At 39.4% G+C, this 72,089-nt stretch overlaps 1 long non-coding RNA gene across 1 annotated transcript; it reads left to right on the top strand.

Annotated features, from left to right (window-relative positions):
* Positions 1-26,588: 26,588 nt before the first annotated feature.
* On the top strand, positions 26,589-42,008 carry LOC134297341 (uncharacterized). The gene is made up of 2 exons (XR_010004048.1): positions 26,589-27,636; positions 39,511-42,008. It is a non-coding gene; the product is annotated as an uncharacterized LOC134297341 (long non-coding RNA).
* Positions 42,009-72,089: the final 30,081 nt, after the last annotated feature.

Below are 72,089 nucleotides of genomic sequence, written 5' to 3'. Positions count from 1 at the left end.
AGTCAAAAGTAAGCTATAACCCCTTTCATCATTTTTTGCACAATTCAAAAAATCTTCAAAAACCATTCAGGTTTTGAAACCCATTCGTAATTTAGGACTTATTCTACAGGAAAAAAATGCATAAGGATGACTTCCACAGAAAACAATAATTTCTGTACAGGAAATAATATTTTCTGTACTGAAAACAATATGTGTGTGTGTAGAAGTATTTTTTGCTGCAGAGCAAATTCTGATTGTTGAATGAAAAATACTGTTTCCTGTGCAAAACAACAATGTCCAAATTCGGTGCAGAAGAAGTCCCAAAATGTGATGATTCTCATCTGATACATTTTCCTCAACCACCCCAAAAAAGTATTTTTCAACTAATTTTCTTTTTTTAAAAAAAAGAACAATATTCTTTCTATTCCAAGTCAAAACTCACCTGACAGCACATGCAATAACAATAAAAATTCTATGATAGTAGGCCTTGGTGTACTTAAGAACTTCCTTAAGCAAAATTGCAAAAAGATGAAGAAGAATCAAAGAAATCCCCAATGGAACTATAACAGTAATATATTACTTTGTGGGCTTTGGAACTATTGCTACCAAGCAATCCCTCTGCAATAAAGCTTTATGGTGTGAAGCTAGAAAATGTTGACCAGTTCCATTACCTAGGCAGCCTCCTCTTCGCAAAAGCTGACATTGACTCCAAAATACAACACCATCTGAGCTCTGTGAGGGTAGCATTGAGTGTTTGAGGATTAGGACATTTGTGGATACCAAGATGTTTGTTTATAAAGTTATTGTCCTTCCAACTCCATTGTATGCCTGCAAAACATAGAATGTCTACAAGCACCACTTTCAACTTCTGAAAAGATTCCATCAGTGTTGACTCCAAAAAATCTTGCAAATCTCTTGAGAAGACAGCCAGCCAAATGTCAGCATTCTGGAAGAAGCAAAGGCCATCAGCATTGAAACAATGATCTACTGCCATCAACTTTGCTGGACCAGCCACATTGTCCAAATGCCTGATCATCATCCCCCAAAGCAGTTTACTCTCAGTTCAAGAATGGAAAATGGAAGGTTGGTAGACAGCAAAAGAGATTTAAAGATGGGCTTAAAGCAAACCTTTAAAAATGTGGTATAGATACTGAGAACTGGGAAGCCCTGGCCCCTGAGTGATCTAACTGGAGATAATCTGTTACCAACAGTGCTATGGACTTTGAGGAGGCACGAATGGAAAGCAAAAGGTAGAAACGTGCCAAGAGGAAGGCACATCAAGCAAATCCTTGTCGGAATGGTCTTACATCTGGAAATCAATGTCCTTACTAAGAAAGATTATGGGATCCAAAATAGATCTCCACAGCCCCCAATGGTGCACAGGGTTAAACTGCTGAGTTGCTGAACTTGCTGAAAGAAAGATCAGCAGTTCAAATCTGGGAAGTGGGGTAAGCTCCTGCTGTTAGCCCCAGCTTCTGTTAACCTAGCAGTTCAAAACCATGCAAATGTGAGTAGATCAATAGGTACTGCTCTGGTGGGAAGATAATGGCACTCCATGCAGTCATGCCAGCCACATGACCTTGGCGATGTCTATGAACAACACCGGCTCTTCAGTTTAGAAATGGAGATGAGCACTAACTCCCAGAGTTGGACACGAGTAGACTTAATGTCAGGGGAAAACTTTTACCTTTATCTTACAGTCACTTATGGACCCGTCACCAAGACTCTGCTTCTGAAAGATGATCATACTCGGCCACAAGGGATCGCCTATGATGATGATAACTAATTTCCTTTTTAAAAAGTAACTTCCCAGCCTTTAATGACACATCCAGTCACCTGTGACGTATTTTCTAGCAGCTTCTCTTGAGATGTGTAGTTTTTCAATTCATTGGTTTTAGCTCCTATATTAGCCAGGTGTTTAGTGGTTCAAAAATATCTGGGGAAGAAAAACTGGAGTGGGAAGTAACCTGGCAACAGTAAGAGAACCAACAGAATGCCCTTATTTTTCTCCGCTCTTGTTTATAGTGGTTTTTCTGTCCTATGAGCAGACAAAAGCTCATTTTGTTCTGATAAGCTTTATTTGAATAGACAGTTTTCTTTAAATAGCTTTTAATACAATGCTGTGCTGTTTTCAACTGCATGCTTTTAAAACAGGTTTTTATATTTTTAATTGCATGTGTTAAACTGTTTTTAATGTTCCTGATAGTTTAATTCCATTTGAATATCCCATTGTATGTTTTGTCTTCAATGCTTAAAAATATGTAATGATTCTTTGTGTCCTTTAAACATCTGGTTTAATTTATAAGCTGCTTTAGGTTTTGCCCAAAAAGCAGGATGTAAATAGTGGCCAAAATCCCTTTAGGGACTTATGTCTTCTTAAATGGATTTACGGTATATCTGCAGAAATTAGAATTTGACTGCCCCATAATATCTGTATCCAGGAAAGGGTTGCTGTTACATTACTATATTGGGGAGCCAGCAAAGTAATCAATGCATAATCAAACTGGTGTGCATCAGGTCTAATGTGTATTGATCCCATTGTGCATCAAATCCGTTGTGCACTGATCCTACAGAATTAGCTTTCACTCCTTTCCCCCTATGGTGTGTGTATTTGTGTCAATGAAAGGGGGGAAACAGTTGTATGAGGAAAACACTTTCAGTATCAAAGTTTTCTTCAGAAACCACATTTTTGCAACTGTGCAAGCTGCTCATAGCATCCATCCTGTGTACAGCATGGAGGGAAATGGACACTTTTAAAAGTGATGTTTTTTCTCCACAATAAAAACCCAGAACAATAGAAACTAGATTATTTTCATCTTGAAAAAAAGAAAAGAAAAGAACAAGGTTAATATACCAGCCTGCTGTGGAATAATGCTGAGCAAAATGAAGGGAGTCTAAGAAAGGGAAATGTACCCCATGCTAAAGAGGCCAGTGCAACCATGGTATCATTTGGTGTGATTAAATCAAAATCTACATGGCCATGCTGTGAAAATTTTCCAGTGTTTTCACGCCCAGCAGGGAGAGAGAATGCTTCATGACAGGATCATAAAAGGGAGTAAATGGGATATTGGCAAGTGCTTGACATGTCATTTTAAAAACTTTCAAATGCATTCTGATTCCTTAGTTTTATAGTAGTTCACAAATCAGGCTTTGATGTGATTTACGTGTTCTCAGAGAGCCATGGCAGTTTCTGCTCAGTAGTGCTCAAATACCACTGCAGTACAATTGGTACAGAATGACTGTTTGGGTCAATCAAATTCACATCATTCATTTCAACATGCATCTACAGTGTTCTTGGTTTAGATCCAAAATCTATCTTCTGTCTATGAAAGGAAGCTGTTCGTGAGAAATGCTTTTGTAAATTGGAAGGATTCTTCCCACAACACTGTTCACCCCATTCAATGAGGTGTTTTGATTATCTGTTAAGTATTTTTAGGGGGCTATAGGAAAAGTGGGCAAAAACATTTATCACTTCCAGTCAAGTTTCCTATGTTGTGTTTTTGTTCAGGGAGACCAACTTTCATCTGAAGGACCATTCAAGTACAGTTAGATGGTATCTTCTTACATCAGTAACGGGGAAAGAGCAGCCTATGGGCAACATGCAGCTCCCTGAGGCCAGTTGGTGGCCCTCGATTCCCCAAAAGCCCTGTATCTCCTCTCCAAATTAAAAGTGAGATTATCTCTAATGCTTGCAATATTCAAATCTACACTCATGTATTTAAGTGGTGGCTGTGCTGTATCACCCATCTTTTATATACCAACACTGGCCTCAATCCAACATTCCTTCAGTATAGTGTTAATATCTGCTTGCAGACTTATGCCACACTGAGCCAATATCCCACAACAGCAACTTATTGTAAAATCTTTGAAGTCACCCTGCATGGCCATTCTCTCCTACGCAGCAAGCATGCAAAATTGGAGACGCATCTGTCTATAGCAGGACAGGCAATGATTGGACCCTCAAATAATTTCAGTTCTGGTCATTATGTTGCTTCTGGCTATGAGGTTGTAGCCAGATTCTTCTCTGATTCTGTTTGCTTGCCATGAAGCATGAGATGGAGAAATGGGGTGACTTTGGCTCTTTTGCAGTGGCTGCAGATGGGAAAGAGTTTATCTACTGTGGAGAGAGGGAGGGAATTCTAAACCCCACAACACTCAAAAAAAGGATATGAACATGCATTAGGGAGAGAAACATGTGAATATGTCCCTAACGGAATTCTGACGATTGTGCAACAAATGTATCTGCCAATATGCCTGTTTATTGTCCCCTTGTGCAACGGGAGTGAAATAGTTGAAGGGGGAAAACAATGAATTAAGTGGTACCTTGAGGGCACTGATGGATTACTGCACACTATCGAAGAATGGAGTTGAATTGCTGGGAACCTCTTAGGTAATCTCAGTTACCTGTTGAATGGTGAGTCAACACATAAGTAATCCCAATTGATTCAACACCTTCCTCTAGTTGGAATTAACAATAGAATTTAAGCCCATACTTCACTTTGTATGTGGAACTGTGTTAATGCTTGGTCTAAACCATGAATGCATTCATTAGCTGCCACTGGCAAAAAAATTACCCTTTCAAACAAATAGTCATGAAATCTGATCTTGTGGAAAGAAGAGAGATTGCATCTATCTGGTTTCCCTTGCTTGTATTTTCCAAGTTCAGTCTTAATGAACTGTCTCTTGGACTCCATATTATATCACTTACAAATTCACCTCCATTTTTCTCCACCTTTTCTGTTCTGTATAAGAACTGACCAACACAACAGATAATGTTCTTGCGGCATGCATTACTTTGAAATGATAGCATTTCACCACCCTCTCAGAGGCATATTCAGATCAAGGTCAGTGGCAACACTTTGGAGGTTCACAGTTCATTGGGGAAATCAGCAGCCTGCCTTCCTACAGCTGGAGCGCCTGTTAAATCATGCTGGCATCTGTGCAATTTGACAGTACCAGAAAATTATTGTTCTCAACAATGTCCCCTGGTCCATGTGGTCACCTTCCAGGGAACAGATTTGAAAGAGCAAGCCAGCAATATGGCAGAGCATGACAGCCAGACCTGTGTTACAGGCCAAATTTGGTGTAATGAAAGCATTTTTGCAGAGAAAAATTGTCACAGAATTTATGGCTGATAAATTTCTCAGTTCATCTCATTGCATTTTAGACCCATAGGTGCAGGATAAAATTATAAACCCATGTATATTTTTATCAATGATGATGAAGATGATGATGATGATGATCACATTACTTCTTCCCTGCCTCTCCTTGTGGCCTGAGGCGGGCTACAACACTGCTGAAAATACATAATCATCTAAAACATTCTATAAAACACACATAATAAAACACATTTCTACAAATAAATATTAAAATACACAGAACAAAGATTACATGCAAGACATAAGTTTACAATTTGTGTTTAAAACTGGCTCATTGTCACTGAATTCTCAAGCCCTATATCTCATAATAATCATTCTCACAATTGCCTTAGAAACCATAGAACTGTCAAGTTCTGTTGGTTCTTAGAACCCTAGAGGAAAGAGAAATGGGAGACAAGGTGGAAACAAAGGTTTAGGCACAGTCCGATAAAATGTCAGGGAATCACAGTATTGCTTAAAAAGTAAAAGGGAAACATGTCGAATAGGATCTTACATTTACAGTAAAGATCATTTCCAGAATACATCATATAACATTATATACCCATTACCCAGCTATATGGCAGAGGTGCTAAAAAGCCTCTTTACTGTAATGTGAAAAAGTGTAGTGGGACATAGGGATGAGTGCCTGATATTTTGGTGTCCCATGAACATCAGGACTGATGTGATATGCATCAAGACTAATAGGATGTGTAATGGGATCAATGCACATTGGTTCCATTATGCATTGGTTACCAATGAGCATTGGAAACCCCTGTGCACACTGGGCACTTTGCTGGCTTTTCTGTGCAGTAAGTAACTTCAGTCCTCTACTGGATACGGACATTGCACAACTGCACAGACCTAATTCCTGCAGACATAAGTCCATTTATAAAGACCCAAGACTCCAATAGAATTACAGCCAGCATCTTTAATAATGATCCTCAAATGCCAGTGGCTGCAACTTCTGATCTGTCCCATGTTTAATCCTTGTCACCTACAGTAGAAACATACATTTGTACATGGGAATAATTTTCAGCGCTGACCTTTAAATGGAAAAATAATTGTAAATGCTGAGGCATAATACATCCCTTTTTCTGGTGAATGCCAACCAAGGATAGATATTCCAATTAACTGCCATATTAGAGTACAATTGAGTTTTTTAAGATTCCTTTGCTGTATATTCCATTCCCTAGCTGGCAATATTTATCAGGAGGCCATTCACACTAGAGAATAATAGTATTGTTATTCCACTTCAGCTGCCATATCAACCTCCTTTTGGAATCCTAGGATTTATATTTCGGTGAAGCGCTAGAACACTATGGCTGAGAATTCTAAATATTCCTCCCCAAACTACAGATCCTAGGATTTTTAGAATGAAAACATGGCAATTAAAGTGGAATAATAGTGCTATAATTCTGTAATAGGAAATGGCCCTAGATTTGAAGCACCTAGCATAGCAATCACACGTAGTCTCCTTTTTCATATTCCCATTTTCTCTGAACCCTGAATGATGCTGTTCACCCTCTATGCTACAGAGTATTGATGTACGAGCCTTAAAGTGAAACAACTGTGTGTTTGTAGTGAACCATTAAAGACTGTTGCTACTCCTCTTTGTGGTACTTCACACACAGAGTGCCTTTCGGTCATCAAAGCAGGTGGTTATCCATCTCCCATTTCAGTCCTTTAGCCTTATCCTTGAGGTGCATTTCTTTAGACTGCTTGGATCACAGCAGTTGTTCTATGAACAAAAAAAGAGTCTGCTACTTCTTTCATATGAACTGGTGACATAGATGGGTTTTCTTTCCTTCCTCCTTCAACATTTCTACATTGCTGCAGGGTTGTTTTTAACTAAACAAAATACAATATTTGTTCTGCAGCGGGTTTCTATATCTCTAATAACCCTTACATTTCTCAAAACATAGAATCATAGAGTTGGAAGAGACCTCGTGGGCCATCCAGTCCTTGCCAGAAAGCAGGAAAATTGCACTCATTGCATAGCAAATGTTGGTAACATAAGGTTTAATAGACTAAACCTTAGACAATAGACAATCCCCCTCAATGGATTGTCATCTTGTTGTGGTGAGGGGGCTTGTGGGTTCCAGAGAACCTGCAAGTGTAACCACCGGAGTCATGTACCCCCCGGAGAGGCCACGGGGAGGATCCAGACCAAGCACAATCTGAAGACTCAAAGAACTCAATGGCAGAGCAGGTGGAAGATAACACAGTACATGTTACAATGGCTGTGAAGGCAAAAGAAGGCTGCAACAGATGAGAAGCCACCATCATCGTGTTAACCATGCCACTGCTTGGGAACCTCATTATGTGAAGACTGTGTGTTTATCCACCATTCACTGACCTCCACGCATTCACAGGCATCTTCTAAGAAAAACAGAACAAAACCAAAAGTCCCATGGTGATCCGCGAGTGGTGACAGGGGCAGGACTGTGAACTCTGAAAGCCCTTAGTCACAGACTGGCGCATGGGCAGTGGGTATGGATTCAATCATTTTACCTCAAGGTCTGAGGCAATTGAGTAGCCTGGCAGCTTTTTTTTTTCGTGTCAGGAGCAACTTCTGGAGTGAGAGAATTGGCCGTCTGTAAAGACGTTGCCCAGGGGACGCCCAAATGTTTTGACGTTTTACCATCCTTGTGGGAGGCTCATGTCCCCGCATGGAGCTGGAGCTGATAGAGGGAGCTCATCCGCACTCTCCCTGGGTGGGATTCGAACCTGGCAGCCTTCAGGTCAGCAACCCAACCTTCAAGTCACAAGGCTTTTATCCCCTAGGCCACCGGAGGCTCCGTCTGGCAGCTGTATCAATGACTGAGCAGCCCTTTTTAGGATCCACATACCAGAGATGGCTACAATGTGCTCCTCACACAAGCCATGACTGATGCTGATGACAGACCACAGGTTAATCCAATCCACAATGACCATCAAGATCACCCCAAACACAGGCTCCAAGGAAGAAAGATAAGGCATAAAATGAACACCCAAGCTCTTCAGGAGCCCTCCAAATGAGCCCTTCTCCAGACAACACTCATCCTAGTTATAGCTGATGATACTGCACTTCAAAACCTAACTTTGCCGATTGCAAGGTCCCAAGAAAAGAGTTCCCAAGGTGTTGGAGACTGAGACACTAGGAAATGATATTTGCAGCACTGTCTTGATCTGCAGCAAAATCTAGCTGGAGACACTCCCAGGCTTCAGCTTGATCCAAGGTGCCCCATAGCTAAGAGAACATCATAAATGATTTGGTTGGATGCTGTTTGAGCACAAATTTAGATTTTGAGGGGCTGTGTATGATTTTCACAATGTTGAAAATAAATTCACAGCAAGTATAAGATCACGTTTACAATCTTGTAACCTTTGGACAGCATGCCAGCCATACTTTTTCCACACCAAAAGGTCTTTGGGAACAGAACATGTGTTTCCTAGTTTTAAAAAAAACAGTATTTATGTGCAGAATACACCAGATAGAGTCTAGTTGATTGGTCCCAACTACAATAGACTCCAAAAGCAAGTGTTGTATGGTGAATCAACATAAAGGTTAATCAGAGTGATTTACTGGTTTGATCCTTGTTAGAACTAACTAGGCAAGACAGTATAGCATAGAAGTATTGTCTACCATTCACTATCAGAATTAAATATGCATATGCTAGATGTTCATATCTATAACAGCTTCATACACATGATTCCATGATTGTCATGATTGTGGCACTATTGTCACAATTGTGACTGCCCTCCCAAACCTATTTTACTGTACAGCAACTGGCCTGAAAGGAGGTTCATCACTCTTCTACATGTGAGGTGGTGACAAGCAAAACTGGGACACCATCCCAACACAAATCACTGGTGCAAGAGGGCTCGAAATGTTATCCAGCCATGACTCAATTGTCAACAAAATGCACCTACTTTTCTCAGAGAAGCTGCTGTCCAATAAAATAGGTAGAAGAGGAATTGGGCCATCAGGCACTATGAAGAATATCCATCGCAATGTAGAATAGTAACCTTTGTTTCTTTCCATGATAGAGAAAGGAATCCGTGCAATTTGTCTAAAATTACAAGTTTAAGTAGATTTTCTACATATATTGATTGCTGCACATTGATTGGATTCATTTCATGGAGGATGAGAATACGCATGAACATTACTCTCATTGCTAGCTAGGAGTAACCATGAAAAGAACATTCTGAGAATAGGCATAGAGGTCCTATTGAAGAGTTTCAATTGCCTGTCAGAGAGGGGAAAAGAAGATATATTCAGTACTCCTGCTGTTCTTTGCTGACCTCAGTAGGCTTCTACTGAAGAGTGTCATCAAAACCTATAATACAACATGCTTCATAAATTCATAAATGTATCCAGCTCTCTGGATGTCATTTTCCAGTGCTTTTCTCATCTATCATGTTGATTCCACTTGCTGCTTTTTCCTATCTGTCATAGTTCTTTTAGCTTGGCCTTATTTTGCATTTTATACATTTCTGTTTGGATTTTTCGTCCATCATTGGTTTTGATTGATCATCCCGGAATGTAATCAAACTTGCTCTTCCACAGAGATGTGACTTCAGGATGAGACAGATATAATATTCTATGGCTTCCTCCTTCCAAAGCTCTATCTTCAGGAAATTGAGTGGGATCAGAAAAGAGGCACATAAGTAGAAAAGCATAAAAATGTGGGAGTGGGAAATGAAAACTAGGATAACCAATGATCAAGAACTCAATTCAGGAAATCTTGAGCTAAACTCCCATTCCTTTTTTTCAGATACAAATGGAAGAAATATAAATTCATCTGCCATGGTATTATATTGATAACAGAGAGAGAAAGAAATCAATAAGCAGTTTCCTTTTTCCAAAAAAAGGCCAGGCAAAAAACTGAAACTGTGACCACAATGTGTTTTTGTTTAGACTTTACGGTACGATCACACATTCCAGATCAACTTTATATTACTCATGAAGGATACGTTACAGCCTGAATGTCAATGAAGTCAAATGAAAAGGGGGAAAGTCGTAATACTGCAGGCTCAAAGGCTAATTTTCATTTCAAAGACTTCTCCCTAGAAGCCTGTTCACCTAATCCACCAAAGTATGCTAGAAAATAAATATGTCAATAAATAATAGAAAGTCAAAAAAAGGTTTTGAGATAAAATCATGCAATGGCAAGCTAGTGTATTTGGATTTTCAGTGAGCTTTACCAGATTAGCATGCAACGTTTTACAGACTCTTGTATCAAATATATTCCCATGCTTTACATCTGCCATGAAATATTGAACAAAGACATAATAAGATATCAAATATAAATCCATGTGGACATATTTATGCCTACGTTATAATTCATTACAGAATATGGGGATATTGGCCAAGATTCTAAACAATGGTTGTGTACTTTTATTCTACACTCATGTAGCAACATAGTGGTTGCATTGTATCATCCTTCTGTTTAATATCAGCATTGTGTAAACAGCTATGAAATCATAAGTGTTTTTGCTTATTGACCTATTGTGCAATGTGGAATGAATGTTCCTGCAACCTCAATGTGTCAAGTGGGACGAATAATTATGCACCATCCAGGAATGCACAACTGAAGAGTAAAATGGGTAAGGTAACAGCAGCAACTTGTTTATTGGACTCTATCTCAGTTACTTACAAGACGTGAACAGCTGCAGTGGGAGAGGGGACAATTTGTGCCTCTTCATTTATCACACTGCACTGATTTTTGCTTGAAATCACAATGGGAATTCATCATGGCAACTTCCAGATTTTTCAGCAGGTTGGGATGTGAGGTTAAACTCAATCCACAATTTCTGGGTCTTCTAAGAATGGCAACTGTCCACCATAAAGCAGCAAGGGATATCCAATCTTTTAATATTTTGATATGGGGGCCGGGTGGGGGGGGGGAGGAGAAGATGGCATTTTGGGAGAAGCTGTGGAAAGTGTATCCTGGTGGACACATGAGCAATTGTCAGTATAACAGGAGGACACAGGACCCCTGCCACAGTCTTCCTTGCTCTCACGAAAGGGTGGGATCAACAGTCATTGGGGGACTTTCGTGGAGTTCTGAAGGATTGTGAATACAAAGCAACTTCAAATGTGTAACTAGATTATACATTTGTAACTGCTATACAAAATTTCAAATTATTTTTGACATTTCAGGATTTTCAGTGAAAAATTCAATTCTGCAAAATATGTGTGGTACAAAAATGAACATTTTCAAACAAAAACATATTTTTTGGCAAGGGGAGTTGGGTTTTCTGAAAAACAAAAAAATTCAAGGATTTGCACATTTTTTTCAAAAAAAAGTCTTGGAGTTCAAAAGGATCTGCAGCAATTGACAACATTACAGCCATATTTTAGTTAGTGAGCCGGCATGTTGCCCTAAAAAAGGTATGCAGCAATTTTGCCACATTTTTGCCTCTGTGGACAATATGAAAGCCAGTTACTTCAGCATTGGACTTGGACTCTAGAGGCCAAGGTTATAATTCCCACTCAATCATGAAAACCGGGTGACCTTGGTTAAGGCACAATCTCTCACCTCAGAGGAAGCCGAATGCAAATCTTTTCTGGAATAAATCCCATGATAGGTTTTCCATAGTGTCACCATAAATTGGAAACAACTTGAAGACACACAACAAACACACCTATTAGCAATGCCTCTGATTAACAAGCTCCTTTACACAAAGTCTTTTTGTGCACCTTCCTTCTCCACTGTTTTTCTATAATTGTTTTTTTAACATCCCCAGCATTGGAAGGGTGTTGAAGGAGGACTGGAGAAACACACACTTTCAGTGCATGGTTGCATCATGTACATGCAAATTTCATTTCAGGAAACAAAGTTCTCAAAGCATAAAACTTTATTTAAGATAACGGAGTTGTTAATCATACAACAGACATTCTTAGTCCAAAGAAATTCACAATACATTACAGGTAAAGCAGTTTAAATTTCCACAGGTTTTCATCCCATTTGTAAATACACAATGCCATTCCCTCTTGCAATGATCCCCCCACCATTGTATTGGTTCTTATTAAACCAACATATATCAAACACTCCTTAATCCAAATCTCTCATGAGAATAGCCTTGAGTTTTGCCAATTACTACTCTCTATTACAGACACACAGTAAATCTGCCAGGTTCAAGTAAACACTTCTTAACTAATGAGAGTTTTCTCCAGCATGCTTCCTCAATACAAGCAAATATCAGCATAATCAAAACATGACAACACCCACCATCTAGTAAACATATGCATTGCAAGTACATACAACAGATGAAGAATAAACAAGGCAAATCTCAAATAAACACGATAGGGCCCAGGCTCCTAACAGGTTGCAATCTTGATTCAGTAGTAAACATGCAATAAAGATTGAGCTAGTAAATAAGGGGCTTGTGCAGTAGCTGACTATACTGAAGCTGTGTGTGCCTGCCTCAATGAAGTGTGGCAATATTTATTTATTTTGGTAATATGTCTTGTGAACAGAAAAAAAAGTCCAAGTATTCCTGTAAAACATAGCCATTGAAATATGCTGGAAGAGATACGTATTTGAGTTTCAAGTCATGAAAAACATTCCAAGTAAACACCAGCACCTTGTGATTCTACTGAGCTAGCTCAGTGACAAACCTGGGTGTTGATATTCTGCCCGAGATAAAGCTTCCAGGTCATCTTCGAGGTTAGCCCAAAACATAAGGCATTACTGTAATCCAGTGAGGAAGTTACTAGAGTCTGAGCTATCATGAACATATTATCTGTGCCCAGGAAAGGTCAGAACAAGCAAAAAGCCACAACTGGCAAAACAAAATAATCCTCTAAGCCATTACAGCCATGTCATCCTTAAGCAGCAATGTTGGGTCAAGAACTACTCTGAGGTTGCACATCCACTATTTCAAGGGTAGCTGAACCCAGTTTATGACAAACTGCACACTCTGATTCTGGAAACAAGAACCATCAACCCAAAATATTTATTTCATGTCAACATTGATAAAGACACAGGGTCTATTCCCATCCCAATTTGCACTTCCAAGAATTTGCAGCACTTTATCAGTCACCTCGTGTTTACAATATTTATATGGTGCACCTTACCCAGTCTACTTTTACAACCTCTCCATTTTAATCCATGTTTTAATTAGTTCTTGTCATTTGTTTTTAATTGCGAGTGTTTAAATTTTTATAATTGTGCATGTCTTTTGTCTATTGTTGTGTTTTATATTGCTATTGTTTTTATTCGGGCTTGGCCCCATGTAAGCCGTCCTGAGTCCCCTTTGGGGAGATAGAGGCGGCGTATAAAAATAAAGTTATTATTATTATTATTATTATTATTATTATTATTATTATTATTATTAACATTCAGTCCCTATATGGCTTATAATTGATATTGTACTGTATTTCAGCGTCTTCAGAGTTTCATCTGAAACAGATGACAAAGAGCAATGGAGAGGGAGAAACAGGAGGAGGTCAAATTATCCATTTGGAGAATAGCACCAGTCTCAAACTCAGCTATCCACAACTGGATGATAGCCCAAGCAATCACATGGCTACCAGACTAGTTTTCTCCATGATTTCTTTATTTATTAAAATATTTACTGTACTGTATACCCTTTTACAGTTGCATGCAAATAAAACTAATGTTAAGACTTATGTATTAATTGATTTATCAACTATAATGAAGTAAATTATAAATGTGTTATATAAATTACATAAATTTATGAAGTAATTTGTTTGTATAAATTATTTTTAGCTAGATTACATCAGATTATCCTTATTGTTGCTTCATTACTACACACTCCTCTTTTTTCTGACCTTCTGTTGAAATGTATCAATAAATAAAAGTTAGAATCCTAGTCTTGTTTTTATTAATTGACCAGAGATTTTTGTCAGCATTTCTGCTGTTTATAAAATAAATTATCTATCTATCTATCTATCTGTCTATCTATCTATCTATCTATCTATACACACACACACACACACACACATATATATATACATGCATATCACTAAATATCATTTATGTGATTTATCCGGATATTTTATCAGAATGTATCATGAATTATGTATAGTTTCAAATCTTCCGAATCTTAATTTATTTGATATTTGTGTTTATGAATGGCTTTCCTGAAGAGAACAATTCATTGAATGTACAGACCAAAGGTGTTTTTACAAAATTTAAAAAGATCATTAAGACTTTTAAAAGAATAATACATAGACTATCAGTACACACATCTTACTTTTCTTGTGTATTATGTTTGATAGGCACATCACTTGGTATACAACAATAAGTCTATTCTGCCTATCCCTCAAAATACTTGAGATGAGTTGAAATAGCACCCAAGATTTAATGATTTAACTCAGTTTGATTCAGTGGCTATGAATTTCCTTTGTTAATATTGGATTCTCCTTAGTTGTGCGTTCAGAATGCTAGAGTCAGCAGGACATGGATTTTTCCCCATTAGTCCCACAAGCCACTATCACAATGCCATTTCAGTAAATCACATTGCTGTGCCTTTGCCTCACCATGTTCATTCATCTTGTCTGCTTAAATTGGAAGGCCTTTTGAGATAGAGGCTATAACTTAACTTACATTCTGTAGAAATCTGTAGAAGTCTCATCTTCAGCCCTACTTCCCAGGGACTGGAGTAATACAACATAATTATGAACTTCATAAGTCAAATGAGGTAAACTGGTGGAGATAGCTAGAAAAAAGCTCTAGCTTTCCATAATAAAATCTCCACTTTGAGCTGTCCAATTTGGAGAGAGAGAGAGGACACAAGGCCATGATACCTCAACTAGAAGTTGCTTCAAACATTACACAATAGTTAGCATAAGATTAGGTGTACCATTGGCCAGGTAGCTTTGGTCACTTCCAGCATCCAGCACAATGCCATGTGTCTAATCCCCATTTATTTTATGCATGCGACACCTATTATGACCATTTCACCCAATCTGGAATCTTCTGGAGATATTTAACTGCAAGTCTTGTCACCCATTCCCTGCCTTACTGGTTAAAAATGACAAGGTGTTGTAATTCAATATCAGGGTGACATCAGGCTGGGTAAGGTTTTGTTTTCGAAAACAGAGTTCAAAATTCTTTTTGAAAGTGGTGCCAATTCATTTCAACCCATGGTTTTCAGTGGGGTACAGCTACACGCTGCCAGACAAGTGAAAACCTTTCAATTTCCTTGCAGCTTTCCAAATCCTCCATGCACACTTATTTCACATTTTATTTCAGATTAGTTTCCAAGGCTTTGCTTTTTCCTTCCTTCCACGTTTAATATACTTGTATTTTAATAACAACTGAGACATTTCACCAAATGTGGACATTTATTTACATATCTAACTTTAAAGCAAATTCTCTTAGAAATATACAAAAGCATAAATGTCCTTTGCACATATGGATATTTTTTTCAGGTGCGGTGGGGTGTTGGTCATTACTTTGGTAATCCCCAAAGCCCTTGAAGCCATCCTATATGACCATCCTTTGCTTTGTGGTGAGCAGGTAGGATCAGAGAAACCACTGGCTACCTTCCCATGCACAAGAAGGATGTTGACAAGCAAACTTTAATGTGTATGGAGGAGGGCAACCAAAATGGCAAAGAACTGGGAAATCATGATCTATGAGGTATTGGCTTAGGATATCTCTAAATAACCATTTGAACCGGGTCAGGGTGTGGATTAAAGAGACTAGGTTCCCTGTGAAGCACCTACTCAGGTACCCCAGGAACCAGCTGGAGGCTAGAATGATGGATTTGCTGATTGTGGATCAATTCAATCCAAGGATTTTTTTTCCCCCCTGTCTTGTCCAGTGGGATGCACTGATAACAAGGAGCCTGTGTGTTCAACGTAAGTGCTACAGCATGTCAGGGCAGAGCAACAAAATGGGAAATGTGAGCATTCCCATAGGAACACTGTGGTTTTATCTTGGTGGAGGTATTTGTTTACCTTCCAGTGAACTGTGTTTCTGGTTTCTTCCCCAAATGCTTCAGCGCTAGCCCTTTCCACACAAGTGTTCTGCATTTTATGTGTTTTAAAATGCATTTTAATTGCAATTATTAAAATTATTATAGTTTTAAATTGATCAAAGTGTGTGATTGTTAGTCACTTTGAGTCCCCTTGTGGAGAAGGGCAGGGAATAAATGAAGTATATTGTTGTTGTTGTTGTTGTCTTAAGTTCATGCTCTGTATCAGCTATACAGTGAAGAGCTGCAGAAGATTTTATGGCTTATTCTTGAATTTCAGGAATCTTTTAAATACACAGTTTTTTGGTTCGATGCATACTGAAGCGCACATTGGAGGTGTACATTTTGTGAACACCCTAACCTCAAAACACCTTTCACCTTGATTTTATTGCCTATGTGGAAGTGTCCTTAGGGAGCTGGGGAACCATGCCCTATGAGAAATGGATTGGCAAAAAGAGAAGGTTAAGAGGTGACATGCAGACCATGTTCAAATATTTGAAAAGATACCATATTGAGGAGCGAGCCAGCTTCTTCTCTCCTCCTTCAGTGATTAGAACATGGATAAAAAGATTTTAAACTACAGGAAAAGAGATTCCACCTAACCATTAGGAAAAACCTCCTGATGGTAAGAGCCGTATGATGGTAGAATACACTGTCTTGGTATCTAGTGGCATCTCCTCTTGTGAAATTCTTACATAGAGGCTTGATGGCCATATGTCAGGCAGGAGTTCTTTGACTGTGTATTCCTACATATCAGGGAGTTGTACTGGATGACCCTTTTAGACTATACTATGATTCTATGATGATATAAGGACTAAGATATGAGTTCTTGTGTAATCATTGTGTTTCTGACTATGAGGAGGTAATCAAAGGTTTCTCCAATCCTGCCTGTTTATGCAAAGCATGGAACGGCTGTTGAGAGCAGCTTCAGGTTCTTTACATTATGACGGGGGGAGGTACATGAATCAACAATATTCACATTATGCAGATGAGGTATTGAATTGATGTCAACATATGCATTTCCACCACGGTATATTTCTTTTCAATTGGATGTATTTTCAGCAGTTCCCATTTTAAAGTATACCTACACAATGGCCACACAATTTATTTATCTGAAATCCAAATGTAGAAAAGAAAAAAAAGTAATAGATTTTCTGATCTGAACACTTGAAGCAGTCCAGTTTGGACATCTCTGCATATCATCTGGCTTATGCTACACACCACACAAAAAAGAAAAAAGAAATATTCCGCATTTATCAATTTTCTTGTATCCTGGAAGTATTTAAACTGCCCCACATCATAATGTTTCATGTTGTATCATTTGAAAGGCTGTCATCATATTGTCCACAAAGAATCCTGTTATTTCAAAAGTCACAGCCTCCTCCTTGATGCAGTACTCTGTTACCAAGAAATTTGCAAAACCAATGATCTTTGCAACTAGAAAATGCAAATGCAATGAAATCTTAATGGAAAGGGTAAAGGTATAGGAAACATGTAGTTTGGAGTGAGATAAAATAGAGGAGACACTGAATCATCAATAAAACATTTGAGAAGAAAGGGGGAATCAATACTATAATTATCATTTATTACCATGTATTATTTACACCATAATATAATGTGGTGTGTTCCATTTGAGCTTGTTTGTGGTGCCATTGATTTCAAAAAGTAAATCCTGAAGTTCTAGATGTATATCAGAGTTTTCTCATGGTTTCCCTTTGGCTTTATTTTCTTTTCATCCAGGCTTCTTTTCAGGCCAGAAACTTGGTGTCATACATGTGTGTAAGGTAATCTGCCTCAAGCCATGAAGAGAGGTGGATAAGAAATAAAATTATTATTATTATTATTATTATTATTATTATTATTATTATTATTACTATATTAGTTCTATTTATTTGAAGTTCTACTCATATGAAGTTCTACTTTTTGATCATAGTACAATGGAGGCATTCAATTCATAGTGGCATGAGCAGTTCTATAAAGGTAAACATTTCCATGTAATTGTTCATTCTTGGATGGTGCATAACTTGTTGTGTCAGTGCCTTCAATGTCCTACTTTCTTTACTGTGATTATAGAAGCAGCCACAGTGCATTTCCTACTGGAGAGTGCAACAATAAGCAGCCATGTTCATAGAATTATAGAAATATAGAAACATAGAATTGGAAGCCATCTAGTCTAACCCCTACCATGCAATCCTGAAAGTTGCCCATTCAACCTCTGTTTAAAGAGATCATCATCATCATCATCATCATCATCATCATCATCATCATTTAATTACTTATTAATCGCCCTCCATCCACGATGCTCTAGGCGATTTACAAGATAAAATTGTAAAGGATAAAAATACATACATACAAATATTGATAAAATTAACATAGATTAAAAGCTCTAGTAAAGAGCCAGGTCTTGAGTGCTAGGGTAAAAGGCCCTAACTCACGCATGGCTGCAAAGATAGAGAGTTCATCACCCTCAGTGATAGTTCATTCTATTGCCAAAAAGTTATTAAAAATCAAGAAGCTCTTCCTAATGTTTAGGTGAATTCTCTTTTCTTGTAATTTGAATTCATTGGTTTGTGCTTTAATCCAGGCAGCAGCAGAAAAGAAGCTTAACCCCTTTTCCACGTAACATCTCTTCAGATATTTCAAAATAATTATTATATGACCTCTCAGTTCTCTCTTCTCCAAGATAAACATATTCAACATCCCAAGTCATAACTCACTGATTGCACAAAGTCCGTATTTAGCAAAAGAATTGTATAGTTCAATCATGGTGTGATCTATAATTGAGTATAGATTTACACTCAGTACTGATATATCTAGGCTTTGCATCTAGGTACAGGGGATATAATCCAGATTATCCGCTTTGAACTGGATTATGAATCTCCAGTGCCATATAATCCAGTTCAAAACAGATAGAATGGATTTTATATAGTAGTGTAGATGGGACCATAAACACTTCTCTTCCATGAGTGCAACATTCAGAAGAAGGATCCCTGTTGCAATTCATCCTTATAATGGAGATCAATCTTAGTGTCACGACCCAGGCTGCAGAGCACCAATAACCATACACAGAGGCCAGAATCTATCTAATATCTTTATTAAGGAAATATGTAAAGTCAATAAAAATAAGTGTAGAATATAGTTCAGAAGAAGACCTTTCAGGAAAGGTCAATTATAGTCCAGGAAAACAATGTCCAATATAAAATATTAAGGTCCAAAGTTGTAATCCAATAACCGAAACACTCACTTTGCCAAGCAAAGTGAGGGGAGATGACAAGGTTCTTAGTCCAAAGAACTTGATGTAAGGCTAGAAAGTAAACTTGATTCTTGAAACACAAGGCTTGATACAAGGCAACAAGGAACGAGGAACAGGGACAAAATCCGTGGTAAATACTTGGCAAGGTCCTGGAAAGCAAGGCTGAGTCCTAGGAAGCAAGGCAAGGTCCGTGGAGCAAAACAAGGCTGGAAACGGGAACGAAGGCTTGGAAACAGGGACGAAGGCTTGGAAGCGGGAGTAGCGTTGTCCACACACAACCTACTCCAGTTGCTGACGAATTGACTCCGCAAAATTCCTTCAGGGCAAAGAACCTAAATAGGGTCTCGTTTTCCCACCAAAGAACACTTCTCTGGGGAACCAGAACCGAAAGTCAATCTCTGTGTCCAGATGCATGACTCCCTAAAATTTCTCATGAAAGCAGTCTTAATCAGCTGAATGCCTGGCTGCGATTCTCAGGCTTCTGCGATTAGCCTGTTGAACTCCTTTTTGTTGTTGATAATAATTACGGCGAGAAAATGGGGGAGATTTTGACTCAGGGCTTGTTTGGCAGATTTCTGGAAGACAAACCTCTTGCAGGTGCAAGGGCTCCAAATCAGGCTGGGAAAGTTCCAATTCTGGCTGAAACAGTGGAAAACCCAAGTTTTCCTCTTCATCTGTCACAACAGCGCTAGGAATGGGACTACATGGCCCATGAGTCATCACACTTAGGAAGGGTATGATGGACATGTCAGTCTGTTGACAGTCCTGAACCCTACATCAAAAATCAGTTCAACACTTGAGAAAGCAAATTTGATCAAAATATGTGCATTCTTTAAAAAGAAAAAAGAAAAGAGATGAATGGAATTCAAAATGTCTCTTTGGGAGTTACTAGAAATAGTTTTCATCAAGCATTCGAAATCATCTGCATTTGGGCCCCAACTTTGATCAAGAAGCAAATATACAATCAGCTTTTTTTGGTAAAAAAAAAATCTAATAAGCTAATATATTGAGCTAGTTTAGGAGAAATGAAAGAATAAGGAGGTGGGAAGAGAAGTGGTAGACCAGTGGTTCTCAACCTGTGAGTCCCAGAGCCGGTCCAACAATGAGGCGAATTAAGCGGTCGCTTCGGGCGCAAAACATGCAGTGGCGCAGTCGAGACTGCTTTTTCTGTTGATTTGTTGTAAAACATGATGTTTTGGTGCTTAATTTGTAAAATCATAAACTAATGTGATGTTTAATAGGCTTTTCCTTAATCCCTCCTTATTATCCAACATTTTCGCTTATCCAACGCTTTTATTTTTCAGTTATTGGTTTGGGGGGGGGCACCAAAATTCTGTTCGCCTACACTTGAAAAATACCTAGGGCCAGCTCTGGTGGGTCCCCAGATGTTTTGGCCCTCAACTCCTAGAAATCCTAAGTAAGAAGTGGTAAACTGGCTGGTATTTCTGGGAGTTGTAGGTCAAAACACTTGTGCACCCACAGGTTGAGAACCACTGTGGTAGACAGTGTATCAGTTCACATCTCAGAGAGTTTAAGTGAAGTGAGCAACAAATGTGGAGTTTTGGGCTTTACTTTAATCTTACTGCTGCTAAGTTCAAAAAAAATCTAATTCTTTAAGAAATTACTGTTGTTACATTGCCAACCTTTTTGAGCAAAAGGGCAGGATTTCATCTATTAAAAATAGGAGTACTTGAGGAAAACATTTTGGGGTTTCTTTTAGTTATGGTGATTCATCAGAAATCTACATGATTCTCATTTCTGTTGTGATATTTGCGACCAAACACACTCACTTATCTGCTGATTGAGCCCTGTCATTTTTATTTTGGATAAACTTTAGCACACACTATTGTGCCTTCAGAGGATTCATTTCTTTCTTTGCATTTTTAATGGTGAAAACTTTATTCTCCATAATTTCCTGACCTGATGAAGAAGAACAAGGAAGGGGGAAATCAAATAAGATGAACAGATCATTTGGGATTCTTTTAAAACAAAAGCATAAATAAAATCCTCACAATATCAGGTAGAATTTTTTTCAGTAAAACCAGCTAATTAGTCTCCCTTGGTAGATGGCAATGAATATTTAATTCCCAGCTTCAACTGACAACAGTGCTGAAAGAAACACTTTCACCTTTACCTCTAGTTTCATGTTGTTCCCTGTCATGCGGCACATTGTTTTGCTGACAACAAACAGTCATCCTTCTGACATTGGTTCACTTTCAATTAAATTGGATTCAATGGCAGGCCAGGAATCACTTGGGAAAAAACATTTGGACTTAATGTCTCTTAAGTATAGGCCAACCTTTAACCTGAGTTTGCTGTAATCAAATCAAAGAGGCTGTTTCTCTGAGCGTGGGTTTCTTGAAAAACGTTGGCTGAGATCTTTATTTATTGTGTCAGAAGTGAATTAAGAATACAGTTATAGTGTATAAAAAACCACAAACAAAGTTTATAAGTCGGTATTATGCTAAATTTCCTTTGACCAGAAGCTGACCACTTCAAGTGCCTCTAGTGTCACTGTAAGAAGATCCCCCATTGTGCATGTGGCAGGGTTCAGGCTGCATTGTAATAAGTGGCTTGTGGTTTGCTCTTCTCCATACTCGCATGTCATGGACTCCACTTTGAAGCCCCATTTATGAAAATTGGCTCTGCATCTCTTGATGCCAGAGCACAGTCTGTTCAGCGCCTTCCAAGTCGCCCAGTCTTCTGTGTGCCCAGGAGGAAGCTTTTCATCCTGTATCAGCCACTGGTTAAGATTCCATATTTTAACCTGCCACTTTTAGACTCTCGCTTGCTGAGGTGTTCTGTAGATCTTAGGAAGCTGTTTCTTGATTTAAGTTGTTGGCATGCTGGCTGAGATCCAAACACAGGATGGGCCAGAGATGTCAATGTCTTAGTATTTTCCTGATATGTCAAGATAAAATGAAAATATACCCTTGGCTGTGTTTAACTCATTTACTTGGATTTGGGGGTGGGGGGGTTGAACTTCCTAAATGTGCACATTGTTTTAAGACAAGGTAGAATACCGTGATTGCTGGCCAATGGATAGGATTGCCAGATCTCTCCTAATGTAAGGGACATCCCTTATTTGAAGGCCAGAAAGCTCACCCTTTATGTCAACTGAACAAGATTCCAAAAATAAAAATCTGAGATGAGAGAGCAATGAAAGGTACAAAAGTTCTCTAAAATCTAACCCAGTCATTTAAGTTAGTGTAACTATCAATCATAGCGGCCAATTTTTAAGTGACTAAAGTAGATTCAAAACTGTCGTGGTGTAATAAACCAAATATGAAATTTCAGAAAGTGCATCGTGAAATTATATTTGGATAATGTGGACAATATGTTGATTTTATGGCAATATATGTCATAACTCACCCTCTGGAATCTGAGAAATTTGATCTAGAGTTGGATTGCGAAGAATTTTTCATTGCAGATGACGCACCCTCCAAATCTGAGCAGCTGGTGGCTGAGGAAGCTCTCTGCTCAGCTGGGCTTATGGGACACTAAAGAGAGACACTAAAATCCTGTGACAATACAAGGAAAAGCTTTATAGGAACCATCTGTTAAACAGGGGGATCTTTGTTCAAAACCACTCAACCTCTTTAAATGGGCATCTTCTTAGTACTCCTGTACTTCCTAGCATTTTTGGACCATGGCTATATTTAATTATTCTTTCTCTTATCCTTTTTTTACTTTGAGTATCTGAACTACTGGCTATGTATAAAGACTTCTGCACTGGTTGTTTCTGTGTCTCCCTTTATCTTCTGGGATTGCCTGCGCATCACCTGGACTAGATTGACTTCCCTTTGGGAACTTTCCTTGGGAGAATCTGTCTCTTTGAGCTCTTGCTGCCTGTAGACATAGGACATTATGTATTGCTAAGTTAAGTAAAATCAATGCTTTTATCTGATAAGGTTGAAAACAATATTCTAAATAGTAACTTAAAATTAAGAATAATGGAGTTGGAAGAATCATAGAGTTAGAAGAGACCTCATGGGCCATCCAGTCCAACCCTCTGCCAAGAAGCAGGAAAATCGCATTCAAATCACCCCCAATAGATGGCCATCCAACCTCTGTTTCAAAGCCTCCAAAAAAAGTGCCTCCACCACCCTAAAATACCCTAAGATTGTGTGTTGTTGGTGGCAGCTCCTCAGCTCTGAAACTTTTTTTAAAACTTATTTTTATCCTTAAGTGTATGTTTTAAATTGTTTTCATATTTTAACAGTTTTATTCTATTTTAATGTTGACTTTTTGTACTGTAACCATTTTAATTTGTAAACCACCTAAAATCCAACTTTTGGAGAAAATGGCAATAACAAGAACACATTGTTGATAGACAGATTACCCCTCCCAAGGCAGTCCTTTCCACTATCAAACAATTCTCACTGTTAGAAAGTTTCCTCTAATGGAGGATTGAAATAAACTTTGTTGCAATTTCCAGCTATTAATTCTAATCCTACCCTCTGGATAAACAGAGAACAAATCTATTCTATCTTCAGCAAGGAAACCCTGCATATACTTGAAGAGTGTAATTGTGTCTCTCCTTAATCTGGGCATGTAAATCCTCACAGGTTTCATTCTTCTGAGTAAGAAGGAGACACCATCACCCCCTCCCACTTGCCTGTGAGACAACAAGGTATTTTCTGCCAGTATTCATGAGAGGTCTTGTCTTTGTGAAAAATATTTGCCCATCAAATGAGGATGCTGCACAATGCTTTTAAAATGACTTTTAAAATGAGAATCACTGAGTGGTGGATGTCTTTGGTCCTTTTAATCAGGCAACCCCTTTTCTTTGCTTGTCACATGTATGTGTTGCTTCGCCAGTTTTGTGCAAATTGTGGCAACTTAAATGGGGAGAAAAAAGCATTCCGCCTATCAAGAGAGGAAAGCTTTTCTGAGGCCATATCTACATCAGTTGCATAATCTGGGCCTAGTCCAGTGAAACTGTGATGGTGGACAGACACATTGGACCAAACCCTCAGTGGTACTGTATTAGCATTCCAACTGGCCTAAGAACAGGGGCAGCTAAAGCTATAAGCGAAGTATGCAATTGCGGGTGAGGCCAAATCCCCTAGGGGCGCCCTTGAAGTGCCCCAGGCAGGGAATAGGGAAGTGTGCTTGTGTGTCTCATGCATCTGCAGCCAGCATGTGCATTCAGATGCAGAAGCAGCCCTGGCAAGTGCCCAGCTATGCCAAAGGGAGGGAGGAAGCAGGGGAAGCCCTTGGCCATAACAGGCTTCCCAGGAAGAGACAGAAAGACCTCTCACTTCCAGATAGCCTACACCTGGCAACTTTCCCTGCATCTATTTCTTGGATTCAGTGTACTCCATCTTTCCAGATCTAATGTGTGTGTCTTTTTTCCTGCTTTCAAAGTGCCTCGTAAGAAGCCCTCCTCTGAGCTAGGCTTGCAGCAACAGCTGTATCACTGGTTGCTGTGAGTTTTCTGGATTGTATGGCCATGTTCCAGAGGCATTCTCTCCTGATGTTTCATCCACATCTATAGCAGGCATCCTCAGAGGTTAAGGTTTGTTGGAGACTGGGGAAGAACCTACAGCCTGAAAAACCTACAGCAATCCACAAAATACACTGCTTTCTCAAAATGTTAATTGCCTCCCCCATTAGTGTTTCTTTTTATTTTTCAGTGATTAGTTTGGGAGGGGGGCAAAATACTGTTTGCTTACACTTGAAAATTACCTAGGGCCAGCCCTGCCTAAGAATGTATGACCCCCATTGGAACATCATCTTGCCTTCTGTGTTGCCCCCTGGCCATCATGGTGCATCTGCTACTGCCAGAATGGGACACCTTCATATGCAGCACTGAAGGAATACAAATCAGCAGATATGACCATGACACTAAGATGCTTGCAAGGGGTTCTGTGACTGGTAGGTAGCAGTGACAGCAACAAGGGGATGACACACACCCTTCTCCTGCACTGATCAACACAGGAAAATGGCGATGGCACAATATCTGTCTGGATCAGGGTAAAATGGACCATATCCAGCTATCCAGATGGCCATGTCACCTGCAAATACTCTGGAATTTCTTGCAAACTCCAGAGTATCACCTACCTTTACTTAAAGTAGAACAAAGTTGGGCAAAATACTTAGGAAACTGAGCATAAATTGCTATGTATCAAGTAGACAGTCTGGATTTGAGGTGAGTTCAGATTTTTTTATTCATGAAAACAAGTCCTGAATAAATCCAGACAAAACAAAGGTACTCCTGGTCAGTCAGAAGGCAGATCAGGGTGCGGGATTATAGCCTGTGTTAGATGGGGCCACACTCCCCCTGAAGACACAGGTTTGCAATCTGGGGTGATCCTGGACTCATTGCTGACCCTGGAGCCCCAAGTGTCAGTGGTGGCCAGTAGCATCTTTGCACATTTAAAACTTGTGCCTATGCCCATACCTTGAGTTGACAGATCTGGCTGTTGTGGTTCAGTCTGATGATGATGAAAGGGGATTTAGGGAACAGCAGTTTGTTCCAGGAAATGTGGAGCTGCTGTTTGCCCCAGGGAATATTGTTGACTCAGAAAGGCAGGTGGATTCGGGAGCTGAGGATGGCTTGGGAAAACAGACGGAAGGGAATGTGGAAAGTTCTCAGGTGAGCAAAGATAAGGATGACCTTCTACAAGAGTCTGAGAATTGTCAACAGAGCTCAGATGGTAGTGAGGGGGATGATTGCTTGTTAGACAGGGATTCCAGATTAAAGTTGAGATCTGGCCTCTGTCGCAGTGTGAGAATTGCAGGCCAACGCGGAGAAACAAGAATGTGTTTATGTCTTGCAAGGAGGGTTAAAAGAGATGTAATTTGGGAAAGATTCCAGTCAGAGCAACCTCACTTTTGGAGAATCAACTCTTGCCTTGTTTTCGGTTCAAGTCTCGTCTCATGCCTAGAATCTGTGTTTGGATTACTTTTGAAGCTCATGTATTCATGTTACCTTGGATTTCCTCTGCTATTTTTGGGATTTTGGACGAATATCTATGAAATCATTGAACTGTGTTTAAGGATTGCACTTGCAATTGGTTTTTACTTATTTTTCTGCTTTTTAATAAGTTTTGCTATCTTTCTTCAATAAACTGAAAAGACTCAAGCCTGCTGTGGTGGCGTTTGTGTGTTGGAGCAAGGTGAACCTGTGCTGAGGTGCAACACTGGCCATGGTAGTTCATGGCTTAGTTACATTCTGTCTGGACTATTGCAACAGCTAGTTATAATAATTTATTTCTTATAACCCACCTCCATCTCCCCGAAGGGACTCAGGGTGGCTCATATGGGACAAGCTCTAAAAACATCAGTTTGATGTACAATTAAAGCACAGTAGAAATTACAAAATTAAACATAGCAAAACAATTATTTAAAACATCTTAAAATGAAACACAAAATAGTTTTGATGCCTGGATTAAACGATGGCACAAATGTGTACAAATTGATGGTGACTATGTTGAGCAGAAGTTTTGTGTAGAGGATAGTTCAGGCTATGGTCTGTAGTAACTTCTGCTGTTGTATGTTCATTCATAATGTTTTTATGACACAGGAAGCCAAACCTTTAGACTCACTCTTGTACATACACTGTAGATTATTGTATACCTTCAGCAGGACCCACTGTTTTTGGTTGTTTGACTTCTGAAGCACCATGCACATTGATGGCACTATATAAATGATAATTATTGTGATGATCTGCACTCTGATACATTTTTAGTAGCTGAGAAGGTGGAGCTGTGCCCAATGATTGCCTGTTTAGCTTGGAGTTAGATAGTCCCTATAGTTTTCCTCTTCAATATGTATGTATATTTATGTATTTGGCCCTTTTGCTTCTTTCTTACCTGTTAGGCCATTTCCTTCTGAAGAAGTAATTTAACAAGAACTCTTAATAACCCTGTCTGTGTTCACTTTTCAAAGCTAAATTATTCCAACTCTTTCAACTGTTCCTCTTGGACTTGGTTTCCATGCTCCTTTCTGTTCTGACACTCCTTTTTATTTTCCTTCTTATGCTTACTTATTGAAAGGCTTGCTAATCAGCATTATGCAATGGTGAGATAAATACACTTTTTATAAATAATAATAATTTAAGTATGGATGGGATTGCTATGGAACTGGGATTTACTTTTGTGCAGAAGAAATACACTACGGTCTCTGTTTTGTGACAGAATGTTACAATCTAAAACTGGCTGTAATCATTCAAATCCTTATTTAAAATAACTCTTTGTTGTATTTCGGCTTTGTCCATTTGTAATACAGACGTTTATTTTTAGGGTGGATACTTAAATTATTGCTTCTTTTCAGCCAATCAACATCCTTTGATATTTTCCTGATTGAATTTTGGAAATTGTAAAGGTAAGTAAAATGTGAATTGGATAACTTTCTGTTGATAAATGTGCTTCCTATGGGTTTTAAATTAAAAGAAATCTATAGGAAGGTCATTGGGGTGGGAGGATTGTGGTGTGTGCTGAAGAAATGCATGCTGAATGAGCTGGTTTTAATAATATTAAAATGACAAGCATCAACTATATAGCTCTCCTGTGTCAAATTATTAAAAACATAGGAATGCCATGTCAGCAACCCAAAGTGGAGGATGGAAGTATACCTTAATGCTAAATCAGAAGAAATGTGACTCTAAAAAGAAGCATAATAATTGAATGAGGTAGAGTGGCTGGAGTTGAGATCCAGAAAATGAAAGGAGGAGCTAATGTTTTATGTATTAACATTGTAGTTGTTGTTGTTAATTGCTTTCGAGTCAATGTAAACTTATGACAACTCTGTAAATGGGATATCTTCAAGTCGCCATATCCTCGATAGCACTGCTGAGATCTAGCAGAATCAGGGATGTTGTTTCCTGACTGAATCTATCCATCTGGAATATGGTCTTCCAAGATGAACATCTCCAGAAAGTATAATCTCTAAGTTGTCTTTATTAAGAACTGGCTAATTAGATGGTTTCAGATGCAAGCCCATTTTACATGAGTTTCTTCTTAAGTCCATTCAATTCACGTTCATCTGAGAACATTGTGGAGATCGCATATGCATACAATCATTTCTGTTACAGAAACATTTTTGCATACATTTGTTGCATTATTTATTTTAGAAGTTAATTTATAAAGAAAAGAAAACATCAAGACAGTTCATTTTAAAAATGATAATGACTGCAATTATATGTCAGCAGTGTAGCAACATAACTAGCTCAGTTTCATAGCTATATAATGTCTCCCAGCCCAAACCCTCATTTCTGCTTACTGGGCAGCCATCACTGTGATCAGTGGTAATCTGAACTCCTGTTGATCAAGTAGAAGCTGGCTGACATTACTATCCCCTCCCACAAGCAATCTCATTACCACAGGCAGAATTCTGACTGAAATTCCCCCTTGCCTGGGAGATCACTAATTTATTTTCTAAAGCAGTGGATACTTAGGGAATAGGATTGAAAATACAAAGCAGTCATGACTGTGTAACTCTAGGTTTTGCTGTTGTTACCTGTCATCATGTTGACTTTGACTTATTGTGACCCTATAAATGAGAGACCTCCAAGTGACCTTATCATCATCAGTTCTACTCAGGTCTTCCAGTCCTGTTCAGGTCTTACCTTCTTTGATTGAGTCTATCCATCTGCAATACAATAATCCTTTTCCTATTCTCTTTTTCATTATCAAGCATTATTGCCTTTTTTTAATGAATCATGTCTTCTCATGATATGGCCAAAGTACAACAGCCTCAGTTCAGCCTTCCTGGCTTCCAGGGAGAATTTAGACTTGATTTGTGCTAGAACCCACTTGTTTGTCTTTTGTAGCAGTCCATGGTATTCATAAAACTCTTCTCCAGCACTACTTTCAAATTAGTTATTTTTCCTCCCACCAGCTTTCTTCACTGTTCAGCTTCCATAATATGCATAGAAATGGAACATATGACAGCATAGACAATCCTAATGAGCATACAATTATATATTCTGATACTTGTCTAATGTCTAGCCCTTCTAAGCCCTAGTCTAACCCTTCCAAATACTAGTATCTTTCTGAGTTCTTGACTACAATTTTCATTGCAATTAATGCATTCATAATTGCATTCTTGCCAATGTCTTCTAATTCTCTCTACTGACTGATGGGGAATTCTGGGTGCTTATTTATTTATTTATTTATTTATTTTTATTTATTTTGCTGCTGAGACCATTGAGGTAATGTCACTGAAACTTCTAAAAATACAAAAAGTGAAAATAAACAAAAATGGAATGGCTTGGGGGTTCAGTTTTGGTTTAGAAAACTGGCTTAAATGGCAGGTCGTTTTTCCAATATCAGTAGCCCAATGAATTGAATTCAGAGTTTTGCTGAATTCCAAGCTTTCCAATGTGATCAACCTATTTGAAAATGGGTATCTGGAACCTTGGAAAGCTTAGATTGAAACCTGGAGTATATATTAACCACCTCACCAACATGAGTACCACCAGCCCTACTCGTTGACTTTGCATCACATCTCCCAGTTCAGGATCTCAGCCTTGGGCCTCTTTCTTTCTCATAAACAAGTCAGGAAATGATGAATTCCTTCTAAGATCAAGCATAGCTAAGGGGAACTTATGATGACATTATATCATAATGACTATCAGAGGAATATAGGATTTCATAGGTGGTCAACAAAAATGATGACTGAAACTCTTATCTGTTATAACCAGCCTAACCAATGATGAAGAATAATGGAAGCTAGAGTTTGAAAGCAAGCTGCTCACCATACTAAGATTCCATACTTCAGTAAATGCCATCATCAAAGGAAGTTGATAGATATTATGGCAAATGATACCGATTAAAAAAAAAACCTTTTCTACAAAGTTCTTTTTACAAATAAACGTTTGACTGAAATTCAGACAATTAATGCCTAATCAACACCAAATTTATTTTTTCCTCAGTCTGAAGATTTTGAAAGGGCTTTTACTGATCTATATGACATCAATAGGACCTCCTGCAGACTCATGAACAAGCTTAGTATTCAAAACACATGGGCTTCGAATGGAAAATAACTCTCAAGGCCCACAGAGAACATAAGAGCACTGACATTTATCAACTACACTTCACTCTAATATTTTAAAATGAGAAAAAGTATGTTCCCTTTTCTGTCAGTGGTATAGTTCAGCAGTTTTCCAACCAGAAGTGCTTCAGACTAGCTTGATCCCTTCTTTGCAGTGTTAACAATTTTCAGCATTTTTCCAGCACCATAAGCTCACCTTATAAATAATAAATAATAAAACTTTATTTATATACTGCCTTATCTCCTCAAGGGACTCAGTGGTTTCCAAGATAGCAAGGAAACCATACAACTTAAAACCATACAACAACAGAGCATAATACAACAATGAACATAAGTACATAGAACATACAAATCAATCAATTGACAGCAGACTTAAAAACTAATAACAAAATACCTTGGATTTATGAAGTCTACCACTCTCCCAATGTGACAAAAAATCTTATTTAAATGACCTGTGTTGCAAGGGTAGTCCTAAATACCATTAAGACACAAGATCCCTTCGGGTTTTGTAAGCTAAGGAGGGTCAGAGTTTGATGGCATTTGGATGGGGGCCTGCCAATGAATACCAGATTGTAATATATAAAACTTTGTTTATATCCCGCCACCATCTCCCCGAAAGGAATAAGGGCGGCTCACAACAGCACTCAAAAGTGCAACACACATAAAATACAGCATATAAACCCTTTTTTAAAAGTGCAATAAAACGCAGCAGTGGCTGCAGATATAAAATAGGATGTATTCAAGTATCAATCCTATAATGTTCAATCAAAGTGAAACAAATAGCCTCAAATTTAATAGATTAAGATTCTATTCATATTATATTGTCTTTATATTGGAAAACCACATCTTTGCCTAATAACAGATGACTTGAACACACACACACAGAACAGGGTTGGGCAAACTGCAACCTGCTAGACACATGTAATACCTAAGGCAATTTTGAGCCTCCAGTTCTCCCTAGGGGGCAAAATTCAAATTCTTTCTTTCTTTCTGGCATCCATCTCCAAATGCCCTTTACAGGGATGAGGGACATTTTCACCAATTTAGGCCAAGGCTTGGCATTTTATAAACAGGAAATTTATAAACAGGAAACTGCAAGGAGAAGATGGGGTGATGGCGACAGGGGACAGGGAAAAGGCAGAACTGCTTAATGCCTTCTTTGCCTCGGTCATCTCACAAAAAGAAAGCCATCTTCAACCTCAGCAACATGGAATGGACGAAGGATTGGGGGAAATCCAACCCCAAATAGGGAAACAAGTTATCCAGGAACACCTGGCCGCTCTAAACGAATTCAAGTCCCCAGGGCCAGATCAGCTACATCCAAGAGTATTGAAGGAACTAGCGGAAGTTATTTCAGAACCACTGGCAATTATCTTCGAGAGTTCTTGGAGAACAGGAGAAGTCCCGGAAGATTGGAGGGCGAATGTGGTCCCTATCTTCAAGAAGGGAAAAAAGAACGACCCAAACAATTACCATCTGGTCAGCCTCACATCGATACCAGGAAAGATTCTGGAAAAGATCATTAAGGAAGTGGTCTGCGAACACTTAGAAACAAATGCGGTCATTGCTAATAGTCAACACGGATTTACCAAAAACAAGTCATGCCAGACTAATCTGATCTCTTTTTTCGATAGAGTTACGAGTTGGGTCGATACAGGGAATGCTGTGGATGTAGCGTACCCGGATTTCAGTAAGGCCTTCGACAAAGTCCCCCACGACCTTCTGGCAAACAAACTAGTAAAATGTGGGCTAGACAAAACTAAGGTTAGGTGGATCTGTAATTGGCTAAGCGAACGAACCCAAAGGATGCTCACCAATGCGTCGTCCTCATCTTGGAAAGAAGTCACGAGTGGAGTGCCGCAGGGCTCCGTCCTGGGCCCGGTTCTGTTCAACATCTTTATTAACGACTTAGACGAAGGGTTAGAAGGCACGATCATCAAGTTTGCAGACGACACAAAACTGGGAGGGATAGCTAACACTCCAGAAGACAGGAGCAGAAGTCAAAACGATCTTGACAGACTAGAGAGATGGGCCGAAAATAACAAAATGAAGTTCAACAGGGACAAATGCAAGATACTTCACTTCAGCAGAAAAAATGGAAATCAAAGATACAGAATGTGGGACGCCTGGCTTGACAGCAGTGTGTGTGAAAAAGACCTTGGAGTTGTCGTGGACAACAAGTTAAACATGAGCCAACAATGTGATGCGGCAGCTAAAAAAGCCAATGGGATTCTGGCCTGCATCAATAGGGGGATAGCGTCTAGATCCAGGGAAGTCATGCTCCCCCTCTATTCTGCCTTGGTCAGACCACACCTGGAATACTGTGTCCAATTTTGGGCACCGCAGTTGAAGGGAGATGTTGACAAGCTGGAAAGCGTCCAGAGGAGGGCGACTAAAATGATTAAGGGTCTGGAGAACAAGCCCTATGAGGAGCGGCTTAAAGAACTGGGCATGTTTAGCCTGCAGAAGAGAAGGCTGAGAGGAGACAGGATAGCCATGTACAAATACGTGAGGGGAAGTCATAGGGAGGAGGGAGCAAGCTTGTTTTCTGCTGCCCTGCAGACTAGGACACGGAACAATGGCTTCAAACTACAGGAAAGGAGATTCCACCTGAACATCAGGAAGAACTTCCTGACTGTGAGAGCTGTTCGACAGTGGAACTCTCTCCCCCGGGCCGTGGTAGAGGCTCCTTCTTTGGAGGCTTTTAAACAGAGGCTGGATGGCCATCTGTCAGGGGTGCTTTGAATGCGATTTCCTGCTTCTTAGCAGGGGGTTGGACTGGATGGCCCATGAGGTCTCTTCCAACTCTACTATTCTATGATTCTATGATTCTATGAAATGAACCAGAAAGCTTTTTCATTTGTTTCCTGTAGCTAAAAAGGTTTCTTTTGACCATAACATTTCCCAGATGACCCTAAAACATAGCAAAACACCAACCTTAGTTGTCCAACCCTAGTTTTAAATTGGTATGTCATAGGATCATAGAATTATAGAGTTGTAAGATACTCCATGGGCCATCCATTCCAACCCCCTGCCATGCAGGAAAATACAACCAAAGTACTCTTGACAGATGCCCATGAGCTTCTGCTGAAAACCTTCAGAGAAGGAGACTCCACCACACTCCAAGATAGCATATTCCATTACTGAACAGCTCTTATCATAAATAAGTTGATCCTAATGTTTGAATCCATTGCTCTGTGTTCAGGTCCCCAGAGCAGCGACAAGCAAGCTTGCACCCTCCTCAATGTGACATCCTTTCAAATATTTAAACATGGCTATCATGTGTCCTCTCAATATTCTTTTCTCCAAGCTAAACATACTCAGCTCTCTTCCTCCTTATATTTCTACAAATAGCAAGATATACACTGAATATTCTATTGCTTGCTTCTATTTCATGGGCAGTGCTGTTTTAGAGACATAAATAGCCATACTGGAGAATGAAATTGCTATTAGTACACTATATATTAGTGTATACAATCCCTTGTAACCTTACTGAAATGCGGGTGGGAGGGAAGAATGAGGAATAATAGGAGTCACCAAAGCTACATGTACAAATGATGACCTTTCTAACTTTAGTCCCTTGAGCTCAATACAAGAGTCACAGTAACAAAATCCCAGTAATTCTAGTGAATGGATATCTGGACATTTTTCATCTGCATTTTATAAATGAAAACCTTGGGCTAAGCATCTTCACAAAGATTAATTTCACAGTGTCTGAATTTGGAAAGTCAGCTTGGCAGCGCACCTGTCTACTGTCCCTTGAAGGATTGGATCTTAAATTATGCAGCGTGTTTGCGTGGTTAGAGAGCGGTGGTAACTTTGGATGAACACATCAGCTAAATAACATGCTTCCTTAGCATGCTTTTTCCAACACATGCACATGTGGGTTTATGGAGGGAAGGGACAGATAATTAACCTGTAATTGTGCCAAAAACCAGAAAAATATTAGTCCTTTTAAAAATGCACAGAGTTCCTAATGTTTTAATCATCTAGAATTTTGAAGAATTGCATAGAATTGTAGTTCTATAATTGCAGAATATGAAAGGGCCTCAGTGTATGGGAAATACATGACCTATGGATCTGGCCCATTTTGCTATCCAGGTGATACTGTGAATGGGAAATTGTGACATGCATTGTGTGTGCCTTTAAGCCAATTGTTGACTTATGGCAACCCCATGAAGTATAGCGTACACTACCTGTCATCCATTGGCAGCCTCCCATTCAATGCTTTTTTTATTGTGTCAGAAGTGACTTGAGAACATACTGCAAGTCGCTTCTGGTGTGAGAGAATTGGCTGTCTACAGAGATATTGCCCAGGGGATGCCTGGATGTGTTACCATCCTGCTGGAAGGCTTTTCTCATGTCTCCGCAAGCTAGAACTGACAGATAGGAGCTCACCCTGTCTTGCGGATTCAAACTGGCAACCTTCAGGTCAGCAATCCAGACATCACACGACTTTAACCCATTGCATCTTTGCGGCTCAAAGAACCCAGTAAATGATCTGGATGGATGACTTCATCCCCTGGAGAATTGGAAGCAAGATTGTGACCCCGAAAGTCAACTTCTATCTCCTAATCTATTCACATTGCTCTAAAATTTGTATTTCTACTACAAGCAAAGTTACAAGAGCATCCCTTGCAGTTATTGAAGTGGGAGGTCACAAGAAAAGAGACTGCTTCTACACCATTAGTAGTAGGATAAGAGTAAGTGGGGTGTTGTGTAGTTCCTGTGCTGTATGGCCATGTTTTAACACCATTTTTCTCTTAACATTTCACCTGCATCTGTGGCTGGCATCTTCAGAGATGCAAGTGAAATGTGAGGAGAAAATGCTGCTAGAACATGGCCATGCAGCCCAAAACCACACAACACCCCAGTGATTCCTGCCATGAAAACCTTTGACAATACATGGATATGACGAATTTTGACAATTGTAGATGTATTGAAATTCCGTCTTCTACCAGTTCTTGTCAAACTTTGATCTTCAAGAAGCTTTAGACTCCAACTCCCAGAAGCCCCAACAAGCTTGGTTGGTGTTCAGAGATTCTGAATCTGAAGTTCAAAACATATAGAGGATCGAAGATTAAGAATTGCCATTTTACATAACCTGTGGAAGATCTCCTCTTTTCTGTATGGCCCCACACAGATTATCTAGATGGTCATATGTTTTTTCATCAACATAAGTGTGTTCCATCACAAAGGAAATTAGGAAATTTATCTGATTTTGGCCAGACTCATGTGGATAATTTCACTTCTGATTAAATTAACTTGGTTAATGTGAATGAAAATATTTCTCTTGTTAAATTATTATTCTGTATCAGTGTATTACTATCTCACTTTATCACTTTTGAAATGGAGATTAATCATAACATTGTTAATGTTTGACTGGTAGCACTAATTAAATCTGTAAGATTTATTTCACACCAACTTCCCTACAAAATGGACCAAGCACAGCAATTTTCAATTTAAAAGCCGAAGTTTGTTAATTGATTCTGAACTTTCATGAAAATGTTCAGTCTATCTAACTAAATATAAATGCTGGGTATGGATAATGTGTATTATAAAGGGAGGGTGTGTGAGAGAGAGAGATCCAAGTTTTGTGATCAAGAGATAGCCAAAGTAATTGATGGGCCAAGTATGGGATGTTTGAAGCAACCCAAGTAATGATATTGTTATAAGTGTGAAGGAGATCGTATGGACATGGAACTCAAAGAACCATCTATGAAAATGCCTTCCAGTTCAAGGGTCAAACCACTCATGAAAACTGGAATCTAAACTCTCTATAAACCTTAATTGAAGGAGGGACCACCAATACCTATGCAATAAGATATTACACTGTTTAGCAGCTCTTATCATCTGGAAGCTCTTTCTACTATTGAGTCAGAAACTTGATTCTTGTAATTTAAATCCTTTGGTTTGGTTCTGGTCCCATCCTTTGGAACAGTCAAAAGGAGCCTTTCTGCATTTCCCAAATGACAGTCTTTAAAGTTTATATTTAAAGTTGGCTGTCATATTATTTTCTTCTCCATGTTAAACATTTTCAACTCTTTCAATCATTCTTCAGGTCTTGGACTCTTTACCATCTTAGTCACCCTCCTCTGGATATATTCCAGTTCATCAACATCCTTCCCAAATGATGGTGCCCAGAAATGGATACAGTAGTTCGAATGAAGCCTAACTCAAGCAGAATCCAGTAGGGAGTTACTAGAACTCTGTGGCTGAGAATTCTAATGCCTGATTTCCTTAGGATGGACCCATGATAAAGTGCAATCATAGCACTATAATTATGTAGTGTGAAAGGACCCCAAAACTACATTAGGCCAAAGGGACAGAATGGCTTGGAATAATGGTGATTGTTAATAAAAAAGACTTGTGCCTATGAATTAAAACTCTGTGTCTCAAAGGTGTCCATTTTTAATGATGTCATGGTATAGTGGCACCTCTTCCCCATTTGTTTTAACACAATTGTTTTTTGGTATAGTGACTTTCTAAGAAGTGTATCAGAGGGTTCTCGTTGAGAAAGTTAGTAACAGCAGAGAAGCTTGCATGAAAAAATAGTTTTCATAGCTGGGAAAAGATAAAGACAATAACCCTAAATAAAGTATAAGGCAGTAGGAAAGGGGGAAGATCATATTACAGATGGATAGTACCGGTATAAACAAAAGAAGCCATGGCTCTGAGTCAGTAAGACCTTAGCAAGACTTGACAACAATTAACAACAGTGCTTCCTAGAATAGTCATAAAATTGTTCCAACCCTAACAGGACTCACATGATGAAATGGACTAATATAAAAATGTTGTATAGTCAATAAGATTTTGCTGGGTGGTGGTGGGAAGTGAAGTCAATGGAAAATGAGTAAGATGAACAGTTAAACATTTTCACAAAAGTGCCCCCAACATTAAAGGAATTTTTCAACATTGTTAACAGTAACATTGTTAACAGTGACAACAATAGAATTGTTTCATTCCAGACCCGTTTTTCTCTCAATCTTCCAGAAATTCAGCTGACATGGACAGTGGATACTGTAAGACTCCCAAAAACCACAGAACTCATGTTCATGGCTTCTCTTCAATATTTGGGGGGGGGGGGGGGTATCTCTATGAATTCGCTAGGTCTTCCAGGTGATTCTATGGTATTCTTCCCTAGAAGTTATCATTGAGTTGCACTGCAGGACCTCCAAGATAGAATACCTTTGGAAGAATCTCTAGATCAGTGGTTCTCAACCCATGGTCTCCAGATGTTTTTGGCCTTCAACTCTCAGAAATCCTAACAATTGGTACACTGGCTGGGATTTCTGAGAGTTGTGGGCCAAAAACATCAGGGGACCCCAGGTTGAGAACCACTGCTCTAGATTCTCAAACAAAGCCCTATGTTAGGCTGGGACTGGAAGTGATTTTACACAACCAAGGTCTGTCCACAAACATGTCCCATGTAGATTTGGGGGTCTTAATAAATTCTGTTTTCTGTATGGAGAATATAGACAAGTACTTCACTGTCACCCTAGCATTTCATTAATTTCTCTGACCTTCTCTTGAATGCCAATCATGGGGGCATGGTGTGAAATCTTCAGGAAAAAATGGGCTTAAAGGAAGGGTGTGGACAACAAATCCTACAGAATGTGTTGTTTAGGTAAACACTTTTGTTACTCCAAGCTAAAGTCCAAATCTTCCCTCACTCATTCCTATCCAAATACATTTTTATTAAAGGCAATGCTTTGCAACCTATCTGTGTGGGTTTCACCCCTCCCTTTCATATTATTGTATACATGTTGTCTGAGTCTAGTTTAAGTGTCATTCAATATAGAGATCTGTCAAGTCCATCTGATGTAGGACAATAATTGCTCAGCTCTCCATTATAATGAGTGCTCAGGCTAAGTCAGATCTGACGGGTGTAGCACAAGGAATGGGGAGCAGCATGTTGTATTTCATAATCAAGCTTATAAATGTTTCAGCTCCTTACATTCACATAAGTGAAACTTGACAGGCTTTCAGCATAGTTATTGCAGAAACAATTTATTTCTTGTTTTACACAACATGTTTTTTCCCAGACTACATCCTTACTAATGCTTCCCCTAACATAGACTTTAAGGAGCAACATCTGAAAAAGAGCAAGCCAAAGTTGTTTTGAAGGGAAAGACAAGAGAACACATTTTAGTGAGCTTCACTTTACAGCTGAGGAAGACATAGACTCTTAGGAACTTGGAGGAGAAATGTGTCAAATTTGGAAGAACAACAAATATACCAATAATTGGATGGCGTTAAAAACAGAGGAAGCGTTTAAGCCAGGCATGGGCAAGTGTAAGGGGATTAGAAGAAATTTTCCACCATCATAACCACAACATACTTCAGCCCACCACATCCAGTGCCATAATTCATAATCACAGTTATAAATGCATAAATTGGATTAAATATATTCACTAATTATAGGACTAAATAGGAATTGTGTAAGTTCTCCAATCCATCTTTACCAAGCAGCAGTTGCTGTACGCAATAGCATCTGTTTGTTGATTCAAGACATGCCTTCTCCCATGAGAGATCTCTGGTTTCAGGGGGAATTCTGAGAAGGATATTACTTCTGATTGTCATACAGGAAATCTCCCAAAGAAGGAGGAGTAGAAAAATCAGTTTGCTGTGTCCTGATCAACAGAAAAGACTCCCATAGCTTACAGTAAATGTTGCCTAGTTATTCCAGATGCAAGGGGAGACCAGGAGATGTTACATAACTAAAGTAATTGATATAAGTAGCCAATAAAAAACTGCAGCCAATAAACAGGGTGTTTGAAAAAGAACTCCCTAGTTTTAAGTTAAAACACATTAAAACTAGGGAGTTATTTTTCAAACACCCTGTATTTTTGACACTATGATTTTACACACCCTAGGACCAGAAAGATTAAGTGCATTGTGGTTCTCTGGCATAAATACAAAGATAGATGCTCCCTTTTATTGCATATTAAGGATAGAAGTGCAAATATGCAACCTTCTTAATTATCACTGGCCAGAAATCAAAAGTCAAGCTTGTAGCAGGATTTTGTGCATGTGACAAAATGGGTGTTAGGTCATATAAAGATATATTACCAGGCAGCATCCACCGCAAGCAATGGGAGTCTGTTCTGTTGATCAGGACATAGCAGACTGATGTTTCTACTCCTCCTTCTAATGTAGTTAATGGGAAAATGAATTAACTGTAAGTAATTTTTTTCATGTCAGGAGCGACTTGGGGAACTGCAAGTCACTTCTGGTGTGAGAGAATTGGCCATCTGCAAAGACATTGTCCAGGGAACACCTGGATTTTTTTAAATGTTTTTACCATCGTTGTGGGAGGCTGGAGCTGGTAGAGAGAGCTCATCCATGGTCTCCCCAGGTTGGATTCAAACCGGCAACCTTCAAGTCAGCAACCCAGCCTTCAAGTCATCAGTCCTGCCAGCACATTGTGCCACCAGGTTAAGTAGCTAATAATTTGAAACTAGTCTTTCTCAATCTTTGATTTAATTGATTAACTAGTTGCAAATTATTAACTAATTACTGTTAACTAATTTCCCAAAATTCTGTTAGTGTCTTGTTGTTCTTGTTCTTCAAGTCACTTCCAACTTATGGTGATGCTAACGTGAACCTAAAACACTAGTCTTGCTCAGAGGAACCAAGGTTGCCTTTGTCTTCTTCCAAGGCTGAGAAAGAATGTGACTTGCCCAAGCTCATCCAGTAGGTTTCAGTGGTCTCCAAGTGCACATCTATGCAGGCCAAAGAGGCCTGGGTTGATCCAGAATGGAGTGCTTTGAGTCAGCCCTCCAGGCGTCCACACAGCCCACCTTTGTGCCACTGCAGCAGCGGAAGGATGTCTGAACTGGCCGGTACTGCCCCACTACATAGCCCCTTTTACTTTGTTGTTTTGTCATATCACTGTCATAGCAATGACCAAAGGGGAATTAAAAACCATTAAAAATAGAGAAGACCCATAAGTGCATAATAAAAATAATGTTCTGATGCAATTCACAACTGTAGTTACAAATGTGAAACAGAATTACACATTTATAACTGATTCATGTTTACAGCCCCTACATATTCAATAGGGTAGTGTCTTCCAAGGACTTCAGCTCCCAGGATCCCTGATTATTAGCCAAGGCAGCTGAGACTTCTGGGAAGTGCTATCCAAAATATTTAGAGGAGTAGAGTTTGGTAATCAGTCATGTAAAGAAAATGTAGGGGTCGTAAAAGTCCCCAATCCTAACTTAAAAGACATCACACTTATGAGCAATGAGGATCTCTTCCCTCATCAATTAAGACACAAAGAACCAGCTTTTCCAACTGCCTTTCATGGTGACCTCCAGTGTGAGTTGCAACAGAGATCCTCTTTCTGATAGTCCAGTGGTTCTCAACCTGTGGGTCCCCAGATGTTTTGGCCTTCAACTCCATAAATCCTAACAGCTGGTAAACTGGCTGGGATTTCTGGGGATTATAGCCAAAACACCTGGGGACCCACAGGTTGAGAACCACTGTGATAGTCACACAAGACTTTGCTTACAGGAGGGGGTGAAAAAGTCAGTCTGCTGCATGAAATGTGACAGGAGAACTGACCCCTATTGCTTGTAGCAGCTGCTGCCCAGTAAATAATTTCAAATAAAAATTATACTACAAATACATCAAATTGAGGTGTCAGACCAGGAGATGCTAACTGGTATAAAATCTTGGTCATTATTATCTAGTTTAGTCCCTGCAATTCACACCCTTCCTTTTGCCCAGCAAATTGTTTGAGAGGTTCAGCTCAAGAAGCTTCTTAAGTTAAATTTCAAAGAGATATATAAAGCACCAAAAGCAGTGTAACCTTTGAGAGCATATAAAAGCCAGAAAATGTTGGGCTTTTTATTAATAAATGATACATCCACTGATTATATTGAGTACTCCCCAGCTTTTATTTCCTAAACAATCAATGCACAACTCTACATGTAACCTTTTGTGCTTTGCACTTCAAATGTAACATCTTGATCATTGCTTTTTAGATGTAAGCTTCTAACTGGAGCGAATTACAGGGCGCATTCAACGGCTCTGTTTAAGGAGCTCCACTGGCTGCCGTTTACTTTCTGGGCCCAATTCAAGGTGCAGGTTATCACCTACAAAGCCCTAAATGGTTTGGGACCCACCTACCTTAGAGATCGCATCTCCCCCTACGAACCCGCATGTTCTCTTCGCTCGTCGGGGGAGGCCCTTCTCTCGCTCCCACCACCCTCACAGTCGCGGTTGGTGGGGACGAGAGAGAGGGCCTTCTCCGTCGTGGCCCCCCGGCTTTGGAACTCTCTTCCTAGAGAGATCAGGCAGGCCCCTACCCTCCTCTCCTTTCGTAGGAGTTTAAAAACCTGGCTCTTCCAGAAGGCCTTTGACACCTAATTAGATGTTGGACTGATCCATCTGCCCATTTGATAATAGCCCCCTTTTCTGAGATGTTGCCAATGCTATTTTGCACTTTATTGTCAATTGCACATTCTGTTCTGGATTTTATGAATTAGTCTCCTGTTTTAATATTGTATGTTTTTTGTATGCTTTTTGCTGATTTTAACGATTGTTTTATTGCTATTGATGTTTTACTGATATAATTGTTTTATAGTCGTGTTATTGATATTGATTGTCTTATTGGGCTAGGCCCCATGTAAGCCGCCCCGAGTCCCTTCGGGGAGATGGGGCGGGGTATAAAAATAAAGTTATTATTATTATTATTATTATTATTATTATTATTATTATTATTATTAAGCTGCTAAATTCTGAGCACAATGCCAATCCTAAGCCTGTTTGCTCAGATGTTTAGTCCCAAAGAATTTAAAATTCAGTATTCAGGTAACAGACCAGTCATTTGCCAAACACTATACTAATGTGTCGTACAAATCATGAGGCGGGTGAATGTCAGTGAAGTTGCAGCATCTGTGAACCAGAGAAACTAAAATCCATTGAATCTGGTCAAAGCATTCCCAAGCATAAGCTTTTTATAGTCCTACCCTAAGGGCATGTCTAGAAGAAGAACTGGTACTAATTTTGTAACATCTGTATGAGCTAAATTGGCATAAGGAACAACACATGCTCCCAAAGCGAAAGTGCCTATGAAAGGGAATGTTCAACAGTACACTGCATCCATTTAGAGACCAGACGGCCAACCTGCTTCTATAAGGAGTGTGCCTTGTATCAATTTACCAGAGCTAAAACAGTATTTTATAGGCCAAGTGCTAATGGACTTGAATTTACTCTGTCTGTGGATGTGTAACAATGGCAGAGGTCAGATTTGAAGGGAATATTATCTGTAATTATCTTGAATTTAAAACAGTTAAAATTATTTCAACAGACTAAAAAGAAACTTAAAATTACACAGTTAAAACATATTTAAAGTTAAGCCAATTGAAACTATATATATATATAGTTATATATATATATATATATAGTATATATATATATATATATATATATATATATATATATATATATATTAGGCTTGCTCAAATAATTCGTTTTCCCCGTTACCCGTTATTAATTCGTTATTTTCGTTTGTTTTGAAGCAATATATGGCATTGGTTGTCCACACGTCTGGATATCGCGGTTTCGAATCGCGAGAGGCCGTTTTTCGTTATGTCGTCGTTTTTTTCGTTAGGAAAAAAAAGCTTTTGCAAATCACCCAAACTCCCACCATTCAGGCCTTTTCCTTTTGCCCCTCAGCAAAAGGGGCGTCACGGGCTCAGCCAATGGGAGGGGGCGAGGGGGAAGGAGGCCGAGGAGGAGGAGGAAGACGGAGGGGGGAAATGGCCGCCGCCGCCGCCTCGCCTCAGCTCAGGCCTGGTGTCTCTCTGTGAGGCGGGAAGGCGGCGGATGGAGCCGGGAATGGAGAGACCGAGAGAGACAGAGAGGGGCCCGGCGGTGAGGTTTTGACGTCTATGCGAAGCTAGGCAAGTGGGGTTTATATATCTGTGGAAGGTCCAGGGTGGGAGAAAGAACTCTTGTCTGTGGGAGGCAAGTGTGAATGTTGCAATTGGTCACCTTGATTAGCATTGAATAGCCTTGCAGCTTCAAAGCCTGGCTGCTTCCTACCTGGGGGAATCCTTTGTTGGGAGGTATTAGCTGGCCCTGATTGTTTCCTGTCTGGAATTCCCATTTTCTGGGTGTTGTTCTTTTACTGTCCTGATTTTAGCTTTTCTGTAGCTAAAAATGCATATAAAATTGATTCTATAGGGAGGATAAATGATTGGATTTCAACTCCTACAGCTTAGCTTTCTCTGCCAATAATGGTACCATATCAAACTAAACCTCCCAAGATTCTGTAGCAGTGAGCCATCTTGGATATTGTAAGGGATTTTTATTATTATTATTATTATTATTATTATTATTATTATTATTATTAGACCTTGCTCCCAGGAAGGTGCCTTCGCTGTGGCTCCCAACTTATCTATCTATCTACCTTTCCACATATTCTCCACATTGTGTGTATGTGTAGGTATATTATATATACATGAGCCCCGATGGCGAAGTGTGTTAAAGCACTGAGCTGCTGAACTTGCAGACCGAAAGGTCCCAGGTTCAAATCCCGGGAGCAGAGTGAGTGGCAGCTTCTGCCAACCTAGCAGCTTGAAAACATGCCAATGTGAGTAGATCAATAGGTACCGCTCTGGCGGGAAGGTAATGGCACTCCATGTAGTCATGCCGGCCACATGACCTTGGAGGTGTCTATGGACAACACTGGCTCTTGGGCTTAGAAATGGAGATGAGCACCAACCCCCAGAGTCAGACATGACTGAACTTAACGTCAAGGGATACCTTTACCTTTACCTATACACACACACACACACATATGCAGGGACTATATATATATACACAGTATATATCACACACACACCAATTTAACAAAGTTTCAGCCACAAAAACAAAGTTTCTGAAGTAGAACAATGACTTTCACAGTAAAGACAACCCAATTTAACAGGAAATAAGACTTTCAAACCAGGAACAGATTTCTGCAATTATTAAAAAATGGTTTATTATAAAAGCTATGAAAATTCGCCAAAAATCAGAGGATAAGGGAAACGTTCCAAATTTTGGTGAGCTATCAGTGTTAAATGTGTTCTACCACTGTACCAAGTTTGAAGAAGATCACTCAAAAAATGAGGGTGGGAGAGTCCTGTAAAGTCCTCTCCCTCTGTGCTGTTTTTGGGAATTGCGCATGCGCGTCCGCCATTAACGAATTAATTTAGAAAATAACGAATTTTCGTTAATTTCGAATTTTTTGGGGGCAAAATTCGGAAATACCTTCAAAAACGAAACGCTGCCCCCCTCTACTTTTGCAACGAGTTTAGAATCAAATTTTTCGTGGATCGATCAAGCCTTATATATATATATATATATATATATATATATATATATATATATATATACACACACACACACACACACACACACACACACACACACACACACACAGGCAATTCCCAAGTTACATAGAAGATAGGTTCTGTAGGTTTGTTCTTAAGTTGAATTAGTGTATAAGTTGGATCAGGTACATTTTTAAGTGTAACTCCAGTCATACATACATAAATACATACATACATACATGCTTTGTATAGCATAGGTAAAGGTTAACACCTCTGTTGTGTTTGTTTTGCTGCCTTTGCTCCTGTTCAGAAGATTTTACCTCACTTTCTGTCCATGTGATAACTGGATTTTGAAAGATTTGGCTTGTTGTGAAAACAAGGGTTGGTGATAAAGCTTCGGTAGACACACCTTTTCCCCATGATAGCTCTTCCAGGAGTAAATTTCCCATCCTAGGGATAGAATTCTCTCACTGCCTGTTGTCTCACCCTCTTTTTAAACTATGAGACATTGTAAGTCAAATGTTTGCAACTTGGGGACTGCCTGTATACTACTTGGAGGGGGGGGGGGGGGCGAGGACAAGTAAGACCACTAAGACTTAACAAAAATCAAGTTATAACTTGGTGGAATGAAGCCAATGTTGACACAACCAACACAACCTTCCAAGGGGAAGGTAAATACTTCTGGCCTCCAAAGGTAACCAAAATAGATTCAACACCTTGAACAGCTCCCACAAAGTTCAAAATAAAACACAAACTACATTCACCACCACCTAAACATGAAAATCATTGGGTGCTACTGTTTCCTCTCCACCAAAATTGTACAAATGAGAATTAATTTTTACTGAAAGTGACAAAACCATTTTCTGGGAAGAGCTATCATCCCAAGTTTAAAAAGTAATTCTAAATAGTCCCTGCCAGAGGGTACAGCCACGTTTCCATTTTCTCTATCTTTTTTTTCTTTTATCTTCTCTCTCTAGAACACAAATAAATTACTTGTGGCCCTCCATAATGACTTTCAGTCCTGACTACTGGGTATACTGGCTAGGACTAGTGAAAGTAGCAGTCCACCAACGTCTGGAAGAGCATAATAGCACACCTTGGTCTAGAGCAGGCCTGCACAACCTGCAGCACTCAAAGAGTTTGAGCCTCCAATTCCCAGAAGCCCTAGGCAGCTTGTTCAGTGGTCACGAATTCTGGGAGCCAACATTCAAAACACCCGGAGGGCTGCAGGTTGTGTATGCCTGGCCCAGAGATTTATATGTTATATGTTTCTACAGGGCAGCAGGCTGGACTAAAATGATCCTTGTGGTCCTTTCAAATTCTAAGATTCAATTATTCAAACAACCTTAAATCTGTATTGGATATATATTCCAATGCTCATGGCCTAAGCAACCTTTCTGTGAATACATAGGAAGATAATTGTGCTGTATACTGTGGTCACTCAGTTCCACTGCAACTCAATAAACAGCGAACAATATGCAGCTGTCTTTGGCGACACAAACTCTTTTCAAAGATACTGGAGGTAGGAGGCCTTCAAACTGACTTTTCTTTGTGCCCTGCTTTCAGATGTGCCTCTTCATGCTATTTTTCTCCCACTGAGGCTTGTCATCGTGTGCTTGAAGGGCCTTAATTGGTCCCCTTCAAATTGGAACACTAAGTGATAAGCCCTGTGATGCTCTAACCAAGCTTTAAAAAAAACAAAAGGGGGGGGGGGAACAAAGGTCCAAAACAAAAGGGGGGATTCCCTCCCCTCTTGTCAAATAAAACTGTTTACAGAAGAGCAAAATAAACAGGTCAAGGCTCCAGTTTCAGCACTTTTGCTGGAAGGTTGATTTTGGTCACCAAGTAAACAAAAACTGAAACACATCCTGCCAAGGATAAGTACCCAGCTAGGATAAAGCACTGGTGATATCTATAAAGCAATAAAAATAATGTGTTGTCGAGGGCTTTCATGGCCGGGATCACAGGGTTGTTGTATGTTTTCCGGGCTGTATGGCCATGTTCTAGGAGTATTCTCTCCTGATGTTTCGCCCACATCTATGGCAGGCATCCTCAGAGGTTGTTACCTCACAACCTCTGAGGATGCCTGCCATAGATGTGGGTGAAACGTCAGGAGAGAATACTCCTAGAACATGGCCATACAGCCCGGAAAACATACAACAACCCAATAAAAATAATCACTAAGACTCAATAATTTGGTTGTTTTTACTACATTTTATTTATTACCCACCTCTCCTTGTGGCTCAAGGCAGGGTACAACAAATTCAAAATCAAACGAACATAACAATAAATTACATAGATAAACACACACACACATGCACATGCACATGCACACACACTATTTCACATGCCAGTAAGGTAATGCTCAAGATCCTGCAAGGTAGACTCCAGCAATACGTGGAACAAGGGTTGCCAGATGTACAAGCTGGGTTTAGAAAAGACAGAGGAAGGAAAGATCAAATTGCCAATATCCACTGGATAATGGAGGAATACAGGGAGTTTTAGAAAAACATCTTTTTCTGTTTTATTGACTATTCTAATGCCTTTGACTGGGTGTATAATAATAAATTGTGGCAAGTTCTTGGTGGCATGGGGATACCAAGTCACCTTGTCTGTCTTCTGAGGAATCTGTATAACAACCAAGTAGCAACAGTAAGAACAGACCACAGAACAACAGACTAGTTTCAAGATTGGGAAAGGAGTATGGTATACTCTCACCCTACCTATTCAAATTGTATGCAGAACACATCATGTGACATACAGGGCTTGATAAATCCAAGACTGGAGTTAAAACTGCTGGAAGAAACATTAACAACCTTAGATATGTAGATGATACCACTTTGATAGCTGAAAGAGAGGAGGAGCTGAGGAACCTTATAACCAAAGTGAAAGAAGAAAGTGCAGAAACTGGGTTGCAGTTAAACATCAAAAAAATCCAAGATTATGGCAACCAGACTGGCTGATAACTGGCAAATAGAGGGAGAAAACGTGAGGCAGTATCAGACTTTGTATTTCTAGGCATGAAGATCACTGCAGATGCAGACTGCAGTCAGGAAATCAGAAGACGTTTGCTTCTTGGGAGGAGAGCAATGACTAACCTCGATAAATTAGTGAAGAGTAGAGACATCACATTGGCAACGAAGGTCCGCATAGTTAGAGCAATGGTATTCCCCGTAGTAACCAATGGATGCAAGAGCTGGACCATAAGGAAGGCTGGAGAAAGAAGTGATGTTGGAGGAAAATTCTGAGAATGCCTTGGACCACAAGAAGATCAAACCAATCCATTTTGAAAGAAATAATGTCCAACTGCTCATTGGAAGAAAGATGAAGTGCTATGACCACAATAAGAAGACAGGAAACCTTGAAGAAGATAATGAAACTGGGGAAAATGGAAGGAAAAGGGAAGAGGGGCCAACCAAGGGCAGGATGGATGGATGGATGGTATCCTTAAAGTGGCTGGCTGGACCTTAAAGGAGATGTGGGCGGTGACGACCAACAGGGAGCTCTGGAGTGGGCTGGTCCATGAGGCCACGAACAGTCAAAGCAACTGAACAAATAAACAACAACAAACAATATATATATTGCCCCACCACATATAGAACTTCAGGAGATAACCCCACAATTGCCATAATCCCCAAAAAGTGCTTTCACACACCTAACAATGGAGTCAAACCAAAAGTAACAGAAGTTGCCCAATGTCCTTCTTTATCCTCTTCCCATTCAGACTGACTCATACCCATTGCTACCCATTGTTCCACCAGCACAGATTATTCTCCTTCCTAGGCTAGACTACCATCATTAGCATCCATTATCTCAAATTCTTCACACACCCCATGTGAGGTGGAACCAGCAACAGCTACAAAACTTCAAATTGAGCAATGAAAATTTATTGAAGTTCCCTCCAGAGAACAATTAGAAACAATGAGAGACAGCACATCCCAGCCAACCAGCTGGGCCAATCGATACTTGGGCAGCAGAAGTTCTTTGTTTCAAACTACAGTAGAGTCTCACTTATCCAAGCTAAACAGGCCAGCAGAAGCTTGGATAAGCGAATATCTTGGATAATAAGGAGGGATTAAGGAAAAGCCTATTAAACATCAAATTAGGTGATGATTTTACAAATTAAGCACCATAACATCATGTTATACAACAAAAATGACAGAAAAAGTAGTTCAATACACAGTAATGTTATGTTGTAATTACTGTATTTATGAATTTAGCACCAAAATATCATGATATATTGAAAACATTGACTACAAAAATGGCTTGGATAATCCAGAAGCTTGGATAAGCGAGGCTTGGATAAGTGAGACTCTACTGTACTGTCAAAATGCTATAAATATTTCTGCATGTTTGCATTGAGATATGGCAGTTCTTTGGAGGGCGATCTCCACTGACACCCTCTACAGATATTGAGAATAAATCCTCTGATTTTTCCTTCAGCCCATATGTGTCTTACCTGGTCCTCTAGAAGCTAAGCACTCCAGGTCCCGAACCTGCGGTTTTTAGGTGGAGCTGAAATCACATAACAAGCACATCACCCTGAATACACCACTCACCTTATTTTGGCAGCTAAAGAGGATTAGAGATGGTTAGTACTTGAATGGAAGACCTGCAAGAAAGATCAGAGATTCCCAAGTAAGACTTAGAAATAATTCTGCCTAAAACACACAACGATTGCTGACATACAGTTAGCCATACTGGGCTAAATGAACCATGCTTTGTGTCAACATAAGATATCTTCCTATGTCTAGTTTATCTGTGGGTACATATATGTTATGCAAGCCAATAAATTGACATAAATTTATTTATTTATTTACAGTATTTATATTCTACCCTTCTCACCTTGAAGGGGACTCCGGGTGGATCACAATGTACATATATGTGGCAAACATTCAATGCCATTAGACATACGACATGGAGCCCCCGGTGGGGCAGTGTGTTAAAGCTGCTGAAATTGCGGAATGAAAGGTCGCAGGTTCGAATCCTGAGCGAGCGCCCGCTGTTAGCTCCAGCTTCTGCCAACCTAGCAGTTCGAAAACATGCCAATGTGAGTAGATCAATAGGTACTGCTCCGGTGGGAAGGTAACGGCGCTCCATGCAGTCATGCCGGCCACATGACCTTGGAGGTGTCTACGGACAATGCCAGCTCTTCGGCTTAAAAATGGAGATGAGCACCAACCCCCAGAGTCGGACACGACTGGACTTAACATCAGGGGAAACCTTTACCTTTACCTAGACATACGACACACACAGACAGAGACACAGAGGCTATTTAACATTTCCAGCTTCTGGCTTTATGAGGGTATGCTCGATTCCGGCCACAGGAGAAGCTGCTGCTTCATCATTCACTGTGATGCTAAGTCCTTGATGGAGTACTTCCTCATCTTCCACACGCACACTGCTGGACATTTTTATGGTGATGTAAATTAATTAAATTAGCCTCCCTGTATAAGTGGTCCCTAAATTTCCTACTTGACAGATACAACTGTCTTTTGAATTGCTTAAACAACGAGGTGGGGCTATTTAATGTTTGGGGACTCAATCCGACATGGGCCTCAAATTCATGACCTCTGGCATTAAAGATGGCAATTCCCAGAAAGCAGGTGCAGAACATTGCAACCTCCCTGGACATAGAGGAAGGGGTTTACAGATCACAAGAAACCAAGAAATTATAAAGGACAGCTAGAAAGAAAAACTGCTGAATTTAATTATATTCATATATTCCAACCCATTAGCAGAACCCATTAACAGAAACAATGGATTATAGGCACATGGCCTAAATTAATGCAAGAGTATCACTACTTGCACATATAACAATAAGAAAGTGTTTTGAACCCAGGAAAGCTGACTTTCGGTAAGTGGATTTACTGCTTTCTCACATCCATATTAACTGACTATTACAAAGATCTGAAAGACCTGAATCATCTCACCTCACCTCACTTTTGAATATTTAGGGCAAGGGATATGGTCTGCATCTTTCTGAATCTTTTTACATTCCATCCAACTCCCATAACTATATAAATATACTTTATAATCCACGACTTTAATATCTGAGGATGGGGGTTTATATGCAGAAACCTCATACTAAAATAAAAACCAGCTCATATTACAAGTGATTCCTTTTTTCCCCTTTTCCTTCTTCACTTTATAGTCCATGTCACTAACAGTGTCATCAGACATAGATCAATTTTGTAATTCTGTGTTTACTTTGGCAAAATTTAAATTTAAGGGTGACAATTACATAGTCCTTCAAATGTGGTTGAATTGCAGCTCTCAGCATTCCTCACCCTTGTCCCTGCTGGCTAAGAGTGCTGGAAACTAGAATTCCACAGCATCTGGAGTGTTTCACAATTCCCATCCTTAGCCAAAATCCAATTGCTAGTTTCATCTAGAGCAGACCTGTTGAATCTAAAGTGTTTATATAAATATTGACCTATCATTCAGCAACTGAGTCATAAATGAAGATGAGAGATTGGGTTTAGATTGTAAACACTGTTGAACATTGGCTGCACACTTCAAAATGTAGACAAATGCAAGAATCCTGTTGATTAATCCCAAATAGAGCAGAGCCACTGAATCAAGTTTTGAATAGCCAATGAACTCATAGGTATATCTAATTGGTTTAGTGGTTTTACTTTACTCAGGAGTAGCATTAAAATGTAGGCTGAGGTCATCTGGAGTTTTGGAGTTCGGTGCCATCTTTACACAGATGACACTCAACTCTAATATTCCTTTCCACCAAATTCCAAAGAAGCTTCCCGGACTCTAAACCAGTGTCTGATAGCTGTAATGGACTAGATGAGGTTTAACAAGTTTAAGCTTAATCCAGACAAGACAGAGGTCATTCTGATCAGTCATGGGGCTGATCAAAGTATTGGGTGGCAACCTGTGCTTGATGGGGTTGTACTCCCCCTGAGGTCCGCAGCTTGATTCAGCCCAGGTGTCAGCAGTGACCAGGAGGGCCTTTGCAAAGTTAAAACTTGTGCACCAGCTACAACCATACCTTGAGAAGTCAGACATGGCCATGGTGATCCATGCTTTATTTATATCCAGATTAGATTATTACAATGCTGTCAACATGAGTCTGCTGCTATATGCACAGATGTTTATTATATACAGCAAAACGGAAAAAAGGAAAAGTATGGTATATAATATAATATAAAATAAGTTATGTTATAGTTCTATACTTTCTCAAGTGATATAGTCACTTATATATTATGATTGTAGTATCAGTTTATATATTCCAACTGTACAGATAAGTACATATTTCAATGTCCAATTTTAACAAATATAATTATTGGTACATAAAGTAGTCTTATTAAAGTCTTGATAATATTCTCAAGGTTTGTAACACTCTTCTTCAAAATCAGTCATTCAAAGTAAATCAAGGTTCTATGTCAATAGTAACAAAGAAGGATAACTCCCTGGTTAAAGGACTATATTGGTGGATTCCAGAGTTTATACAGTATATGGATCCCGGAGATAATGTGGTCAATCAAATCTGGTTGATACGACTGGTCTCCCGGATATGCATCCAGTTTCGGCGACCTTCTTCAGGTAGACCTTCTTCAGGTAATCCTGGAGTTCCCTCTGTTTGCTTTAGGTAGTATATCTTGATGCTCTGCTGACTTATTTCTTCTTATAAAAATAAATAGAAAAGAACTATCTAGTGCTCTATTTGTAAGTTGAGTCAAAATAATACAAACCATACTGAAAATAGACATGTATAATACTTTAGCTGGTTCAAAGGTCAGCAGCCAGGCTTCTAACTCTAGCTAACTATAGGGAGCATACAAAGCCTTTACTAAAGCAGTTCCACTGGTTGCAGATAAGCTGCCAGTCCCAATTCAAGGTGCAGATGACCTAAAAAGCCCTAAACATTCCAGGTCCTTCCTATCTTCACTATCGCATCTCTCCTTATGAACCAACGCAGGCTCTAAGATCTGCCGAGGAAGCCCTCCTCTTGCTCCAACCTCAAGTGAGGTTGGTGGGGACGAGGGCATTCTCGGTGGTGGCCCCCTGATTTTGGAATGCCCTCCCCAGAGAGATCAGGCAAGCCCCTACACTGTCCTCCTTCAGTAGGGACCTGAAAACCTGGTGGTTCCAGCAGGTTTTCAACTATGATTAGTCCCTAGGCCTCTCACTTGGTTGCCAGCTAGGACACTGCACTGTACTTTATCCATTTCCCCGGCCCTATGATACTCTGTCGCACTAGCCTTTGCCTATCCCTTCACAGTTGACCATGTCTATTCTGAAATTCTCGAAATTAGTATTTTGAGCCCATCTGTTGGAGTAATTAGAAACTGGATTTTACATTTTTGTGGTTGTTTTAGCAGAATTGTATGTTTTTGTTTCATGATATTTAATTTTGTTGTATGGTCTCATTTGTAGCAATTGAGTGTTTGGCCTTATGTTGGAAACCACCCTGAATCCTCTGTTTTTATGTTTTATTGTTATTGTTGGCATTTAATTCTTGCCAGAGTTGTAAGCCACCTTGAGTCCCTTCGGGTGAGAAAGGCAGGGTAGAAATGAAGTAAATAAATACATAAAATAATTGAGGATATAGAGTGGTATATAAATTATATTATTGACATAACGACATAGTATGACACAGCAAACAGGATAGATATGCTGGATCACAAAATCACAAATCGTACACTTCCCAAGTGTTTAGGACTGTGTCGTGTATTTTCGGATGATGTGTGAAGATCCCAGTAAGGTGGCATTTTGCAGTTGACAGATCGTAATTTTGTCTATGTTTATTGTTTCCAAATGCCGGCTGAGATCTTTTGGCACGGCACCCAGTGTGCCAATTACCACCGGGACTGCCTGTACTGGTTTATGCCAGAGTCTTTGCAGTTCAATCTTGAGGTCCTGGTAGGGGCTGAGTTTTTCCTGTTGTTTTTCATCAATCCGACTGTCACCTGGTATGGCGACATCAATAATCCAAACCTTTTTCTTTTCCACAGCCGTGATGTCTGGTGTGTTGTGTTCCAAAACTTTGTTAGTCTGGATTCAGAAGTCCCATGGTATTTTTGCGTGCTCATTTTCCAATACCTTTGCAGGTTTGTGATCCCACCAGTTCTTTACTGCTGGGGGCCAAAATTAACAAAGTGAAGTTCAACAGGGACAAATACAGGATGCTTCACTTTGGCAGATAAAGTGGAATGCAAAGATGCAGAATGGGGGATGCCTGGCTCAACAGCAGTATGTGTGGAGAAGATCTTGGAGTCAAGTTAAACATGAGTCAACAGTGTGATGCGGCTGTTAGGAGAGCCAACGGGATTTTGGCCTGCATAAATAGGGGTATAGTGTCTAGATCCAGGGAAGTCATGCTGCCCCTCTATTCTGCCTTGGTCAGACTACACCTGGAATACTGTGTCCAATTCTGGGCACCGCAGTTGAAGAGAGATATTGACAAGCTGGAATGAGTCCAGAGGAGGGCAACTGTAATGATCAAGGGTCTGGGGAACAAGCCCTATGAGGAGCGGTTTGAAGAGCTGGGCATGTTTAGCCTGCAGAGGAGAAGGCTGAGAGGAGACAGGATAGCCATGTACAAATATGTGAGGGGAAGTCATAGGGAGGAGGGAGCAAGCTTGTTTTCTGCAAAAACATCTTTTTGCACACAGACTCACAAACTTCATCAGGCGCACTTTAAACTAGATCCACTGGGGGAGGGGAACAACAGCCTGGCAAACACTATATTACCCACGACCACAGGGAACTGCCAAAAGGCTAAATGGAGGGCTGCACAAACACAGCAAGGACCAATTACCGAGAGCACAATAATCCCAAATAAACAGCTCAAGGGGAGGTCACAGGGGCTTACATGTCTTTACACTAATGCACAGAGCATGGGAAATAAGCAAGACGAACTCCAACTTTTAGCACAGCACCACACGTACGACGTCATAGGCATCACTGAAACCTGGTGGGATGACTCCCATCACTGGAATGTAGCCATTGAGGGCTATAACCTCTTTCACAGAAATAGAACAAAGGGGAGAGGAGGGGGAGTAGCCTTATATGTCAAAAACAGTTACGTTGCAGAAGAAATGCAAGACTGTAATCTGGGAAACCAGCTTGAAAGCATCTGGATAAGAATCAAGGGAACCAGGACTCAAAAAGATCTCCTCGTGGGTGTCTACTACAGACCTCCGAACCAGGATATAGAAGTTGATGAAGCCTTTTGTCAACAGCTGACCAAACAGGCACAAAGAAGAGATGTTGTAGTCATGGGCGACTTCAACTATCCTGATATCTGCTGGAAAACAAACTCGGCCAAGAGCACTAAGTCCAACAAATTCCTCACTTGCCTTGCAGACAATTTTATGGTCCAGAAGGTAGAGGGGGCAACAAGGGGATCAGCAACTCTTGATCTAATCTTAACAAATGTGGAAGACCTGATCAATACAGTAGAAGTCATCGGATCCTTAGGGGCAAGTGACCATGTGCTCCTGCAGTTTGTGATACAATTGAAGGCTGAAACTAAGACAAGTCAAACACGCATTCTGGATTTTAAGAGAGCTGACTTCCAAAAAATGAAGGAAATACTGAGCGGCATTCCATGGACGCCAATATTAAAAGACAAGGGAGTTAACTATGGATGGGAGTTTTTTAAAAGTGAAATACTCAAGGCGCAAATGCAAACAGTGCCAACAAAGAAAAAAAATATGGCACGTGCGAAGAAGCCAGAATGGATGTCCAAAGAACTTCTAACTGAGCTAAAACTCAAAAGTGACATGCACAAGAAGTGGAAAAGGGGAGAAATCACCAAAGAAGAATTCAAACGTATAGCCAACTCCTGTAGGGAAAAGGTTTGCAAGGCTAAAGCGCAAAATGAGCTCAGGCTTGCCAGGGACATTAAAAACAACAAAAAAGGCTTTTTTGCTTACGTTGGTAGAAAAAGGAAGAAAAAGGAGGCGATAGGGCCTCTGCGAGGAGAAGATGGGGTGATGGCGACAGGGGACAGGGAAAAGGCAGAACTGCTTAATGCCTTCTTTGCCTCGGTCTTCTCACAAAAAGAAAGCCATCTTCAAACTCAGCAACATGAAATGGACGAAGGATTTGGGGAAATCCAACCCCAAATAGGGAAACAAGTTGTCCAGGAACACCTGGCCGCTCTACACGAATTCAAGTCCCCTGGGCCAGATCAACTACATCCAAGAGTACTGAAGGAACTAGCGGAAGTTATTTCAGAACCACTGGCAATTATCTTCGAGAGTTCTTGGAGAACGGGAGAAGTCCCAGCAGATTGGAGGAGGGCGAATGTGGTCCCTATCTTCAAGAAGGGGAAAAAGAACGACCCAAACAATTACCGTCCGGTCAGCCTCACATCGATACCAGGTAAGATTCTGGAAAAGATCATTAAGGAAGTGGTCTGCAAACACTTAGAAACAGATGCAGTCATTGCTAATAGTCAACACGGATTTACCAAAAACAAGTGATGCCAGACTAATCTGATCTCTTTTTTCGACAGAGTTACGAGTTGGGTCGATACAGGGAATGCCGTGGATGTAGCGTACCTGGATTTCAGTAAGGCCTTCGACAAAGTCCCCCACGACCTTCTGGCAAACAAACTAGTAAAATGTGGGCTAGACAAAACTACAGTTAGGTGGATCTGTAATTGGCTAAGCGAACGAACCCAAAGGGTGCTCACCAATGCGTCGTCCTCATCTTGGAAAGAAGTCACGAGTGGAGTGCCGCAGGGCTCCGTCCTGGGCCCGGTTCTGTTCAACATCTTTATTAACGACTTAGACGAAGGGTTAGAAGGCACGATCATCAAGTTTGCAGACGACACCAAACTGGGAGGGATAGCTAACACTCCAGAAGAAAGGAGCAGAATTCAAAATGATCTTGACAGACTAGAGAGATGGGCCGAAACTAACAAAATGAAGTTCAACAGGGACAAATGCAAGATACTTCATTTTGGCAGAAAAAATGGAAATCAAAGATACAGAATGGGGGACACCTGGCTAGACAGCAGTACATGTGAAAAAGATCTTGGAGTCCTTGTGGACAACAAGTTAAACATGAGCCAGCAATGTGATGCAGCTGCTAAGAAAGCCAACGGGATTCTGGCCTGCATCAATAGGGGGATAGCGTCTAGATCCAGGGAAGTCATGCTCCCCCTCTACTCTGCCTTGGTCAGACCACACCTGGAATACTGTGTCCAATTCTGGGCACCACAGTTGAAGGGAGATGTTGACAAGCTGGAGAGCGTCCAGAGGAGGGCAACTAAAATGATCAAAGTCTGGAGAACAAGCCCTATGAGGAGAGGCTTAAAGAACTGGGCATGTTTAGCCTGCAGAAGAGAAGGCTGAGAGGAGACATGATAGCCATGTACAAATACGTGAAGGGAAGTCATAGGGAGGAGAGAGCAAGTTTGTTTTCTGCTGCCCTGCAGACTAGGACACGGAACAATGGCTTCAAACTACAGGAAAGGAGATTCCACCTGAACATCAGGAAGAACTTCCTCACTGTGAGGGCTGTTCGGCAGTGGAACTCTCTCCCCGGGGCCGTGGTGGAGGCTCCTTCTTTGGAGGCTTTTAAGCAGAGGCTGGATGGCCATCTGTGAGGGGTGCTTTGAATGCAATTTCCTGCTTCTTGGCAGGGGGTTGGACTGATGACCCATGAGGTCTCTTCCAACTCTGTTATTCTATGATTCTATGATTCTAGGTGGTACTTGTGGCATAAATTCCAATGAATCATTTGGGCCACATAGTTGTGCCTCTGTAGTCTGTCTGTGCGATTTTCTTACAGCAGCTGAGGATATGATCAATGGTTTCATCAGCTTCCTTGCACAGTCTGCATTTTGGGTCATCAGCTGATTTTTTGATCTTGGCCTTAATTGCATTTGTTCTGATGGCTTGCTCCTGGGCTGCAAGAATCAGGCCTTCTGTCTCCTTCGTCAGTGTCCCATTCGTGAGCCATAGCCAGGTCTTCTCCTTATTAGCATTTCCTTCAACTTTGTCAAGGAACTGTCCATGCAATGCTTTGTTGTTCCAGCTGTCAGCTCTTTTAACTCTTGTTATCAAACCAAATGGTGTGCTTGTCTGAATGGATTTAGACAGAGATGGAGAAAGAAACTGGGGTGATTAGGGGGACAGAGAGAGGAAATGTTCCTGCTGGTTGCCCTGTCACTGTAGTTTGCTCTCACCTCTGTTTTTAAATAGCCAGACACTATTGCTTATTTTGCAGAGCATATAGAGATAATTCCCAGCACTAATAGACAGTCAGCCCTCCACATTTGCAGATTTGATTATTCACATATTTGATTAAAAATTTCTCTCTGGGAATCTCTAGGTCCTCCAGTGCTATCAAGAGGAAATTGACCATAGAGTAATGTTGGAGAAACTAGACATTCCCAGAGAAGGGTTTTCTCAGGTAAAAAAAAATATACGTTTTATTATTTTCAATTTTTTTTTTTACTTTTGTGGGGATTGTATATTCTTAACCCAGTGTGGAGAGCTGAATGTATTTTATTCCCACCTAGAGATGAATTTGGTATATTCCAGAATACAACAAATTAAACATCCTTTTAAAAGAACATATAGTTTTCATGTTCTCGTCAACTTTTCTCTAGATGGGAGAGGAAGGACAGGACCTTTAGATTAAAATAGTAAGATTTTTGGAATAGCGTACCTTTTTAAAAGAAGTCATGCCCACCCAGATTTCTAGTGCCAGTAGTGGGCTAAGACATATAGGAGATCTATGTTTGGCCACTTGTCTGTAGCATTTTGAAATTGGAACATTTATTGTCCAAATTGCCTACCTAGTTTCTTTCATCCACCCTGCTCTCCTGGATAGTAGGAGAGGTCAATGTGGATTGAAAAATGCTTGTCTAGAAAGTCCCAACTAGTAATAAATGAGGATTTCTCTTTCTAGAGATTTCATTTTTTGCAATAATGTAAACAGACCCACAGATAAATGTATCATCTTCTATATGTGGTACGTTTTAGCCTCCCATATGTAAATTATGTCTGAACTGAAATCAACAGAGAGGCAATAAAGAGATGCACAGCTATCTTTGTAACTTTGTTATTCGGACTGCTGTCCTTTAATCGCTGGCTCTGGAAAAGTCATACTGGAATCAGCTACATCTCACTTAGGGGCCATTAGGAGCACAAAATGATGAGTTATTCAGCTATCCGTTGCTCTCTTTCTGCCAATTAGCCTATCACAAATGCAAGCAATAGACCAAGGCTGATCCCATTGATTTTAATGCTAACAGGATTTGATTCAACGTCCTAGAAAGGTCAAATGGGATAGCTTAAGAGAGCTAAATCAAGCCGTCAGACACTTCTGAAAAATGTCAGAGCTGCTTTGAACATTTGCGGAGGGTGGAGGGGATATGAGACAATCCATCGCAGCTGAATGTACGTTTGTTTTGTCATCCCTGCATTTTCCCCCAAGTATGAATTTCTCACTATTCTCAACCCGTTGCTAGCATCTCACTAGTAAAGGGAATTTAATACCCCCTGCTGTGTACCAGAGTCCTTAAACCCAAGTTATCACACAGCCATGGATTGTATACACTGTTTTTACAACGGTATCATGCTGGCCAGACATACTGACTTGCAGCTGCAGTTGGGATCTTAGAAAATCCCCCACTGAGAAGACTTAAAGAGCCATATAGAGTGAAATCTTTTAAGAGAGAGACAGGTTGGTCTTTATGGATGCTAGTGAATTATTTATGTGATTAAAAGTGTGTGTTTGCAAAGAGAATATAAATTGCCTCTAAATGTTTCAAAGGGAAAACACCATTCATTTTGCTCAGCGAAACTTCATGTCACTTCAGAAAGGAAAACACCAAACAAAATTACAAGGGGAAAAGACAGCGGCTGAATTCCACTTTCTTTGAGATTGGTTCCAAGCAGAATTGATCTTGATGGGAGGTTGAAAAATCTGACAAACAACTATGGCAAGACCCCCATTGCTGCTAGAACTAAGTAGATGTTTTGGTTTTTTAAATACATTTTCCCTAATGAGCTCTCTCTGAAATAACATGTGGTTTCCAGATAAGGCTATAAAGCCATGATCAAATATTTTGGAAAGAAAGAAAGAAAGAAAGAAAGAAAGAAAGAAAGAAAGAAAGAAAGAAAGAAAGAAAGAGGGAGGGAGGGAGGGAGGGAGGGAGGGAGGGAGGGAGGGAGGGAGGGAGGGAGGGAGGCCTTACTGGAAGAGGTTATAAGAACTGAAGAGAGACTGAGTTGCTGTGAGTTTTACAGGCTGTATGGCCATGTTCCAGAAGCAATCTGGAACAACTTCTGAGGATGCCTGCCTTAGATGTGGGTGAAGCGTCAGAAGGAAATGCTTCTGAAACATGGCCACACAGCCCGGAAAACTCACAGCAACCCAGTGATTCCAGCCATGAAAGCTTTTGACAACACACAAAAGAGAGAGATATAGTCCTATGAAATGTCGAGATGAAAGGTAACATCTTGATGGTTATATCATGTAATGTATTAAATATATGCTGTGATTGATTCATTCTCAAGCTGGTTCCTCATTTCCAACCTTTAGGCTTCTGTCACCCACTTTCCCTCTTTTCTCCTCAAAATCTCCTCCTGGATTGGGTATGTTGGCCACAAGGTAAATACTTTATGGACCAGTGGATGTGTTGTTCTATGGGTTCACTGTGGCAAATGTGGCAACCAGACTCCATAGTAAATAAGAATGAACAAGCAGGATCTTGTTAAGACATACGTAGACAATACATTAACCTTTGAACTATTTAATAATAGTTAAACCCTTCCCATGGCCTTTCTCAATTATAGCTCTCCTCCCGTGTCATCTTTTCTCTTTCTGCCTTCTGTCAGCTCAGTTTTGTGCACCTTCTCCCCCAACAGGCTTCCCCTTACTCTGAGTTACAGTTGGTTGGCACCAACCAGCTTTACCTAACTCCTCCCTTTGAAGACATCCTACAAGCAACTGATTGCAATGTAATATGATGCAATATAATATAATGATGCTGAGCTCATAGACATTGCCATGTCTGTTTCTTCCTAAGGGGAATCTTATGTTTCTATGCCTATGAATGCATATAATAAATAGCCTAAAATGGGAGAAAAGAGAGTGCTCATTTCCCATCTAAATATGTTGAAATTCCAATACTTAAGAATGCCTACATGGAATGTTGATGATTACTCTGAATATCACAAGTTGGATAGGAAAGGGGTCAGAAGGTGAAAGCAGGTGACCCAGACAGAATCCAGATTAAATTATAAATAGTAAGGTCACTCAGTCCCTCAGTGTGAAAAGTTGTGGTGGGGGACTCATACCTATTTCATAGCTAAGCTGGAGAAATCTTAGAGTCCAAGAACATGGGGATTCCAAGCCCTGCCTAGCTATGCTAGATAGACTATTGCAAGACAATAAACAGATAGGCAGGTTTACACTCTAGATCAGATATGTGGAAAGTACAGTCCACAGGCCAGTTTGCCCAGTTCCTGTTGGAAATGAAAGCCCCTCCTGGGCTTCCCACTTTTGTTTTGTGCCATCAGGTCATTTCCAATTTACGATAAACCTAAGACTAACCTAGCAAAGAATTTTCATGGCAAGATTTGTTCAGAGGGGAGTTGCCTTAGTCTTCCTCTGAGGCTGAAAGAGTGTGATTTCCAAATGTCAACCAGTGGGATTATAACTTTCTATGGCCAAGTGAGGATTCAAACCCTAGTCCCTAGGATTGCAGCCCAATGTACAAACCACTGCATTACACTACCTATCATATAGCCCATAAAAGCACAAATGTAGCAATATCCCTTAGGGAAAAATATATATAATACTTCAACTTTTTAATGTCCTGTAGGGTGGTAATGTATTCTTCTATCCTGCTGTATGTGTTTGCCCTTGTTCTAGAATACAGTATTACAAAATAAAAGAAGTAAACCAGTCATTGAATTAAGAAAGTTGCCATAGCCTACATTTGATTGCTTTCGCTATTTTTTATTGTGGAACTTGTGCATACAAGAGAAGCATATAATTCATCAAAGATAAAATAATTGGTAGTTGTTGACAGTCGTATTGTTAATTGCTGCTGAGAATCTTCACTATCAATATAACAATGGACTATGAATTTACCAATGTCTTCCTACATATAAAATGTGCTTACTCAAAACCATTGGGAGAAAAATAAACATAATTTCTGTGGCAGATTTTTTTTCTTTTTTCTTTCTTGGAAAAGTTCCTTACTATAGTGGGTTTGTTTTTCAATGTATAAGTACTGTTTTCCTCCTCTTGGTATCTATTAAGATGACAAAAGGTTACTGAAAAATTACACAGTGTACGATTATGAAATATACCTTAACATATCAGGTTTCAGTTGCTGACCCCAAATATTGCATCTTTCCATAATATCTACTGAAAACACATAAATAATTCCATTTTAAGATTCATAAGATACTGGTAAGCTAACAAACATTAGATGCTTCATTTCTTCATTTGTATCTTAATTATTGTGTTACGTAGCAACAGTGAGTTGGGAGGAATGCTTAAAAATTAAATTACTGCTTACGTCTTCCAGTATTTATTTTCTTTGAAAAAACAAGCAGCATCCAGCCAACTATTAAGCGCCAATAATTTCAGAAGGAAGAAATAAGTATCTACTTAAAATTATTCAGATGAAATGAATGGGACTTCTGGCCATTTTCTAGGATCAGAGGGATAAACCATGGGGCTTTAAAGGTCAAAACCAACATGGGCAAAGTACAAAGTATTGGTTTTGATCTTATATGGTTTGGGTCCAGGTTACCTATAGGATTGTCTTCTCCCATACAATCCACCCCAAACACTGAGGTCCTCTGCGGGGTGGCTACTCCAGCCTGCCAGAACACAACTGGCGATTATCACCCAGAGGACCTTTTCATCAGCCTCCCTAAGACTCTGGAACAACCTTCCAGAAAAGCTCCAACAGCTAAATGAGCTGTCGGAATTTAAAACACACCTCTTCCAGCAGGTCTACCCAGCCATTTTAATTATGAATTTTAAACTCACTATATTTTAATCTTTGTTCTGTGCATTTTAATATATGTATTTTATATAAATATATATTTTATATAATGATTATGTGTGTTTAGCTATGTTGCAACCCTGCCTCGAGCCATGAAGACAGGCGAGTAAGAAATAACTATTACTACTATATTATTATTATTATTATTATTATTATTATTATTATTATTATTATTATTTTATGCTAAGACTTGTCATGAACTGTACCATTTTAGGATATGTAGACAAACGGAATATATGTTTTAATACCTCTAAATTTGATGTCAACATTAGTGAGGAATGTGGGAAGTTCAAATTCAAGAACATCTGGAGAGTCATACAAGTCCCGGAGTTTGTCTTAAATACAGTAGAGTCTCGCTTATCCAACGTAAACGGGCCGGCAGAACATTGGATAAGCGAATATGTTGGATAATAAGGAGATATTAAGGAAAAGCCTATTAAACATCAAATTAGGTTATGATTTTACAAATTAAGCACCAAAACATCATGTTAGACAACAAATTTTACAGAAAAAGTAGTTCAATACATAGTAATGCTATGTAGTAATTACTGTATTTATGAATTTAGCACCAAAATATCATGATGTATTGAAAACATTGACTACAAAAATGCGTTGGATAATCCAGAACGTTGGATAAGCGAGTCTTGGATAAGTGAGACTCTACTGAACTACCAATCTATCTCACTGATTTTGAACTGTGGGTCCTTACCACATATGGGTTCTCCTTGGTTCAACGTTGGAGTCCCAAAATTTTTTAGCAACAGTTAATGGTTTCTGAATATCACCTAGTGGCTGTTTTAGACATTTTAAACAAATCTGTTGCACAGTGTTTACCGTGGATTCTGCAGAAGATGCTTCAGCTGTACTTCATAAAAAGGAAAATTAGCCTGTTCTGCAAGCCTTGCAAATGCTGATTTGTTATCAGTAAATGTTTGATTTTAAAGCTAGTTTATATACCTATTGTTATTTAAATTGTGTCAAATTGCATTAATTCTACACTGTAGGCATGCCACTTGTCTATTAGCTGTGATGACTGAAGGTTCACTTTAAAACAGTGCTTCTCAACCTGTGGGTCCTCAGATGTTTTGGCATTCAACACCCAGAAATCCTAACAGCTGATAAACTGGTTGGGATTTCTGGGAGTTATAGGCCAAAACACCGACATGTTGAGAACCATTACTTTACAACAATGAGAATGACATTCAGCAGTTTGGTGTGCTTCTATACAGGCATTTAATCTGGAGTATAAAGAGCATTTTAAAAACCTGTTACCTTCCGGAGAGTCTCCACCTAAAGTTCAGACTAAAACCAAGAATTATTCATTGCTTCATTTCCAGGGAAGCCACTAACATTACTTTGAGAGAGCGGTCAGAAGTAGTCAGCTAATCTTTATAACCACTAGTGACTTACTAGTAACTTTTGTTGCCACACATATTACATGCAACCTTGGAAACAGTCAGGGCCCTTTGGGGGTCAGCATTTATCCCACACAACCTGTTGCCAACCTCTTTTCAACACTTATTTACAGCCTGCTCTTCAGGCAGAAGGAGAACCGTTTCAATCTCTCCACCAACAATTGCTAAGAAAGAGTTTGTTCTGACTGATTATGGAAACTGAGAGCAAATATTCCATAAGCCTGTGAAATATGTTCTTACAGGGAGGAAATGTCCCATATGATGCTTGAAAAACATTTCCTGCCATTTCTCTATTGAATGCCAATGAAATCAAAGGCATCACGCTGAGGTAGCCCAGCATTTAGTCAGGGGAGTCTCAAGCCCTTTATACAAGCATTTACTTAAGCATCTTCAACTATAAAATATGAATTATTTACCTGATGGACTATGATAGCCTCGAAGGAGCTCTATTCTCTGTCATACTAATGCCTTGTTCAAACTTATCCAGAGAAGGGAAACAAAGTCTTTTGATACTATAATCTTGCATGTGCATACTTAAATTGTACTTCAAAAGGAGTGTCTCCTGCTATTTTAAGATTTCCCCCCTCAAAATATAGAATACCATTAGGCATGTTGAGTATGTTTTGAAGTACTGCTTAGGTCTGAATCTTGAAGTAAGTATCTCCATCTAGACTTTGCATGTGTACTTAAGCAATAGTGTGCTCAAAATATGAGCAATAAAAAAGACTTTCACATCTTTCAGCATATTAGTCTGGAAAATATTTCTACTACTATCTCCCACATGAATAAATAACTGAAGACACTTTGGCATACTTCAAATGCATTTGCCTTTCATTACTGAAGAACAAGGGAAGGTGTCTCAAATGGATGTTGGGTTTTCTTTAACTGGATATATGTAAAGTTGGTGGGTGAATTCCTCATCAAAAACAAAGAGTGAGAGACTTCCAGTGTGGCGTTCATGGTGGCTGGCAGGGCGACGAGAGGGCTCTCTCTCAACGTCAGTCCTATTGGCGATTCGGAGGAGTTTTTAACTCTCACTTTCAGACGGATAGATGCCTGAAGGACAGCCAAGCCCATAGGGTATCATCTCAGGGTCAAGCGTCCGGCTACCCCTCAAGGGTGGTCGGTCCACGATCCAGTGGGATAGATCCCGGGGCAGAGCTGGTCGCCATAGGAGAACTGAGGCAAGCACCTCGGGATAACAGCCTACCAACGCCCATTTTTAAAATCAAGAAACAGAAGACCACAGAAAAGTAAGTTGAACAAACGTTCTTTTCTAAGGGGGACTTCCTCCGCTACCAAATTTAACTGGGATCATATTGACGAAAATCATTACTTAACAATAATATGGAGAATGGAAACGGAATGAAAATCAACAGAAAATAACAGACAACTCAGGAGAGGGGATGCCAGAGTTTTCTACAAGTAGATCCTATCCCAAGCTTGACGTTTGGCTAAAGAATTAAAGAAAGCAAAAGATTGAGAATCTCTTTATATCGCTAGAAGAACTTAAAAGAATTAAAAACGTAAAATAACCTTAGGAAATGGCGGCGAGACCGCACTGACCTTGGAGAGGAGATCCACGGAGGATTTGTTTTGTCTACGGAGCCTTGGTAATAAACAAAGAGCTTGGAAAAGGAGAGCTCTGTGGGGGAGGCCCAGAGCGACTGGAAATAGAAGAAGAGGGAGACGGGGGAGGAGAGCGTGTGGCGATAGTGACGAAAGGAGGAGGAAGGAAGAGGGAGAGTGAGGGCGGAAGGTGGAAAGACAAAGGGCGGAAGCCAGAGAAGTCTGGGCGGAAGAAGCCAACAAGGGAGGTGTGGGCAGAGACGAGAAAAGGAGGAAATAAACCCAGACGGACGCGGTGCTCTGGAAACTCGGCACGGGGGAAACAAGAGCCCAAATCGAAATACCCTGGCAAGTGGAAGGACTCGATTACAAAGTAATATAAAGTAAATTAGAAAGAAACTAAGTAGAGACGGGAGGGGATCCAAAGGGTTGAAAGAGGAAAAGAAAAGATAAGAATTAACGAGGAGAAGGAGGAGAAAAGCAGCCACAACAACCCTATACCGGACATAGGGTAGAACAAGACTTCAACTAAATAAATTTATATAAATAAACTTACAGGATAAATACATTATACTATATCACTACACCATTACACTGTATTTTACCACTATACTGCCTTAAGTAAATTATATAAGCAAACCCACGGACACAGTACTAATAAAGAAAAGATAGATTAAATATTTAAAGACAATTATTGAATGCCAAACGGTATACAACGAATATTGAATTTCTGATGAATTAAAATAAAATTAAATCAGACAAATTAAAGGCACTACAGTGAAGGAGAAACTTCCGCTTTGAATAAGAAATACGAACCATAACGAAGAAAAGAAAGAAAACAAAACTTAAGAGAAATGGCATTTCTAAAGTCTAAGGATGACAAAAAGGCAACGGGAGTGGGTGCAGGAAGAAGAGGTTCAATTCCGGATGACCTATCCCTCCGTGATTTGATGAGGGAGATGCAGAAAATCTCCGAAAAACAAGATGCATATCAAAAGATAGCGGAGGAACAAAGAATGGAGGCAAGGAAAGAGATGAGAGAAGAAATAGATACACTAAAAAAGGAAATCTCAATGGAATTAGGGGTTATGAAGAAAGATCTGGACTATTTAAGACAAGAAATGAAACAAACAAAGATAGAAACAAAGAAAATAGAAAAAACACAAGATAGAATAAGCAATAAATTGCAAGGATTAGAGGAAAAAAACATTAAATTAGAAGATAAATATGAACAATGGGAGCAAAAGGAATTGGAATTTCAATTAAGATTCCGAAACATCCAGGAAGAAGCAAAGGAAAATATCAGACTGATCATTACCAAAATGGTGGCAGAGAAACTACGGATAACAGAAGAAGAAGCAGATCAAAATATCGACCGGGTATATAGAGTAACTACGAATTACTCTAAGAGAAACAAAGCTGATAGGGATGTGATAGTACAATTCGGACGAAAAAGAGTTAGAGATGAAATTTTGAAAGAAAATAGCCAAACACCAACAATATTTAAAGGGAAGAGAGTAGCAATACTTAAAGAATACCCAACATCGACCCTGATAAAGAGGAGAAAATATTTCTTTTTAACGGAGGACCTGAAAACACTGGGAATACGATTCAGATGGGAAAAAAAAGAGGGCATTATGGTCTCCTACAAAGAGAATAAGTATTGGCTGACAACTGAAGAGAAGGCCAGGGAGTTCCATAAAAGACTGAAAAGTGAGATGGGTGAAAGTAAATCTAAAGAAGGCATGGTTCCAAGAGAAACCAAAAAAACCAAGAGAGCAAGGTTTGATTCTCCGGAAGAAGAAGATATTCAATCAGGAAAAGAGGAAGACATCTGCGATAGAGAAGAAGAGGAAGAAGAAGGAGTAGAAGAAGAAGAGAAAAACAAAGAAGATGGAAATCAGATTCTTCTCTAATAATGTTAACGGACTAAACTCCCCACAGAAAAGGAAAAAAATCTTCAACGCTATCAGGAAGGGCAGATATGATATATCGGCATTGCAAGAAACCCATATTTCCCAAAAACACATATCGTATCTGACCCAAAAATCAATTGGCCAAGAATATTTTTCCTCAGCCCTTGAAAAAAAGCGTGGAGTAGTAATTTATGCAAATCCAAGACTAAACACACAGTTGGCATTTAAAGATGACGACGGAAGGATAGTGGGAATTATATTACAATTAGACAAACGAAAGATCTTAATATGTAACATCTATGTGCCAAATGGTCCAAAAAAAATCTTTGTGAAAAAACTGTCAGAATTAATCAGAAACCAGGAACACGACGAATTAATTATTATGGGAGACTTTAATGGAATAATGGATAAGAAGTGGGATAAAACGGAGAAAGCGACGAAAAACAAAAATAAATCATTGGGACAACTACCTCTCGATTTTATGAAAATGTACAAAGATCTAGACCTGGAGGATATATGGAGAAAGAATCACAAAGAAGAAAAGGACTATACCTATTTCTCTAACAGACACCAAATATGGACAAGAATCGACATGATTTGGGCCTCTAACACATTAACCACAAATATTAATCACATCAAAATTTTACCCAGAACGCATACAGATCACTGCCCAATGGAAATGATACTAAATCAAGGAAAAAAGACTTGGAAATGGAGGCTAAATGACACTTTACTAAAAGAAGAAGGAGACATTAAAAAAAATAAGGTAATTCTGAAAGAATTTTTTGACCTTAATGAAACGCCAGAAATTACTATCCAAACCGTATGGGATACCTCCAAAGCGGTAATGAGGGGGTACTTTATCCAACAAAATTCAATTAGGAAAAAAAAGAAAGATTTGGATATAAAGAATAACCTAGAAGAAATCAGCAAAATGGAAAATGAATTAAAAAAATCCCCCAACAACAAGAATATTCAACAAAGCTTGCAAGCACTACACAGACAAAGAGAAAATTTAGAATCAGAGGATCTGGCCAAAAAACTGAAATTTATCAAGCAACACCACTATGAAAATGCTAACAAACCGGGAAAATGGCTGGCTTCAAAAATAAGGAAGAAGAGACAAAAACAATTTATCCCTTCGATACGAGTAGAGAACAAAGAATATTTGTCAGACCAAGAAATAATGGATCAATTTTACAAATTTTATAAAACTCTATACACAAAAGACCAGATAGAAAAGGAGGGGATAGTTAAGTTCTTGAACAACCAGAAACTAGCCAAAATTACAGACAAACATAGAGAACTACTAAATAAGGAAATATCAAAAGAAGAACTGTATAAAGCAATCAAGAAGCTTGACCCCTCAAAGGCGCCAGGACCTGATGGATTTACAGCGGGTTACTACAAAACATTCGAACAAGAATTGTCACCAATGCTCCTAAAAATAATGAATCAAGCAATGCAAAACGAGATTATTCCAAATACGTGGAAGGAGGCTATAATAACATTAATCCATAAAGAAAAATCAGACCCTCAGGATATCAAAAATTACAGACCAATCTCGCTTTTGAATACGGATTACAAATTATTTACAAATATACTGGCGGAAAGATTGAAAACCTTCTTAACAGACTGGATAAAAGAAGACCAAGCCGGATTTCTTCCAAGGAGACAAATAAGAGATAATGTCAGAATAATACTAAACGCAATAGAATATTATGACAGAAACAATCAAAAAGAATGTGCCTTCCTCGCACTAGATGCGGAGAAGGCGTTCGATAATATTAACTGGGATTTTATCATCATGCTGTTAAAAGAATTGGATATGGGTCATCAATATATTACAGGAATAAAATCAATATATACCAACCAGGAGGCAAAGATTTGTATAAATGGCCAAGAAACAAAAAAATTTAACATAGCGAAAGGCACAAGACAAGGATGCCCACTTTCACCTTTATTATTCATACTTTCACTAGAAATGCTCCTAAACAACATAAGAGAGGACAAAGAATTAACCGGAATAAAAATAAGAAAAGAGGAATATAAAATAAGGGCATTCGCCGACGACATGATTTGCATAATTGAAAATCCATTGGAAAATATCCAAAACTGGCTAAAAAAAATCGAAGAGTTTGGTAAAGTCTCGGGTCTGAAAATTAATAAGAATAAAACAATGATAATGACCAAAAACATCTCAAGGAAAAGACAAGAAGAATTGGAAAGTATGATAGGAATAAAAGTCACGAATAAAATAAAATACTTAGGAATAGTTATTACACCTAAAAATGCACAATTATTAAAGAACAACTATGAAGAAAAATGGAGGGAAATAAAAAAAGACATGGAATCATGGAAACAGCTAAATTTATCGTTACTCGGAAGAATATCCACAGTTAAAATGGTGGTCCTCCCAAAAATTTTGTTCCTGTTTCAAACAATCCCCATAATAAGAAACTATCAAATATTTAAAAAATGGAATTCAGATATATCTAAATTTATATGGGCAGGGAAAAAAGCGAGAATAAAATTCCTCAATTTGATCGATGAAAAAAAGAGAGGAGGACTGGGACTACCAGACCTGAGATCATATTACGAAGCATGTGGTTTATCCTGGATTAAAGATTGGTCAAATTTAAATAAAATAAAAATTTTAACTCTAGAAGGATTTGATTTAAGATGCGGCTGGCATGCCTACATGTGGTACGAAAAGAGAAAAGTGGAGAAAAACTTCGGAAATAATTTTATTAGATCGGCCCTTATTAAAATATGGGAAAATTATAAAGCAAGATTTTACCAGAAAACACCTCTTTGGATATCTCCAATAGAAGCAGCACAAAGAACAGAATTAAGATGGGATGAATGGCCAACATATAAAGACGTTTTGAAAAAACAGAATGGGGAATATATATTGAGAACTCAAGAAGAAGTAAGAAATAGATTCCAAAAGGTTTCATGGTTCCATTATAGACAGATTCAAGAATATTACAATAGAGATAAAAAATACGGATTCGCAGACAAAGATACTTTATGGGACAAAATCAGATTGAATGAGAGAAAAGAAATTACTAAAAATTATAAAATATTGTTACAATGGACTACGGAAACAGAACAAGTCAAGGACTGCATGATAAAATGGGCAGCATATGTGAGGCACCCAATAAATATGGCAGAATGGGAGAAAATGTGGAACCTCAAACTGAAGTATACCAATTCATATGACCTTAAAGAAAATTGGTACAAAATGATGTACCAATGGTACATGACCCCCCAAAAACTGGCAAAGTGTTATAAAAATGTAAAGGATCAATGCTGGAAATGTGAGAAACAGACAGGTACATTCTTCCATATGTGGTGGGGATGCAAAGTGGCAAAAGATTATTGGAAAAAAATACACGAGGCGATACAAAAAATTATCAAGGTCAACATCCAATTAAGACCGGAACACTTTTTACTAGGGATAACAAATATGAACCTCAACAGAAATCAAGAGATTCTATTTCACTACTTAACAACAGCAGCCAGAATAGTCTACGCAAAGAAGTGGAAAACAACAGAAACACCAACTAAAGAAGAATGGATATTGAAAATAATGGATATAAAGAATATGGATACATTGACATACTATTTGAAGACCCAACATGGTAAACCAATAAAAGAAACTGATTGGACACAACTAACAATTTATATAGAACAAGAAAAACTCTTTTTATTAAACCAGAATGTCGGAGCGGATTTATAGCGAAAACAAACACGAAATTTTTCTTTTTTATTACCCAAAAGAAAAGACGGGAAGTACTGTTTTTTTTTTTTTTCTCTCTCTTTTTCTTCTCTCTTTCTCTTTCTTCTTCATCCAAGACCCTTTCCCCTTTCACTATCTTTACCTTTACTCACAATGTTCTCACTCTTTTTATGTATATAAAAAACCTGAATAAAATATATTTAAAAAAAAAAAACAAAGAGTGAGAAAGAGAGACTGGAATTTTTTTTATTCAAACCGGAAGGACAACTTCTTTAGGGCACGGAGCACATGTTGGATGCCCTACGTCCTTTCCAGTACCCCACTTTCTCCTATCACAGCTGCCCTGCTAAATCAGCCCACATAATTCAGAGGCAATTGCAGCAAGCCTATAATGGAAAAGCATGCCAGAATATCTTCCTGTACCATAGAGGCCTGAAAGACTACAAACTCCCCAACTATCATAATCTGACAGGGGTAATTCCAATTAATAGTCTGCCTTTCCTGGACACTTCCACACAGCACAAAGCCTGGTTTGTGCCACATTTTGTGGCCATATGAGTGCCCTATGCTGACTAAACCCTATTAAAATGCCTACCCCGGGTTACTCTGCATTTGAATGGCTCAGACTAATGAGAGGCCTATACTGCATTTTTTAGCAATGTAGATGGGCCCCCCACTTTTTCAGCTGTCTTCAGAATGTCCCAGTTTATCTTCTTCCCACTTTCCTCTTTTGTCCTCAGTTACTTCAATTGCTGCAAACTGAGTTCAAGGCATAGTTTTCCACTCAATTAACTTAAG

Source organism: Anolis carolinensis, chromosome 3 (assembly GCF_035594765.1).
Source record: "Anolis carolinensis isolate JA03-04 chromosome 3, rAnoCar3.1.pri, whole genome shotgun sequence".
Classification (NCBI taxonomy): Eukaryota; Metazoa; Chordata; class Lepidosauria; order Squamata; family Dactyloidae; genus Anolis; species Anolis carolinensis.
The sequence above is the reverse complement of the archived record's forward strand: the minus strand, read 5'-3'. Positions and strand labels throughout refer to the sequence as shown.